General features: G+C 46.7%; 1 protein-coding gene across 2 annotated transcripts; it reads left to right on the top strand.

Annotated features, from left to right (window-relative positions):
* The first annotated feature begins 36,741 nt into the window (after positions 1–36,741).
* On the top strand, positions 36,742–61,561 carry LOC148515345 (phospholipase A and acyltransferase 2-like). Of its 2 annotated transcripts, none has more exons than XM_088480037.1 (5): positions 36,742–36,863; positions 46,154–46,302; positions 48,759–48,858; positions 50,307–50,566; positions 58,912–61,561. In XM_088480037.1, the coding sequence occupies exons 2-5, from the start codon at positions 46,288–46,290 to the stop codon at positions 59,011–59,013; spliced, it is 477 nt and encodes a 158-aa protein (XP_088336163.1). In that variant the 5' UTR covers positions 36,742–36,863; positions 46,154–46,287; the 3' UTR covers positions 59,014–61,561. The 2 variants fall into 2 exon arrangements, with proteins under 2 accessions (XP_088336163.1, XP_088336164.1); XM_088480038.1 differs by lacking the exon at positions 36,742–36,863 and adding an exon at positions 45,859–45,914.
* The last annotated feature ends 10,528 nt before the right edge of the window (positions 61,562–72,089 follow it).

The raw sequence follows: 72,089 nt of genomic DNA, 5'->3' as shown, positions 1-72,089 counted from the left end.
GGAGAAAGGTTCAGTGTGGGAGGGAAGGGTCGGTATTATTATTATTAATAGTTAATTATACAGAGCAAACATATACTGCAGCACTTTCACATCAGTCTCTGTCCCAGTGTAGCTTACACTTTATATTCCCTACCATATGCACATAAATAGTGGGAGTGCCCAAAGGAAACCCACGCACACACAGGGAGAATATACAAACTCCACACAGTTAGGGCCATGGCAGGAATTGAACCCTTTACCTCAGTAATGTGAGGCAGTAATGCCTAAACATTAGATGAACTGTAATGCCCAGTTTGAGTAGCTTCTCATTTGTCAGGGTATGTGGGGGGATTGGATTTCACTTTCAGTCCAGAGTGCAGCTGTGGACCCCTCACCTCTCTCTTCCGCATCAACCCTAGAAGGCCTTGCCCCGCAGAGCATCAGAGGAGTCCTGGCAGAGAAACATGACTGGCACACAATGGTGAAGCTAACTAGTTATCTTCAATCTCTTCAGCTCAGGGGTATGCAGGGAGGGACACAACCAATTTGGATAATACAGAGCAGCAATGGATTTAGAACTTATGAGGCCCTAAACAATTGCACTCCCTCAACTGCATAAAATTTTACACATACACACTGCCCCATAGCCACATACACACACTGCCCCATAGCCACACACACACACTGCCCCATAGCCTCACATACACATACTGCCCCATAGCCACACACACACACTGCCCCATAGCCACACACACACTGCCCCATAGATGCACACAGACATGGTCCCCATAGCAACACACACACACACACACTGCCCCATAGCCACACACACTGCCCCATAACTGTACACACACACACTGCCCCAAAGATGCGCACACACACTGCCCCTTAGCCACACACACACACTGCCCCATAGATGCACACAGACATGGCCCCCATAGCAACACACACACACACTGCCCCATAGATGCACACAGACATGGCCCCCATAGCAACACACACACACACACTGCCCCATAGATGCACACAGACATGGCCCCCATAGCAACACACACACACACACTCTGCCCCATAGATGCACACAGACATGGCCCCCATAGCAACACACACACACACACACACTGCCCCATAGATGCACACAGACATGGCCCCCATAGCAACACACACACCCCATAGGTACACACACTGCCCCAAAGCCTTCAAATGCTTACAGCAATACAACCAACAAGGCACAGTGACAGGACAGTTACAAAGATCTAATTTTACCCTTCCCCTGAAGCTCTGCTATTAGCCACACACTGAGCTGTATACAGCACTGCTCAGTGAGTTCCATGCTCCAGCCCTGGCAGTGCCGGCCCCAGGGATGTTATCACCCTGTGCAGGTCCGGTCTGTAGGAGGACGCCAGTGCGCTGCGCCCTGTGCAGCACTGCTGCCCCATTCCTTCCCTCCCCCTCCAGCTTAAATCTTTACTACCAGTGGCTGGGTGGAGGACTGGGATCTCCTCCTAAGCCCTGGTAACACTGACTGCAGCCGGTTCCCTGAACTCCTTATCTCTGCACACTACTGTAGTTGCAGTTGAAGCCTCTTTCATCCGTGCAGCCCGCGCTGTCCTCATCCAGGTGTCCCGGCCGGCATGACTCTCTCTCTCTCTCTCCCTATACTAGAGTCTGTGCTCCAGCTGCGGCGCTGCCGTATTAAGCACCCGCCCCTAAACTGACAGGAGAATGAATTTCTGCGCATGCGCAGAAGCTCCCTGAGCAGAGCTGAGCTCCGTTCACAGCAGCTATAATATTAAATGGCCCGGCCCTGTGTAAACTACTGAGAAGTGGCGGCCCAGCGGGAACGGTCCCGGTTTCCCGGCAGCCCAATCCGCCCCTGATACAATGTAAGCTTATTGATTCTATTTGATAAAATTTTTTTTAATATAATATGTTCTAAATAAGAAGCTGGAAAATGAATAAGAAGCTGGAGATCGAATAAGAAGTGAATAAAAAGCTAACTTTAGCCTCGTAACTTCTAAACACAAATATCATGTACATACATTAATGACTACATTTTATATTTTTTCCTGCATGCACAAATAAAATTCTTTCCTGATGCACAGATGCACTAACACAATGGGATTTGAGTTATGTCACACACTTGTACTTACAAGTTGATGTGGTTGTGCAGAGGCTGTGTCCATGGTGCTGCTAGGTTTCCTTCTGCAACCTGCAACCAATCACAGGCCAAGATGAGGGAAGCCAGCCACAGGGAAAGCTGGGACTTGCAGTTCTGGGAGATGTCAGCTAGAAGCAGCACTGAAGGAAAGGACTACATATCCCAGAATGCACTGCAAGAGACAGGTTGAGACAGGTTTCGGTGGCTGACTGGGTCGGGGATGGGTTGAAGAGTATTAAGGTGCGTACACACGGACAGATATATCTTTATGATATGAACGATAATGATATCATTTAATGATATATCGTTCATTTTTATTCAGTGAACGACCAACGATGCGCGTTCCCGCATGAACAATAACGATATCTATGATCGTCCGTACATGCAGGCCAATCTGGACGATATCGTCAACTTTGCATGTCCAGAGATGTGGCAGGATGACTCACTGATAGATATCTTTCATGTCGTTGGTGGTACAGTGTTGACAGGAAAAATATTTATCTCCTACAACTACCAACAGCCCAGCTCATTCATCCCGAGTCCTGGCCGCCTGAAGTATTGTTTTTTCACTTTCACTCTCCCTAGCCGAACACGGACAGCTGAAGCCGCGCCGACCACGGGGTCGTTTGAAGCCCCACCCCTCTCATCTGAAGCCCTGCCCACATACTGTCCGAAGCTCAGTCTCTGGTCATGTTAAGCTCCGCCCCCTGGATCACCCACAGCTGTCCCTGTGTTCCCTGGTAATCCAAAGCTCCGCCTCCTGGGTTATCCTCTGCCCCGACCTGGCCAACGCACATTCACCAATTAACAGGTAGGTGTCATGTCTGGTCCCTGTGTATATACATATTTACATATATATGTATATAGTGCGCGTGCGTGTATGTATACATGTATATATATATATATATATATATATGTGTGTGTGTGTATATTATATACCGCTGGTTATTTGCTACCTATATTCACCACTTATACAGGAGGCACCCGAGTACTTTTATCCTGTCACAGTTGAGTGCCGGACTGATATCTGCAATTATATATATGTATATATATATATATATATGTATATATACATATATATGTTGTGTGAGAATGGAAGGCACTCACTATCAGACTCCATAGGTGTAGCACGACAACAAAGACCCACCATATCAGGCACAGATTCCATCACTATATCCCCGGGCTCCATATATATGCCTATGAAGAAGTAGTCAAAAATATTTTTAAAAAAGTATTAAAAAATATAGTGCCAAAGTGTGTTCCAGCATAGATTGCATAGCAGAAGTAAGGTTTTATTCCTCCGTTTTATTAGTATAAAGTCTGTAAATAGTCTATCAAACATAGCAGCATGTTAACATGTCAAAGTCATACATGCCTACCCACCTGGTCTTCACGGGAGGCTCCCAATTTTTCGGGTAACCCCCCGCACCCCTGGTAGGGTAGGCATTTCTCCCACATTCTGCCCACTTCCTAGTGAATTGGGCAGAATGAGGAGAATTTCTGCGGCGTTCGCAGGTCTCCGTGCAGGGGGCGGGGCTTAATGATGCAATTCTACAACATTTTACGGTGAGGGGTGGGGCTTAATGACACAAATCATTAGGCCTCGCCCTCGTTGCCACCCTCCTGCTTCTCTTACCCGGGCTTCTCCCGGGAAGAGAAATTAAAAGGTAGGCATGTATGGTCAAAGTACTGTATGCCTAATACCATTAGTTACTAAAGGTCACTGTAGATAAAACAACAAGCCACAATAGACAAAACGTACACAAATGGCTGCACCTGCACAGGCCCTTGTAACGCAAGGCTTGCTTACTCCAACTACGTGCACTAGACAAAACTCAATTCAAGATGGGTACCTCGCATACATCCGTCATCTGCATCCTACAGTGATATGCAGATCGGTCATGCGCACACCTTTAGTATCTAGTAATGGTGTTATGTATGCAATCATATGTTAACACACTGCCATATCTGATAGCTTATAAGTCACCAATAGTTTTATTATTTTAAACACCACTCTTAAGCTTAACGTAACTAATAAATAAGACACAGACAACTGTATAGAATTGGAAAAAGAGGTTGCAACCAATTTATTTATGAATTAGAATTGAATTAGTCCTGGTGGCGAAAAAGCAGTGCTGCCTCGGTCTACAGCACGTAATTAATTATTCGTTTTACCAAAATGGGGTGGAGTTGTCCACCCCGTGCGCTAGCGATCTTGGGTAGTACCACCCCCCCTTAACTAGCACAGTGCTGGTCCTTCCCTAGGATGAAGACCTGGTTCTCCCCTAAGGTAGAAACCGACTCGACTCTCTCAAAGGGGGAATGCTAGCCAAGTTCTGCTGCGCTAAATTGAGCCGCCGAGGAGCACTGCTTTCCGCCAACAATGTGGTCAAGCAATTGGCCACGTAACGCCACCAAAGAAAAAACCTAGCCCTTCTGCATTATTGTAACGAGGCCATGATATCCAATACAAAAAACTCTAACCCTTCTTCTGTGAGGTGCACTCCATCAGGTCTATATAAGTGTGCCTCCTCATAACGGAGACGGGGATGTCTGATAACACACCCATCCAAACCAACCACAAACTTAGACACCGCCTCGTTCAGCTTCCTTCTAACCCTGTCTAGGGCCGCCCCACCTTGGGTACCACGCCAGAATCTCCTTGGAATTACCTCGGACCAACAAATCTTAACCTGTGGCCACCGCTCTGCTATTAACTTCAAATCCCTCTTAATGGCGATTATTAGTTCAACTCCTGTACACGTGCCCAGGTCATTACCACCTAAGTGCACGACTAGACCATCAGGGATCCCCCATTTGCTTTCAGACCGCCAAAGAAGTTCCAAAAGGCCACTCCACCTAAAACATCTTAGCCAAATCCATAGGACCTTAACAGGGGTTAAGCCGGTACAGTTATGCCTGCTAGCCCAGTATACAAAAGAGTGGCCAACAATCCACACCCGGCAATCTTTCTTCAAAAATCCTGCGATGGAAAAAAACGTATAATATAGCATTAATAAAATCTACTAAAATTATTACACAACTCATAACCTGGAACGAAAACGGAGGGGGGGGGGTCAGGGAAACTAGGTTGTTTAGGTGAACAACACCAGACCTCTATGTTTGAGGGCAAAGGTGAAAAGAACTCCAATCCCCCCTAGTGGCGGGTAGCATAAGGCACTGGGTTTCCTATAAAACAGATACTCGGATCCGGATGAGAGGGGACAGAGGGCCTGATTCAGAGCTGAACGCTCTGACCAGAGCGCTCACTCTGAATCAGGGCCCTCCTCCCTGAAAATGGAGCGACCTCCTGGCCGCTCGCATAGCTGTGGGTGACCATGATGATATTTGCGATGGTCTTGACCATCGCGACCATCGGGCTTGCGACGGAGACCCTGCGGTAGGGTCTCGCTGCTGCAAGCCCTGGAGTGATTTTGGCTCTATCAGAGCCAAAATCACTCCCACTGACATCAGTGGGGCCGGCTTCAGACGGTAGGCGTTCCCATGGGAACGCCTCCGTCTGGCAGGCACGCCCACCAAAGGGGGCGTGCTGTCAATCAACATCGACAGCACGCCCCCTTTGGTGCGAGACCCGGAGCGATGGAGAGCCCGTCGCTCGCCGGGTCTCGAGCATGCGCACGACGGAGCTCCCTCCATCGTGCGCATGCGTAGTGGGGGAACATCGACACGCTTGCGAGCATCCTGCCGCTCACGAGCGGGTCTGAATGACCCCTAGAGATCCAACGCCCCCTCCCCAACTGATCCATTTTTGATTTGTGGATTTTTAACAACCCTGAGTTGTCTAATTTTTTACTCGCCGCTACTAACTCCCCAACCCGCAAAGCGCCGAAAAATGCTAGCGCAAAGGACAAGCTAAACAAGGACGCTTCGAAATTATTCTTAGCTATGCCTGATACTGCTAGAACTAAGGGCCTGATTCAGAGCTGAACGCTCTGACCAGAGCGCTCGCTCTGAATCAGGGCCCTCCTCCATGAAAATGGAGCGTCCTCCTGGACGCTCGCATAGCTGTGGGTGACCACCCACAGCATATGCGAGCGTCCATGATGATGGTCGCGATGGTCTTGACCATCGCGACCATCGGGCTTGCGATGGAGACCCTGCGGTAGGGTCTCGCTGCCGCAAGCCCTGGAGTGATTTTGGCTCTATCAGAGCCAAAATCACTCCCACTGGGGCCGGCTTGAGATGGTAGGCATTCCCATGGGAACGCCTCCGTCTGGCAGGCACGCCCCCGGCACGCCCACCAAAGGGGGCGTGCTGTCAATCAACATCGACAGCACGCCCCCTTTGGTGCGAGACCCGGAGCGATGGAGAGCCCGTCGCTCGCCGGGTCTCGCGCATGCGCATGACGGAGCTCCCTCCATCATGCGCATGCGCAGTGGGGGAACATCAACCCGCTTGCGAGCGTCCTGACGCTCACGAGCGGGTCTGAATGACCCCCTAAATCCTTTAACATACCCACATCTGTTGGCGTACGCGAATCACCTAAAGTCGGCTGCTCCCTCGCTCAGCCTCTAAGGGCTTTAGTAATAACAAATGACTTTGTAGGATCAGTCAAACCATTCAGCCGTGAGAAATAGGAGATGCCAGCCAAAGTGCAAGACATCGAAGCCTGTGAATGCCCACTTTCATGCCATATAAACTCAGACATACTGACATGCAGCTCCTTACCCGCCTCTGATCTTGCCAGAAAAACCTGCCATTCATTCCACGCTGCAGTATAGGACCTCAATGTCGCTGGTGCCAGGGCTCTCAAAGCGAGTCCCTCAATGCTGGATGTATGATCTGCCAGACAAAATCAGGACAAGACAATCCATAAGTTCTGGCTGCCGGAGCCAAGGACCTAAACTTATCCCCCTGGAAACGAGACAAGGCATCAGCAATCCCATTCTCCACTCCCGGAACGTGCCTGGCCATAAAAACAAAATTTCTCAGCAGGCAGACGTAAACTAAATGCCTAAGGAGCCTCAACACAAGAGGGCAGACCGACCTCTGATTGTTAATAGCCTGAACCACCCCCAAGTTGTCGCACCAAAATACAATTTTCCTATTGCGGAAACTCGACGCCCAGAGCTCAGCTGCCACCACAATAGGAAATAGCTCCAAAAGGAGTAAATTACGAGACAAACCCTCCGAGTGCCATGAATCGGGCCAAGCCTCTGGACACCATTCGCCGTCAAAAAATGCTCCAAAGCCCCTGAAGCGTCTGTGAACAACTGAAGTTCGCGATTAGCTACAGATGAAGCTAGCCAAATGTGAACTCCATTAAATTCCTGTAGGAATCTTAACCAGACCTTAAAATCCTGCTTCATGTCCGCTGAAAGGCAAATCATAAAGTGAGCTTTCTTGACGCCTGCGGAGGCTCTCTCCAGCCTGCGACAAAAAACTTTACCCATGGGTATGACGCGACTAGCGAAATTGAGCAATCCTAGCAGTGATTGCAGCTGCTTCAAGGATATCTTCTTAACTGACACAAACTCCAATAACAACTCACTAATCTTCCGCACTTTCTCACAGGGGAGCCTACACAAACCCAAATCAGTGTCAATTTCAATACCTAAATAAGACAACCTAGTAACAGGACCTTCCGTCTTTTTGTGTGCAATGGGAACCCCCATTGAACCAAACAACGCCTGAACCGAAAAAAGCAGCTCGCTACATACTGCGCTATCGGCCGGACCTACCAAAAGGAAATCGTCGAGGTAATGAGCGACACCTGACTGGCCAGTACCTGCTTAAAGACACCACTGTAAAAAAGAGCTAAAGCACTCAAAGAAGGAACAAGAAATAGAACAACCCATAGGTAGACACTTATCCACGTAATTTGAACTGCCTACCCGAAAACCCATGAATCTGAATGACTCGGGATATAAAGGGAGCAACCTGAAAGCCGATTCAATGTCAATCTTTGCCAACAGAGCTCCTCTACCAAAATCCTGCACGATACCAAGTGCTTCCTCAAACGACTGGTATGTGACACTACAATCGGCTGGATCTAAAGCGTCATTTACTGACCCTCCCTCCGGGTAAGATAGGTGTTGATTTAACCTGAACTTTACTTGTTCCTTCTTTGGTACCACGCCCAACGGGGAAATGCAAAGATTCTCCACTGGAGGGGAGGTAAAAGGGCCGGACATACGCCCTAAAGCCAGCTCTACTTCTATTTTCTGTAGTACAACTTCAGAGAAATCCCTAGCTGACTTCAAATTTTGTTTTGCTATAACTAAAACTGGATGAACTAATGGTAACCGAAAACCCTCTTTAAAGCCCTGTAGTAGGAAGGCTGCTTCCTCCCTAAGAGGATACCGCCTCAACCACGCTCCAAAGCTCTGCATCTGGAAGGGTCCCCTACACATACTCCTTGACTTAATTCAATACATCAACAACAATGACTGGAACCTCAAATTCACGACCAATTACAGCCAATCCTCCGTCAACTTCTTAGACCTAGAAATATACATTGATAATCACCAGATACAGACCAAGACTTTTCAAAAACCCGTAGACGTCAACAGTTACATCCTCTCCAGTAGTGGTCATCACCCCTCCTGGCTCAGCAATATCCCCACAGGACAGTTCAAGCGGATCAGACGCAACTGCACAAAACTCACGGACTATCACGAACAAGCCACAACACTTAAACAACAATTCACGGACAAAGCATACAAACCGGACACATTAGAAGCCACACTCACCCGAATAGGACTAGAAGATAGGAAACCACTTCTGGAATACAAACAACAACCACAAAACACAGACAACCACGTTCCCTTCATCACTCAATTCAACACCCAGGCGACACAAATAAAAAGAATCATCAACAAACACTGGCACTTACTTAAGGAAGATGCACAACTGACAAGTATCCTACCCAACAGACCCAAAGTCATCTACCGCAAGGCCCCCAACATCCATAACAAACTCGTATCCAACCACATTCCTCCACCCATCCGAACACAAAGCACTCTAGATAACTCCAAACTCACAGGGGGTTTCTTCCACTGCGGCTCATGTACCAACTGCGTCACACTAAAATATAGAAGCACCACACCCACTACAACATTCTCATCCACACAGACAAACACCACGTATAAAATTAAAGAACACATTTCATGCAACACTAACAACGTAATCTACCTCATACAATGCCCATGCAATCAACAATACATAGGCAGGACCACCAGACCACTAAAAACCAGAATTGCCGAACATCTGAGAAACATCACCAAACAGAGAACCATAACATACCCGTACACTACAAAGAATACCACCATAGCAGCACACAAGGCACCACTTTCATAGGAATCAAACACATGCAAAAAAACTGGAGAGGCGGAGACCATAACAAAATCCTCAACAAGGAGGAATTTAGATGGATATTCACGCTGAAAACATTAACCCCCAAGGGACTCAACATTGACAACGAAGTCAAATCCGTTATAACGAAGTAATCTCCAACCAGCCCACCCACGCTCTCCTCCAGCACCAACCCCTATCACCTCACCTTTTATCACTCCTGTTAGTCCCTGCGCACACCTGCACTGCATCACCATTCAGCAATTCTTTGCACACACCTACACCGCATTACCTTTCAAACACACCATTGGCCCAATATGATTACACGTATCACTCCAGCTAGTCCCTGCACACAACTGAACCGCATCACCATTCAGCAAGTCCCTGCACACACCTGCATCGCATTACCTTTAAAAAAAAAAACACCATTGGCCTAACCTGATTACACTTATCACTCCAGCTACTTCCTGCACACACCTGCACCGCATCACCATTCAGCAAGTCCCTGCACACACCTGCACCGCATTTCCTTTAAAAAAAAAAAAAACACCATTGATTACACTTATCACTCCAGCTACTTCCTGCACCGCATCATCAATCAGCAAGTCCCTGCACACACCTGCACCGCATTACCTCTCAAACACACCAGTGGCCTAACCTGATTACACTTATCACTCCAGCTACTTCCTGCACACACCTGCACCGCATCATCATTCAGCAAGTCCCTGCACACACTTGCACCACATTACCTTTCAAACACACCATTGGCCCCATGAGTCACCTGATCACACCCCACCCCCGGAAGTGCCCTACATAAGAACCTCAGAAGCATTGATCCTCTCACACCTCCTTGAAGAAGGCACCTGTGCCGAAACGCGTTGGAGACCCTCACATCAAACTCGACACCGATCCAGGCTGGCCTCCACTAAAGATCCCCATCCCCACCAGGGACCACCAGTGCAGAAAGCTCTCAGCCCACCCGCCTGCTGGTCCGCACCGCTCACACCTCCAGTGACTGGCTCCACCCTGGACCAGCCCATCTCCCCCCTCCCTGCTCCCAGGCATGCTCAGCAACTCACTCCTGGCCAGGGGTGTCTCCACCATCGATCCCCATTTCCACGAGGGACCGTCAGTGATAAGAGCATCCCGCACATCCGGCCGCAAGTCCGCCCAGCCAACATCGCCAGTGACCAGCTCCATCCCGGTCACACTTTCCACATCCCCCCCACCTCCCTGGCTTTTTTGGAATCAGTATCCCGGGCAGACCACCCCCCAGGGGTGGTCCAAGCACACACGCTGCAACCCAGTCTCCCAGCAGCTCACCCATCCACACCTCTGGCTCCGCACCACCAGCGGCACGACCAAGAGCCAATTTCAGCTGCATACTCCGGTCGCTGACCTCCGCAGACCAATCAGAACAGCCGTGTAATTGCAGCACACCAGCAACACGCTGATCCAGCTCACCAACAAACCTGCAGCTTCCAACCTATCTGCAACGGCCGCAACGTCGACCTACATCACCATAACAAAAAATCTACTGGTAAGTAAGTACTGCCAAGACTCACACCAACACGCGAGACGCTGCACAGGTGTTCCAACCCACTCTGCATATCCCCCCACCCCCCGAGACTTCCTAGACTGTCGACCATAGGTCCAGCAGGGGTGACGTGCAAGGTCACTGAACCGCACGGGAAGGAGCCCCCTAAAAGGGTCCACCTACCTCCCCAGTCTCATCACCACTCATCACTGAACCCCACCCACCTGCCCGGGATCTTAACAGAGCAGCATTGTGACTACTCAATAAAAGATTTTGCCCAAAATTACTGTGTCTCGCTGGCCTCATTTTGATCCTATTCCATTCCCCTTTTCACATTACTCCAAACTACACTCCATACCCAATCACACCCTCCTCACTCCCAAAACATCACCACCACCAGAAGAAACATTCTAATTAATACCACTCACAAACACACACAAGTCATCACCATCACCATTACTAGCAGGAAGAGCGCACCTTACCCCCCCTACCCCCATACGTTTTCAGTGCGGGAAAGGTACTCCCACACAAAGGTGCAGCACCCCAAAACCACAACACACCACCCCCTGGTCAACGAGAGCGCAGTTCTACCGCCCATCTTCAATGCTCCAAAACCTCTACCTTAATTGGCGACAATGCTTTACTTAGTGCCCGCTTGCTGCTCACCTTTTCCTGATGCTGAACCTCCGGGACGACTGCAGTCCTTTGCTGGGTGACTTCCCCCGCAAAGCGTGCATACGTGCCAGTAGCGGCAACTGGCCCCTCTGCTACACTGGGCGTTATTAAACGCGTAACACTCTGGTGTTAAAACCTGGGCGGGCCAGAAAGGGATGTTTACGTCCCACAGTAGGCTCAACAACTGCTCGTGTCTGCTGTGTAATCTCCAGCCACACCTCTACATCTTTATAACCAAAACTGAAAATTTTTTGGCCATCCTGCTTTTTCCTAAAAAGCTCATCACTCATCATACTGCCTCCACACATTGTGCCTAGACGACACCTGCATGCCCTGCACTAAATGTAAGTATTTCAGCACATTCATGCATTCAGCTGGGCGTGTCTCAATGTAACAGGCAGCAAACACATACATATACCAGTAAGCCAATTTTGATAGCTCTTCCTGGCCTCCTCCGCTGCTACTCCCCCTATTTCGCTGCGTCTAATGCTTTCTTAGCGTTGTGCGTGATAGCGAACATGTTGACATAGTGACCTGTTCGTATCCGCTACCTGATCTTGGACCTGGCGCCCCTCAGTATTGCCGTGTTGGAGCAATGCACCACATCCCCAGAAGCATCTGGAACCGAGCTGGCCTCTACACTACCTGTTCTTTTAGGACTTTTCCCCTTACCCTTCAACTGCTGCACAAAATATTTCATGAGCTTGCGCAGCCTCTCTCCTGAACTAGAGGAGTCTGAAGAGTCATCAGAATGTGATAACTGAGAAATGGAAGGAACTGCACTGCTCATCTCACCTGCTCCAGACGCCGACGGGACCGCAAGATCGTCCTTGGATGTGGAGGCATGTTCTTCGTTGTGTGGTGCGCCCACCACGCTTTGACACGACGAAAGGCGATCCACTGCTACGACATCCTTTGAATTCGATGCGGATACCAATGGCTTAGCTGAGGAAACCTGCGGGCTTGAGACAAGTTCATTAGCTACAGGAGCAGAGGGTGCACATATGGCGACGGGCGCGGGGGTGGGGCACTTTGTGGCGGGGGAGTTAATGGGGGCTGCGTGGAGGGAGGGAGCGTTGGGGTCGGTGACTGGGGTGGAACTCGTGTAGGGGGTGCCTGCAACACTTCTGGGGTGGGTGGTAGAGGCAGGGCCGGGGCTTGTGGAAGGGGGGGTTGAAAAACTGGCTGTTGACGCGTGTGCTGACCAGAGAAAAACTGAACCTGTTGGGGCATGGGGTCGAAATTGCCCGGTGTGGTCGTGAACTGCTGGTGGAAAAGCCCAGGGAAAAAGCCTAGGGACTTCAAATGTGGTGCTTTGGTGCATACTATATGGCCTGCCCACTTGCCTCTTAGGGGAGGCCTGTACACTAGATACTGGGTTAATTCCCTGGCCTCCTGTTCCTAAAACAAAGAGGGGGATTCTGAGGAGGTTAAAACCTCCTCAGGGGCTAAAATGGCCGCCAGAGAAAAAGGGGCATGGCTAGCGGCCGGGGAAACCCGGCGCGCGGCCCCATCATAGCTAAAATAGTGGGGGGTGCCTAGCGCACTCGCGGCACCCCTCGCAGGCCAATCCTGCACGCCTGACTCTGCAGAGGGCAGCGGGGTGAGTGGCAGCATCCCGCCCGCCGCTGCCGTCGTGGCGATGGGCGGTAGACGGAGGGACTCCCTGTTTAAAATGGCCACCGAGGAAGGGAGGGCGTGGCTAACAGAAAGGGAGTCTGGCGTGCAGCTCCGCCGGCACCCGGGGATCTGGACAAGCGGGGGGGTGCCGGGCACACTTGCTGCACCCCTCGCCAACCATGCCCGCAGGCTGGATGGAGAAGCGGCCGGCGGGGTGGATGCGGATGGCCCGCGCGCACCCCGGGTAGCAGGAGAGGCAGCGGCGACCACTAAAGGTCTGGCTCCATCAACAAGGCGGCGGGGTGGGGGGCATTGTGGCATGGGCGGGGCATATTTAAAGAATGGGTATAGGATATGGGGGTATATGATTAGGTAAGGAAATTGAAGTAGAGAGAGACAGGGAGAGGGTGAAAAGAATAGAGAGACAGAAAGGAACTGAGAAAATGCAGTGAATAAATAATGAAACTAAAGTTTATGTGGTGTGAAGCAAAAACCACAGCAATGGGGATACTGAGTACTGAGCAGTCCTGGATCACTGGATCACAAACTGGAAAGAGGCAGTTGACTCCTCCTCCAGTCTTAATATACCAGTGCTAAACCCCGCCTCAACGGGGCGGCTAATAGGCTAACAGAATATAACTCACAACTGACCTCTATCACTTGTAAACTAACAACAAAAAACCAGCTTAAAATAATACTGTACCAAATAAAAAACAGGGTGCTTATATCTTCTCAAGCTTAATTTAAGCATTCGCATATTTTTTGCAGACTTGGTATGACTAAAACAGAGCTTGTGATGTCACTTCTGGCATGTGTTTCACGGTGGAACGCAATTTGTTTGGCTCTATTTTTGACTACATCTTCATGGATATAAATATGGGACACGGGGAGATAGTGATATAGGCCCTCATTCATAGGCGGTCGCAAAAAGCGATCGCTCTCTCTGAATGAGGGCGGCCGCTTCATTTTTGAAGTGCAGCCTCCTGGTCGTTAGTTAAGCTGTGGGTTACCACCCACAGCTTAAAAACCGACCAGGTTGATGGTCGCAATGGTGATCACCATCGCGACCATCTGGGCTTACGACGAGACCCTAAGGTTGGGTCTCGGCACTCGTAAGCCCCAGGGAGCTTTCTGTTCTCATGGAGCAGGAAGCTCCCCACTGACATCATTGATGATGTCAGTGCGGCCACCCACAAAACGGTAGGCGTTCATTAAGGAACGCCTCCGTTTTGGTTTGGAAACCACCCCCCTGGCACGCCTACCAAACGGGGCGAGCTGTCGACCAACATCGACAGCCGCCCCTTTGGTAACGTGCTCCGGAGCGAGACAGTTTCTCTGTTGCTCCGGGGCTTGCACACGCGCAGTGTGGCTGCTGCGCGTGCCCAGGACTAACCATCGAGTCGGTTACGAGCGCATCGGCGCTTGCGACCGACTCTGAATGAGGTCCACAATCTCTGCCTGATATGCTGTGTATTTGTTGTCATACTGCACCTATAGAGATGGTATGGATTGGTCCTAATAAATGCTGACGTACTGATTTATTTCAGGTCTGGTGACGGCTTTCCATCCTCATTTTGGAACTATTAGTATATGAATGGGTTATCTTTGGAGGTCCACCCAGCATTTGTCCCTGAACTGAGATGGCAGTGCAGAACTTTTGGAAAGATAAATAGATAGGATGAACAATATATAAATAGATAATACATAGACTAGGCTGCACATCATGAGTGGTGTGGTCACTCGAAACGGGGCTGTGTCGACTCTGGGGGCATGTCCAACACTCCGGCAGCTGGAGGCTGCTCCTTGTCACTGATTGCCTGGGGTCCGCCGCACTCTGTGGTGAGGTGACGAGAAAAAGGGGCATATTGAGCCTCCAGCTGCCGGAGTGTTGGACATGCCCCCAGAGTGCTTTGACTCACCCAGCAGCACAGCAAATGGTGCCGGCCAGGGACGTAAACAGGGCACCACAGGACAGGGGGCGCTGTTTGGGCCTGTCAATTTTCCTGTTTATTATCATTCTCACTTGTAGCTTCCTCTTCTCTCATCCCCAGCATCTCCTGTCCTCCCCTATCTCTTCCCTGGCCCTTCCCCATGAGGCCATAGCCCTTTTTCAGATGCACAATTTTATGTCCCTATTTAAAAGTCTAATTGCAGCTCTGGTGCCGGCAGTAAGGTTGTAGGGGGTATCACGTATTGGCTGCTTATTTCTTAATGGTACACCATACCACTTTATTTGCACCACTAGATGCTGTGACAAATGTTAGAATTGCACATAGTACATGTGTTGGAGTTTTGGCTGTGCAGAATGGATGCGGGAACTTATAAGCAAGAGCCATTTTTCTTGTGTATGGGATTGCAGGTGCAGGATGTGATACGCCCCTAAAATGGTTGCGGCACTCCTGTGTTATTTGCCCCCACTGCCTATTACCTCCCCCAAACAGTCCCCAACTGTTAATCGCAATGCGAGTAAAAAGTACTGTGATGAGACTTAGGGCCGTATTCAATTAGCCACGATAAGCCGTTTTTGTTGAAAAGTTTCCGCCAATGACGTCATTTTGCCAGGCGAAAACTTATCCCTGTATTCAATTCCAAAGACTTTTCGTCGGTGTGAAAAGTCTGCGCCTTGTAACCAGCGGAAAAGATTCGCCTCTGAATGCAAGTGAAAAAAAAAGTGCAGAATTGGGGGTTTGGGGTGCAAAGTTGCGGGAATACCCCTGCAGCCTTGGGACAGCCCCCCAAAAGGTAAACTGTGTCCAAAAAAGTTTAAAAAATACTTTAGATCACCCCAAAAAAGTACTATCGTTTTGGGAGCGAAAAAAAAAAATAAAGTTGGGGAACAAACTTAAAAACTAGCAAAATAGACTCCAGGGGGTCCCCCAAGTATGTCCCAGGTGTTTCTTGGTTTGCAGGTGTTTGCTGAAGGTGCATTTTTTTAATTTTTTAAAACCTAACTTTAGCGATTTTTAACCATGCTTGCACCCATTTACATGTACCTCAAATTTGCTGGGACTACTTGTTTTTGCAAAAAAAAATCTGCCAAATGCTATTCTTCACCACTTGTGCAAAGATGCTAAATACCAGCAATTGAGAGCATTTAAGCACCTCAAATGCCTTCAGCAGGGCTATTTGGGGGTATCCATAGTGATCCCCCATGTCAGTGCATCTTTTTGGGGGTGTCAGGCTGATTTCCCAGAATCTAACAGCATTTTCCGCATGTTTGAGTTTCGCGGAACGCGTTTTCGCGTCCTTTGGTATTGATAAGGGCGAAAAGCAGCCGCGCACACGGAAAGTGTTTTCTCCTAAAACGTGATGTAGGCGGAAAGTCCAGCAGGCGAAAAGGACTGGACTTTTCGCGGCTAATTGAATATGCCCCTTAGATGCATACACAGTTTATTGACAATCACTCAAATGCAAAATATTGGCATTGCTTTTAACTCTGAATCAGACCTATAGCTCCACTATAAAGGGGTTGAAGATAGATGCTAGCTATGCCCTCCATGGAAATAGCCATGTCTGTGGCACAGGGTACACCCCTATGTAAACCACACCCACACCATACTTGTGGACATTAATCTGGTACTGGGTGCAGATAGATAGAGCCTGCCACCCATTGCCTACTGCATGATGCATGCAGCCTCTGCCGAGTCAGACAAGCCCGGCAAGCAGCTGCTGCACTGAAATTAGCCACAGGCAACCTGCGCTAGGCCACGCCTTCCCACGATAGAGGGTGTGGTTATGAACCAGTGGGACCCATTTCCCTGAATCCCCGGTGGCACAGTTCGAGCCTGCCCACACTGGTGGTGGGAAAGACATCATGACGTCTCTCCCACAGTGCCGAATGAGGAACCTTTGGTGGCCGGGTGCAGCATGACAGCAGGCAGTTTTAAGTTCATACAGTCAGGCCAAGTAGCGCAGACAGACAGTGTTAGTGTGACAGTGAGTAAGAGTGAGCTCACATATTGGCGGCCGGGTGAGTGCTGTGAGTGTGACTCAACCTATGGAAGCTATATCATATTTATATGTCTGTGTTTTATGTGTTTTTCATATAGTCAAGATATTTTATGATGTCTCATCCTATATGTGCACTAGTAAGGAACCAATGAGACATCTTAAAATGTCTTGATTAAATGAAAAACACATGAGACACCTTTTTTGGATAAAAGTTACATCTTTTCCTGCAATGTGATCAGCAGCAGCTTATTCCAGGCACTGCAGATTTGCTAAATTATGTGAACTGCATCTAATACATTTTCCTCATCAGTAATCAGGGTTGGACTGGCCCACAGGGGTACAGGGGAAACACCCGGTGAGCCCCACTGCCTGAGGACCTGCTCCCTCCTCTAGAGATCACGTTCCAGACTGTCCACTTGAATTATACTGCACAGGACTAAGGTGTATTTTCTGCAATGCATTGCTGTTATTAGTCTAGGAAATTATATCATGCATTCACTAACAGTATTTACTATATATATATATATATATATATATATATATATATATTTAAAGGGGCCCAGACCCCCTCTGGAGTCTGGCCACACCCCTAAAATGGGCTCCTATCACTGCATTCCCCCGGTCGGCCCTTCATGCTCCAGTCAGTAATCCTAACATGTACTGCTTATAAACCACCAAAAACCATGTCATCCTTCTTCAGGACATATTACCCAAGAATGTGCTGTAAGTCACATAATTCAAAATACAGATTAGATCACAGATCAGTGTATAAAAGAGAGGACTACTGAGTCGGGCAGAACTATGGGAGGCAATGAAGGCACCTGCCACCAGGCTCCAGCACTGAAGGGGCACCTCATGTATTGCACACAATATATTCATTCCACTTAGGGCTGTAACTATTTACCCGAAGAGTACCGTCACAGATGCCTAATACATGGCACACCTTCCCGTTCTGACGGGAAGGTGTGCCATGTATATAATACATGGCACACCTTCCTGAGAAGCACACCTACATGGCACACCTTCCTGAATAGCACACCTTATAATACATGGCACACCTTCCTGAGTAGCACACCTTATAATACATGGCACACCTTCCTGAGTAGCACACCTATTAATACATGGCACACCTTCCTGAGTAGCACACCATATAATACATGGCACACCTTCCTGAGTAGCCACCGTACACTAGTGGAGAGCTCCGTATCAGACCATCAGCTGCCGTCTCCATCTATCTATAGCCTGTCCCTACCCATTGGTGTCACTGCTCCTCAGCAGCTCCTTATGTCAGTGTGACACGTCCGGCACCCCACTCACCCACAACTCTCCATCTCACTACTCCATGGCATGCCTATAGTCTGTGTGCAACTGCAGGTGTATCTGCTTGCGAAATGCTACATTACAGTGTCATCGGCTGTGGCGGGGGAGACACCAAATTATAACTTGCCCCCGGGCGTTTGGGATGAATTTACGCCACTGTACTGAGTCACAGAACAAATTATGACAAGCATAGGCAAAGGGAATCTAGGGCTCAAATGCTTGTGCAAACACCTCAGAAAAGGGCCTATTTATCATATTTGTGGAATATTCCCCTAAAACACCTGTTTTTGGGGAATACCCACAATTATTAAGTATCCCCCAGATGTACTATGAAGGAACTACGGCAGATATCTGCTGCTGTCCCTCCATTTCTGACAGCAGTCGTGACCCCCATATGTTTCTATGAGGTTGCGAAGCTGTCACACTTACCAAGCTCCGGGATGCGTAGCTGTCTGTAGGTTGGCCCCTGCAGCTAATGCCATCTGAAGATGGCATTAGCCGCAGTAGTCTATAGGCTACACTTCACAGAATTTACTGGGAGAGGGATCCTCCGGGACCATCCTCAAGAATGGCCATCACACATGTGTAGTCAGTAGACTGTGCAGTAGTCCCAATAGAGGAGTGAAGAGACCGCTGATATGGTCACTTCACTCCGAGCACATCACAGGGATGAGCTATTTTCGGAGCCCGTCCTTGCTAATGCATTTGGGAAGTATTATCACATACTGCAATGGGATTTTGTGCCCTAATATCGCACTTATATCACATTGAATATGTGATTATTGACAAAAGGGCCCATTAAATGTACATTTCAGTAATGGACATTGGCCCTCATTCAGAGCCGCACGTTAACAACAGTACGCTCGTTGCGTTCCGATGTTGACTAACCGCGCATGCGTCGGTGTTACACCGCGCATGCGCGTACGGCAGATTGCGAGCTTTTTTTCTCTCGTTCCTAAAATAGCGTACAGGAAGTGACATGTCAAATGTGATTGACAGAACAGGGCGTTTTTGGGTGTTGACGGGGGTGGAGATGACAAAACGCAGGCGTGGCGAAGCGTTTTTGGGGCGTACATACATTAGCAGATGCGAACGTCAAATGTGTTCGGACCGTCTCATACGTCACTGAAACATCCGCTTTCCCTTCAAAATGCTCGCACAGCTTAGGGTCAGGATTACTCGACCACATTGGCGATGGCCTTCTCCTCCGTCCCGGGACTCCACGATGGTGCTGCGATTAATCGTGGCTGGTCAGTAAAGTAATTAGTGTTGGATTGAAATCCGGCTTGGTATGTGTTTGGAAAGCAGTTTATTGGGATAGCACAAAAGCGTACGCAGGTGGAAATCAGAGCTGCTAATGTCATGATTACATAATCAATTAGCGTACATTTTTGGGCTTTTATTTTGGCCACAATTTGGTGGTTATGGCCTATTGTAAAAATAATGTCATCATCTTTTAATTAGCTCCCCTTTTTTTTGGTTTACTGTGGAATTTGCATCGCTATGTGTTTTTTTAAACGTTCCTTAAAGAGGCCTTTTTTTTAACAAAAGAGGGTCAGTTTTTGCGTTTAAGGCCAGGATTAAATGTAACCCATTTGTACAATAATGTCACAATACAATGTCTGTTTTTTTTGTAAAATTTATTGTTTACACACAAACAAATTGGCATAATATTGTATTGCCTTTTTTTGTGGCCAAGATATTTGATCTAAAAAAAAAAAAAACATAACTACTAACATAATCGTAAATACAAAATTTAAAAACATTTCACAAGAAAGGAGAGGGAAGTTTTGACCAGAAAGGAATATGAGCCAAGCACAGAAGGAAAGTGGGAAAAGTCGCCATTGCTGTCACCGTTTTCTCGGCCGTTTGGATGGGTGAGGGTGGGCGCCAGACCGGGTCCGGGATGCCATCGGGCTGGCCTGTCCAGAGGCAGATGTTGTGGCCTCTGGACTAGGCACAGGGCTAGGCACATTTGGAGGATTGCCTGATGTTGTGCCAGAGGTGGAGGATCTGGATGTTCCGGCAGGAAGGGAGGTCGGCTCCACCATGTGCTGGCGAACGAGCTGCTCCAGGGCATCGGCGATGCGGATGTTGGCCCTGGTATTTTCCGCCAGGGCCTGAGCAATGGTCACGTTGGCCGCAGCATTTTGCTCCAGGGCCTCAGCCACCCGTATCAGACTGGCGTCCATCCTCTGCAGAATCTCCGTATGGCAATCCGATTTAAAATTGAGTTCTGTGAGGAGGCCCACTGCCTGCGAGGGGGCACGCCCTGGACTGGCTTCTGCAGGGTCCTCAGCCGGATGTACTGGTTCCTCCCCTGCAGAGTCAGCAGAAATTCTGCGGCCAAGGCTCCCCTCTGGAGCAGACTCATCCGCCTCTGTCTCTGTTAGGAAATTGGAGAAAAGACTCACATTAGAATCTACATATTGGCACAATAGCATTTCTGAGATGGTGACATCACAAGACTTACCTTGGCCAACATGAGGAGCCGCAAAGTCTGGCATGTCCGTATCCATGTTGGACACGCCAAACACCTCCACAGCCTGCACACACCCCTGTGCCATCTCTTCTAAGTCTGTCAACTCCAATGACACAGGGGTGGGACCCCCACCTGTCCCCCTTGCATGCCTAGCCCTGTCGGCAAGTTTTTGCTTTAGACGATATTTGAAGTCTGCCCATCTGTGGAATGAATTTGGAACCATTATCCTTTTTTTAACAATGGGGTTTGTTTATAGGATGGGAAAGTGTTTACTTACCGCCGTTTGACATCCCGGGCTAGACGGACATAATCACCCACCCTATTGACAGCAACGGCGACCTCCTCCCACATTCTCCACTTCTGGCTTTGGCTCATATTCCTGGCTGCCTGGGGCAGGATGTCAACGCACTTCTGGATCAAAACCTCCATCTCCTTGCTTGTGAAATGTGGCTGCCTTTTTTTTTTTGCAGCTTTGGCGGGTTGACTGGGGCCAGCAGTCTCTTCCATGTCATCCTCCTCACCTATTTGGGTAAATATGCAGATTTAGCCACTTCACAACTTGCACAATATTATGTTTTAAAATACTCATTGACACAAAATGCATGAAGGCCTTACCGCCGCAATTTTGACCATTGTTTCCCTGGTTTGAAGCCATGTCTCTGCTTCCAGCATGAAATCATCCAGAAATTCTATGTGATTTCGTGACGTATTTATACATGCGTCGTTAGTTTGCGGCCGCATCATTGATTGTGCGTCCCTATGATTCATCCTTAATTTGTGCGGGAAAATAAACACTATTTATGGCTTGGTGTGTGTGGATTCGAGGTGGGGTTGTTGGAGTGTTGTCGGTGAAGTGGTTTGGATTTGGTTGGTTGGTTGCGTTTGGAGGATTTTGGAGAGTTGTTTTTTTGTTTGTTTTTGCTACATTTCTTTGGTTTTTCCGTTCGCATTTTTTTCATTTTTTCAACATCCTTTCCTGATTTGGTAAGTTTTGTGCATTCAAATTTGTGGCCAATTGTTGTATTCTTCTGTTTTGTGGTTAGTTAATTTGTTTAACACTCATTTCATATTTTTTAGTTTTTTTTTGTTTTCGGACCCAAAGAAGTTTTTTGAGGACATCTTATATATTCGAGTTGGGTAAGTCCATTTTTTGTCTTGCATTTGCGAATGAATTACCGCATTTTTGACTGTTGGTGTAGTGACTTGCATTTGCGAATAATTTACCGCATTTTGGACTGTTGGTGTAGTGACTTGCATTTGCGAATAATTTACCGCATTTTTGACTGTTGGTGTAGTGACTTGCATTTACGAATAATTTACCGCATTTTGGACGGCTTATTCATCATATAATCCAGTTTTGCTTTTCCCTTTTCCATTTTTTGGGTCCATTTGAACCCTATTTGACGTACGGTGTGCAATGTAGTTTTCATCGATGGCCAAATGTGTTTTTCCGTTATTTTCTGTGTTGGCTTGCAACAATTTTTTACCTAAAAAAAAACCCTTTAAATTTTTGACGTCTCATTGTTGCCTTTTTTACAGTTTATACATATCATGACAATACCCCGGCATGTAAGCAGCTATGGATGGTATCAGAAAGCTAAGTTGTTTTTTCTTACTTTTGGGGTGGGTCAAAAGCCTTACATTGTAAACTTTGAATTTCAGATAGATCTGGGGCGAATTGTTCTGGCCCTGCTCCCGGAAGACGACCAACCTCAAACTCGTCCCAGGCGTAGGCATCGTAGGCATGCAAGGCCCCAGATATTTCGAACACGTGTCACCCTTTTTGGAATGCCCGATGATGAGGTTTTAAGACGCTACCGTCTACCTCCCAAAATCATCATAGACACTCTCTCATTAATAGAAAGTGATCTTGAGCGGCAAATTGACAGTCCAACAGCAATACCACCACTGACGCAATTTATGGCGGTGTTACATTTCTGTGCCTCAGGATCGTTTCAAACAACGGTCGGAATAGTGGCGGGCATCTCCCAATCCTCCTTTTCCCGGATCCTGAGGGCAGTGATGGAGGCACTTTTCAAGCACCTCCATCATTTTATTCAAATGCCTTTGGATATGGGTGCCCTTAGTGTGGCCAAGGCCAATTTTTACCAAATAGCTGGCTTCCCACACATCATAGGGGTTGTGGATGGTACTCACATACCACTTCAGCCTCCAGCACGGCTGGAGGCCATATTTAGAAACAGGAAACACTATCACTCCCTGAATGTAATGGTGGTATGTGATGCCTCCCTCCAGATCCTGTCCCTGAATGCTAAATTACCCGGAAGTGCTCATGACTCCTTCGTCATCCGGCAATCAGGGATATGGCAGAAATTAACCAACCTACAAGCTGGTGATGCGTGGCTTCTGGGTAAGTGGAGACCTTTAGTACATAACAATGTTAAGCTTGATACACAGTGTTCCTGATGTGGTCTATTTTTGTTCACAGGAGACAGTGGATACCCTTGCATGTCCTGGCTGCTCACTCCTTATTTGGCTCCCACACCAGGGCCACAAAGTGCGTATAATTCCGCACTTACAGCCACCAGGCAAGTGGTGGAGCGCTGTATCGGCCTTTTAAAAGGCCGATTCAGATGCCTCCACCGCTCTGGTGGCGAGCTCATGTATGTGCCGGATATGGTGTCTAAAATTGTGGTCCTGTGTGGGATATTTCACAACATTGCCATAAGGAGTGGTGTCCTAATGCAGCCAGAGGATGCCTTACCTGAGGATGGCCCCCCCGAGGTTGGTCGAAGGTCAGTATGTGGGGGGGCCATACGCAATGATGTGGTGGCCAGATTTTTTAGGTAAGTTTGTTCAAAACTCCAGTGTTTATACCTAATGTGTTTTTTTTTTTTGGCAAACATCTAATTTATTTTTATTTTTCTCACCATCTTCTGTTTGTTCACATAATCTTTGGCACTCCAACGCTCACTACTTCCTGCTACCCTTACCAAACCTGGATCTGGTCCTTTTGGGCATATATTCTGGAACCCATATCGCAACGCCATGTTTGTGGAATCATGTTGGCATGGTCCTTCGTCAACCAGTTCTTGATTTTGTGTTTTTATTTATTTTTTTCTTGGTATGTGTTGTATTTGAATTTATCACTGTGTATTTTTTTTGGGAGTGACCACTTTGTTTTCTCTGTTATGTGGTGAATAAATGTTTGAAGAGTGAAATGGTCTTCCTTTTTTGGGACGCTAACAGCAAGTGTAACCAGGTTAACACAAGTTACATTTGACTAAGGGGTAAACCAGTACTGACGCCAGATGAGCAAAACTGAAATATGTTTTCAGCTTTCCAATCCACACCAAAAGGAAGCCTGGCCCAACCTTGGGATTTGTAAGATTGGCCTAAGCAGCTTGCGCACCAAGTAGGAACCTGGAAAATGTAGAAATCTGAAATTGACACTACACCCAAAAAGGGAAATTACATTGTTACTGTTATGTGTTTCTGGTGTCTGTTTGACATACAAAGACAAAACACAATCTAACTTTTACAAAAGGGAAATCCTTGCAGGAACTTATGTCAGGCTAAACTATCTTGGTTTTGGTTTTTAAAAATGAGCCACAACGTATATTTGTCTTTAAAATTTTATTGGGAAAATACAACAAAAAAAAAAAAACTAATGCCGAAGGAGGCCAGACAGCCGGTCGAGGGCCACCAGAAGGCCGATTACATGGTGGCGCATCTGCCCCACAACATCCGCCACCTCTTGCCGACGCCTCTGTTCCTCTGTGGGTGAGAAAAGTGTGTGGGTTAATACAACAATAGGGACTCCACAGAAAAACATTAATTAAAAAACAAATCACTCCTAAACCCAAAAACATAAATAAAAAGTGTGGGCTGGCAAAAATACAAGGCCTAGGTACAAATTCCCACAGGTATGATATGTGTATGCTTAAATCACCAGGAAGAGGTAAAGGCAAACCTTCACAATCAACAAAAGTCAAGCCACAAAAACACGAAGAAAGGCACGACACATGATTACATACAAACAGTTTGTGCTTTAAAAAAAAATAATACAAAACATACCGGGAAAAAAATCGGGAGCTCCGGCAAAACCTCCATGATCCTCCTCGGAGGATCCGTCATTCCCCAAAGAATGGGGCGGAGTTATGCTGGACTCCGGGGAGGGGGTAATTGGAAGAGGGGTGGGTGGAGGAGAGGGGGAAGTGGGACGGAGGGGAAGGAGTCCCGACATTTCCGGGAGAGGGTCTGGGAAGGATGGGGAGGAGTGGGGAATAGGGGAAAGATTTGGGGTGGAGTGTTGGCTGGGGGTTGGGGAGAGTGGGCGGGAACGCCGACGTTGACGGCGGAGTCTTGGCTGTCCCCCTAAAATATGTCAAATAAATTGCGTTTAGTTTATGGACAAATCCGGCCAAACAAACAAAAAAAAAAAAAACAAACAAAAAAAAATAGCAGTAGAATTAAAAATTCATAAAAAGAGGGAAAACATGCAGACGCAGATATGAGTACAAATAATAAATAGAACAGACAGGAAAACATGCAGACGCAGATATGAGTACAAATAATAAATAGAACAGACAGGAAAACATGCAGACGCAGATATGAGTACAAATAATAAATAGAACAGACAGGAAAACATGCACACGCAGATATGAGTACAAATAATAAATAGAACAGACAGGAAAACATGCAGACGCAGATATGAGTACAAATAATAAATAGAACAGACAGGAAAACATGCACACGCAGATATGAGTACAAATAATAAATAGAACAAACATGAAAACATGCACACGCAGTTTGCCCCACAAACACAAACATTAAAACCACAATACATAACACTTACTTGCCAGGATCTGCATGCGAAAGCATGCCAGCAAGCGGGGCGTTCGCCGTTGCAGGTCGGACCACCTGCGCTCCAGCTGCCCGATGTTGCGGCGTGATCCAAAGGACCGCAGGCGGGACCGTACCTCCGCATACGCGGAGCGCTTCTGCCGGTTGGTCATGGGTTCTGGCTGGCTGGTGATCCGGCGATCCATTACCTCCGTAAGCACCAGCAGCTCACGTCTGGTGAATGCGGAGGCTCTCATGATGGCAATGGTGTTTTTCTTAAAAATCATTTTTGATAAAGTGTGTAAAAATTTTCTGATTGGCTAATGTATTTTGGAAATTAACAGGAGCAATTTTATTGGTTAGTGTATGAGTCATGTGTTCGACAGGGCCAGAAATCTCTGGAGAGTTAGGATAGGCTTGATGCAGTGACATGCGTAAGCAAATTTAAATAAAGAAATGAACCCAGGGAAATATGCGGGGATACACAGCAATAGTACAATTGTTTAATTGTGGTTCACATGTTTTTTAAACAATACAAGCGAATGTTTCATCCGTACGTATTCTGCGGGTAAACACAAACACAGACAAGAGTAAAGTTTCTTGCATTGTGTTGAAAAAAAACAAACAATTAAGCTAATTGATACATTGATTGGCATGATACGATTGATGGAGGTAGGCAGAATAAAGGAGCAGGTAATCGACATCTGACAAGGCCACTTCCTGTTTATACTTGTGCGTGCGTTCCTTTCAAGCCATTTCGGGGATGTACGCTCGCTATTTCGTACGCTCGTTAGTTAGAGGAGGGGTCGTCAGAGTTTAGGGAGGAATTTTAGATGCGAACGAAAATACGAGCGAGCCATTGAATTTAAATATTTTTGTACGTACGCCTAACGTACGTGCGCCCGCTTGCGTGCGGCTCTGAATGAGGGCCATTGGCTCCATCATGTAGGGTTTGTTTATTTAATAGAGGGCTACAGAGACTTTGGGGAGGGGAGGAGACACCAATGCTCTCCCTCGCACCGGGCACCAAAATGTCTAGTTACAGCTCCGATTGTATATATATCGAGTAGAGGTAGGGAGGGTGGTGAAGTAAGATCCAAAATTTAGGAAAATAATATTGAACTAAATTAAGGTTAATGAGTAAAAAAAAAAACATGTATTGACTCTAGATATAGTGATGTTATGCTACATATACTACATTAGTTATTATTTATTAATTTTTGTCGCCTATTAGTAGTTTTAGTTTTGAAGAAATATTCCAAAGTTGATATGTTCATCCAGGCCTCCCATAGATAAGGGCCCTAATCTGAAAGTCCAGGCACTCTCACACAGGGGTTAAAGTGAGCAGGAACGGGGTGGAACTGGGTTCCATCACCTCTAATAGTAGGCAGAACTAGTACCACCTCCACCACATCCCTGCACAGAAGTCCCACGGACAAAGAGCCACTCTGTCTGGCTGCGGCAGCCTCCCCCTCCTCAGGTTTCTGACTCCATGCTCCTCTTCCACCCATGGCCCGCCCCTCCTGTCACTCACTTTGTGGCTCCTTTTGCAGAATGATGTATGTGACGTCATGCCGTTACCGCCACTGCACAGTGCATTGAGAAACCACAAAGAGGAGCAGGGGCCAGGGCAGGCACAAAGGAGAGCTGCGGCTAGGGGGACATGGGAGGGGGGATAAGCTTCTGGTGGGAGAGGAGTCACGGGCATGGAGCTGCTGCTAGAGGGACACGGGGGTAAGCTGCTGGTGTGAGAGGAGACACAATGACGGAGCTGCTGCTAAAGGGACATGGAGGGGTAAGCTGCTGGTGGGAAAGGAGACAGGGGCAGGGAGCTGCTGCTAGAGGGACCTGGGTAGGGGGGTATAAGCTGCTGGCGGGAGAAAAGGCACAGGGGCAGGGAGCTGATGGTGAAAGATGCAGGAACAGGGAGCTGCTGGAAGGACACAAGGGGATAAGTTGAAGAGACACAGGGGAATGGTGTTGGAGTGAATATATGAGAATGGCACTGGTGAGATGCGGGGGGGCTGATGCTTGTGAAACACAGGAAGATGGTGGGGGGTGGTATTGGAGAGATGCAGAGGGGATGAAGCTGGTTAGACACAAGGTGGATGAAGCTGGTGAGATGCAGGGGCATGGTACTGATGATTAACAAGGGGGCTGGTATGGTGGAGCATACTTGCCTACCCTCCCGATTCGACCGGAAGCCTCCCAAAAATCGGGTGCAGCTCCCATCCCCCCGGAAAGGCAGACAAGCCTCTCAGGCCCCAGCGACCAGGATGTTTGTTCAGGGAAGTTCACATTTTGCCTTGACCGACAATGTACATTACTACAGTATGTATTATCTTGTATGAAAATTAAATATTCCTTCACAAACCGGTGGGTGTTATATGTATACTGAATACTGGGTGAAGACAATGTCTGCCAAGGGAGGCTCAATTTCTCAGCAGGCTCATTGCAGAGATAGCAAAGACGATATATAATGGTTGCAAACAAACCAAGTGACATAGTAACAGTTTTCTCAGTTGTTCCGGACTATCAGAATAGCTCTGCCTAACAGGGGGAGGGGGGGGGAGTAGGCGGCAGGGGTAATGAGTTCCACCACCTCTCCAGGACCATTTTAAGCAATTCTCTCACATCTTAAGAGGTCTGTGGTGATGTTGCCACCTCTTATCCCTAGATGTACTGTTTCAAAGCCAAAAAACACTAGTTTGCAGGAATCTATGTTGTGCAAACTGGATTTGTTCTAGGGAACAGGATTGCCACCTAGCAACAGCAGGTGGGTTAGGCAGCAAGCCTCTTGGAAATGCTGAGGCAGAGGAAAGTGAAAGAATTTTCACTTCCTCTGCCTGTATATGATGCGGCATGCGCGCGCACACCCTCGGGTCATGTGCACACTGGTGTCACGTGCATGCCCGCGGTCACGTGGACGCGCGCCTTAGCCGCGAATTAGATTTTCTCGGAAGCTCACTGGTGGAAATCCAGTCCCCAGAGTGTAATGGTGTGAGAGAAGGTAAATCTGTATACCTGATAAGCCTTACGCCTTTGTTTGAAAGGGCAAAAACGATTAAGCCGTAAATGCTTCACAACAAGAACAATTTTATTGACCTGTAATTGATAATTTTCTGGAAGGAAAAACGGTTTGAACAGTGAAATCTGAACTGGACAGGGAACAGCTGTTCGAAACTTAGGCAAGAAATATGGTCCGGAGTATCGGGTTACTTCTGTTCTTTATTGGTGGCTGCTTGAGGCTTCTATGGGTCCCTTGCTGCGCCTTAAGGATGAGAAAGGTAAGGTTAATAGCCATCAAGTGAGAGTCTCCAGAGGAAACAACAGACCTAGCGAAGGAGAGTAAGAAAAGGGAGGGTAGGATGGGAGCTGTTACTAGGTGGCAATCCTGTTCCCTAGAACAAATCCGGTTTGCAGGTCTTACTGTAGATTCATAGAAGGTAGTGTTTTGTTCTAGCAACAGCAGGTGGGTAGACTACCACATACCTGGTGGTTGCTCCGAGAAACTCGATCTTTGGTAGATCAGATGGTCTCCAATAGTGCTTTGCAAAGGTCCGGGCCAAGGCCCACCTTGCTGCTAGCATGATCAAGTGTAGGGGTATGCCTTTAGCTGCTGCTCTTGTCGCAGCTGCTCCCCTTAATGAATGGCTTTTGAAGTGGTCAGTGTCTGTCCCAACTTCTCTCATGGATGTCACAATCCATCCACTAATAGTAGAGGATCTTGCTGGGCGAAATGGTTTCCTGCAAGTGATGAATAGCTGTGTGTTACTGTCTCTTATTGGTGCTGCGTACCTGGCTCTAGTTTGGGGTCTTAAGGACACAATGATTAGGGCTTTTGTAAGGGATGCTAGAGCTGGATCAGTTAGCAGCAACCTAGTAATATTGCCATCCACATGCACTGGGGAAGTGGTTTCAGAATGTCTGGAGTTCCTTGGAAACAGTCCTTGGATAACCCCAGGGGAATCTTGGGTCCTATGCGTAATTGGCTGATCAGGGGAAACCATACCCTGGATGGCCAAACCAGAGATACAAACACAATACTGGGTACTCGTTCCTCCCTGATTTTCTGTAGGACTTTCAAGAGGGCAGGGGGTGGGAAGGTGTAAGGGCGAGACACGTCTATCCAAGGGAATGACTTTGCATCCATTCTCCATACCCATTTTGTCCATATTCTGGACACGAAACGTGGAACTTGGGCGTTCGTGGGGCTGGCGAAGAGGTCTATCTCTAGGTTCCCAAATGTTTGGAGTATTTTTAGGAAGACCTGGTTTGTCAATGCTGCGGATCCTAGGGAGATTCTTTCTCGGGATAGTGAGTCTGCGAGTTCGTTGAGTACTCCAGGAATGTAGGTTGCCAGTAAAATGATGTCCCTTTGGACTGCCCAATCCCAGATCTCTAATGCTTCTTTGCATAGGGATAGTGACTTGGTGCCCACCATTCTGTTTATGTATGACACCGTGATGGTATTGTCCAAGCATAGCTGGATACAGACCCTTCTCGTGTGTTTGGGAACTAGGGATATTAGAGCCAATTTTGCTGCGCGTAATTCTAGTACATTTATGAAGAGACTGGATTCTTTGGGTGACCAGGTGCCCCTGACTGTTTTCTCTTGAGAGAAGCCTCCCCAACCTTTTAGTGATGTGTCTGTAGTAATTGTCATATGGGGTGTTGGGTCTAGGAGTGGGTGAGGAGGAGGTACAGGGAGACTGTTCCACTTGGACAGTTCTGTTTTTACTCTTCTGGAGAGGAAAATGGTGTCTGTCCAGGAATAGTGGGCATGAAGCAGAGATCTTAGGAGCGTTTGTAGCTCTCTGCATAACAGAGGCACATGTCTGAAACCAGGGGATATAGCAATCATTTTCCCGATAATCCTTGCTAAGGAATGGAGGGATAATCTGCGCTCCTGGGAAGTTCTTTGAATGTATTCTTTCATATCTAGCCATTTTTCTAGAGGGACTGCCAGGGAGAAAGAATGGGTATCTAGATTGAAACCAAGAAATGTTATGTTGTGGGTCGGGGCTAACACTGACTTGTGAGTGTGTATTATGAATCCCAGGTCTGTTAGTAGGGAAAGGGTCAAGTCTTTTTGTCTCAGTAGAGTGTACCAGTAGTATGTTGTCTAGGTAAATTATACATTGAATACTTTGCTGACGCAAGTGGGACACTACAGCTTTCATGACCCATGTAGGGAGCGGAAGAGAGGCCAAACAACATAACTGTGATTTGGAATAAGGTGTCTCTCCAAAAAAATCTGAGGTGACCCGCGGGCATGCGCGCACGTGCCGCGTCATATACAGGCAGAGGAAGTGAAAATTTTTTCACTTTCCTCTGCCTCAGCGTTTTCCGGGAGGCTTGCTGCCTAATCCACCTGCTGTTGCTAGGTGGCAAGCTTCCCGAAAAACAAATATTTATGTCCTTGTATTATTATTATTATCCTTTATTTATATGGCGTCACAAGTGTTCCGCAGCGCCTTACATAGTACATAGAACTAATAGGTGAACAAGAAACAAGTAACTTACAGTACATTACAGTGCAGGACAAGGCCACGATTTATATACATTGCTGCAATAGCGATTGAAGCACTCACAATAAGCAGCCGGGAGTTGGCAGTCACGTGTTAGGTGCCCTAATGGGGAGTAAAGAGTCGAAGAAAATGTAAAGAGAAGCTCGTGAGAGCTTACATTCTAAAGGGGATTACGTATGTATTACGATGAATGAAAGTGCCTTGCCACTGTAGTTTACTGTTATTTAAATATGTCTGCTTATGCGTTCCTAATGGAAACGATGGGCCAAATGTAATAGGGTGAGAGTTTAGAAAATGTGAGAGAAAACTGTCTCATTTTTAAACTCAGCCAATGTAATAAAGTCACAGAACATGGAAACTTGCATGTTTTTCAGACTCAAAAAACTCTCAAGATTTAAACTCTCATCCAGGTGTTTTCTGTATTGAAAATACAACTTGATCAATGTAATGCTGCATACACACGGAACAACTTGAACAACCATAGATATCGTTGATAGATTTCCCTCCAACTTTCTGTAGTGCAGTGCAAACGATTTTGGTTGTACACAGTGATAGATATCTATGATACAGTGGAGCTATCTTTTAACAGGCAAATCATTACAAAATCATCCAAGTTGGCCTGCATGCATGAAAGCAGGGACGTAGCTAGGGTAATGCGGCCGGTGCCATCGCACAGGTCACCACAGGTCAGAGGGCACTGTTTGGGCCTGTCAAATTTCTGTTTATTATCATTCTCACTTGTAACTTCCTCTTATTTCATCCCCAGCATCTCCTGGCCTCCCTATCTCTTCCTTGGCCCTTCTCCTTGAGGCCATTCCCCTTTTTTGGGTGTATTATGTTCTTTTGAAAAATGAGGGGGGCGCCAATGCTGTTTCTGGCACAGGACACCAAAAAGTCTAGTTACGGCTCTGCATGAAAGACCATAGATATTGTTATCGTTCATGCGGGAAAGTGCATAGTTGATAGTTGTCAGGTTGGGGACTACAAAAAAGTGAACGAGAACGATATGAACGATATCGTTCAAATCGCTCATAAAAGTCGTACCGAGTGTATGCACCATTATAGTGTGAGAGTTTTACTGCTAAACTCTCACATTTTCTAAACTCTCACCCTATTACATTTGGCCCGATTTGTTCCAATGCTCTTTGCATTAGCATTCTTGCCGTCATTCCCACATACATACATACAACATTCTGCAAGGTAATTCAGTAAATCAAGTTCCTGGCATGGCAGTTAATTAATTCCTTAATTTGGATGTCTTTGTCATATTTGTCAGACACTGAATCTTTTTCAGTGTCATAAATCTTTGGACTGTGCTTCAACATTGATGTTATTATCTTTACTTTTATTTATCTCTAAGTAGTCAAACATTTTGTTTGCTATTTATGTGGTATCTCTGGCTGCAGTTCTCCAAAGGACCTGAGAGGATAGGACATTTAGGGGTCTATTTGCTAAGCCTTGGACGGAGATTAAAGTACCAGCCAACCAGCTCCCAAATGTCATTTTTCAAACAGCGTGTGACATGGCAGTTGGGAGCTGGTTGGGTAGTACGTTATCTCCGTCCACTTTATCTTCATCCAAGGCTTAGTGAATAGACCCCTGTGTTTGAAAAATAATGAGTTAGGAGCTGATTGGTTGGTACTTTTCTCTCTCCTCTTTATCTCTCTCCAAGGGGTATATTTACTAAAGTGCAGGTTTTTAGAAGTAGAGAATTTGCCCATAGCAACCATTTACATTCTACTTAACATTTATCTAGCACCTTCTAGGTGCTAATAGCTAGAATCTGATGGGTTGATATGGGCAACATCTTTACTTCTAAAAATCCACATTTTTGTAAATATACCCCCATGACTTAGTACATCTACCCCTTATAGACAATTATATTAAGAGGCATATTTATTAACATTATTTTTACTAAAATAATGTGAAAATGGGCATTTTCATACCCTGCTCACATTATTTTAGTGTCACATAAATTTATTAAAGGGCAATTAGAATAGTTTTGGTGAAAAACGACCCCAATTCCTTCAATTCACATATTTTTAGTAAACAGATCGCATTTCCCATACTTGTACGGCGGCGGTGCATGTGCGCAGACACACACACTGTATTGTTTGCCAAAAATACAGTGAATAGTATGTGAAGTAGATTCGCAGGGACAGAGCTGTATCGCAAGCTCGGTCCCTGCATGAGATTTTTGATACATCCACGTGATGCATTCAAATATTTCATTGCGATATTGGATGAACTTATCACAGCCAATCTGCACCTGAGATGTGGATTGTGATAAATATGCCTCTAAGTCACTCCTGTGTTCTTTATTTTAGGCCATGGATATTGTGACTATTGTGATTCAAGCTCTTCTACCCATATATTTGTTTAATGGGATAAGAGATTAATGCCCATTTTACACCTGAGCTAAAACCTGGGTTATTGCATGGTTAACCCGGGCAGCTCCTTGGTGTAAAAGGGGAGAGGGTTGGATTCCTGGGTCGAGTGAGCCGGCAATCCAACCCAGGTAACTCGCAGGGTTTAACATGGGAATGACCCATGAAACCCTGCAGTGTAAACGGCGCCATTCGGGTCACGATGACCTGGAACGCACCGCATGCCATCATCTCCAAGCGTCCACTGCCATGCCGGAAGAGCCAGGTCACTGCAGACTCGGCTCCGGTGCGAACGGCGCCAACTCGGGAATTTCCTGGTTTGGCGTCGGCTAAATTCTGTGTCTGATCCTGTTTGGAACACTGGGCCTGATTCAGACTCGCGAGCGAGCGCATAGCACTCACAAGCGGGTCGATGGTGGGGTACTGCGACGGATGAGACCCTACCACAAGGGTTTCGTCACAAGCCCCGATGGTCGCGACCATCGCGACCATCACCTGGCTGCTCGCAAAAGCTTAGCAAGCGGCCAGGAGGCCGCAACAACAAAGAAAAAAAAAACGCCCTGATTCAGAGCGAGCGCTCTTAAAAAGAGTCCGGTTCTGAATCAGGCCCCCTGTTCCAAACTCCGGGTCAGATCCGGAATTTAGGTATAAAAGCAGTATCATTTATATTTTCACCTTAGCAAAATATTTACATAGGATTGCTAAATTGCTAAGTATATTCAGTTAGTGACAATTATTATTAAATCACTCCTGAGTTCTATATTTTAGGCTGTTGATATTTAGTTTATTGTGATTTAAGCTCCTCAACTCATATATTTGTTTAAGAGCTACAAATGTAAATTGATTTGTGGGTCTTTTTTGTTCAACAGATATTATTTTAATTAAGCAATTACAAGTTATATTTAAATACCATTATTTACTACAGTTAGAGTGCCCCCACAAAGGATTTTACTTTCCGTTCCTCTTGTCTCTTGTGCAAAGGAATAATTTCCAGTATAATTTTGTGCCCTACCAAAATTATTTTTAGTGCTTTCTTGGATACTGTTGCCACCTAGTGGCAAAATATATTTCTTTGTGCTGTTCTTGCCTACAGTATACCTTTGTCTCTTCCCTCCAGTTTGTCAAAGATCATAATTTCTGCTACTAATTTTTCTGACTGCACTGTACTGTCTATCCTCATTTGTGGCCCAGTGTAGCCACTTAGGGAAAACATTTCTTATATGTAACATAATATTAATTAATTTCCCTAATAATGTTGATGAACAGCGCTGCGGATATCAAACCAATAAATAGATGCAATTGTCCCAATATAATAACAAAATAAATAATTATTTATTCTAAACATATATATAAAATAAAAATAAAACTGCATAACAAATCTAGTAAAAAATGCATGAAACAATCTATTGTATATATTGTATCACATACATATACTAGAAAAAAAGTATCAATAGATATGCATAGCAATGCCTTTCAAATTTTATTCTGTTTTCCCAACTACAGCCAAATCAAGATATAGGCAATTTAATGAATAACCATACAGCCACTTACGGCTGTAGGCATAAAGTCATTTTTGGAAAATCAAAACAAACGTCCCATAAACTCACTGATCATTTATAGTGAGAGATGATCCATGTGACAATCAGCTCCTATGCCGTTCAATGTATATAGTGAAAACAAGCAGGTCGTACAGACTTCCACCACCGTTGTATTGATGAATAATGCCCCTTTTACACCAGAGCTAAAACCTGAGTTATTGTAGGGTTAACCCGGGTAGCTCCTTGGTGTAAAAGGGAATAGGGTTGGATTCCCGGGTCAAGTGACCCGGCAATCCAACCCAGGTAACTTGCAGGGTTTAACACGGAAATAACCCGTGAAACCCTGCAGTGTAATTGGCGCGATCCCGATCACAATGACCTGGAGCGTGCCGCATCCTGGCTTAAGTGGGGCTTGGAGATGACGTCATCTCCAAGCGTCTACTTCCACGCTGGAAGAGCCGGGTCACTGCAGACCCGGCTCCGGTGTGAACGGCGCTGACTCAGGAATTTCCAGGATCGGTGCTGGCTAAATTCCGTGTCTGATCCGGTTTGGAACCCTGTTCCAACCTCTGGGTAAGACTCAAAATTTAGGTATAAAAGCAGTATAAGTTACTCCTGCCCGCTGCTTGAATGTAACTTGCATTGTCTTCTATACCAGTGGTTCTCAAACTCAGTCCTCAGGACCCCACACAGTTCACATTTTGCAGGTCACCCAGCAGGTGCACAGGTGTAGTCCTTACTCACTGACACATTTTAAAAGATCCACAGATTGAGCTACTTATTTCACCTGTGATTCTGTGAGGAGACCTGGAAAACATGCACTGTTTGGGGTCCTGAGGACCGAGTTTGAGAACCTGTATTCTATACCGTATGTGGAGGCTGGAATTACACTGAGTTCCGATGCTAAACGCCTCCACCTTGCCCGCTATTATTATAAGGTGGAGGCGTTTATCATCGGAACTCACTGCACTCTAGAGCAAAGGTTCCCAAACTCCGCCATTATACTGTAGTCCAAGATTTAAGGATATCCATGCTTGAGCACAGGTCACTTAATTAGTACCTCAGTCAATTTGATTTAACCATCTGGACTCAAGCATGGATATACTTAAAACATGGACTGTAATGGCTGAGTTTTGGAATCTATGCTCTAGAGCATATGTTCTCAAACATGGTCCTCAGGACCCAAAACTGTGCATGTTTTCCAGGTATCCTCACTGAATCACAAGGGAAATAATTAGCTCCACCGCTGGATCTTGTAAAATGTGTCAGTGAGTAATGAATGCAACTGTGCACCTGTTGGGTGACCTGGAATATGTGAACTGTTTGGCTCCTGAGGACCAAGTTTAAGAACCACTGGTCAAGAGCATGGTTCTCAACTCCAGTCCTCAGGTCATGTTTTCTAGATTGATGAGTTAATCTATTTTGCTGGGTCAGTAATTATTCCACCTGCTTCCAAAGACAGACATCCTCTAAACATGACCTGTTGATGGGCCTCCCCTCCTTTTCCCCTATGTGAGCTAGCTTCATACTTCAAAACATATGGTGCCAGGACAGAGGGAGAGGTATGTGTAGGAGGACCATCCCAATCTCTAATACATGTCAAATGTACATTATGCAGCATTTTAGGTAATTGTAATCCACCACCGAGTGTGGCACAAGCACCTGGTCACATTTGTGTGACTGGCATTACTCATAGGGAAATTTATCATAGAACACAGCTTTTTTAGTAAATGAGTGTGAAACAATTTATAAAACTCTATTCATAGCTTTGTGTCTGTACATGAATACAAATTGCATGTAATTGCCATTTAAAATAATGGCACAGGAAGCAACACTGTGACTTTACCCTCAATGGGGCCAAACAAATTAAAAATTGAGATTTGTTTGCAGGTAGATGAAATAGACTAAAATGCAAATTCTCAACTGCACTTCAGTGATATTCCAGTTAAATATGATTCCAATGCATGTAGTGTTTCATTTCTTCTTCTCTTGTTTTTGTTTTTTTTTCTTCCTGCTATGACAACTTTGCACATGAAAAAGGCCTGCCCGAGCAGGACTGTGGAGCTCATGAGCTGGAGCCTTAGGGGTCTATTTACTAAGCAGTGTTAGGAGACAGAGTGAAAAGTGATAAGGTGCCAGCCAATCAGCTCCCAACTGTTCTTTTTCAAACAGCCTGTGAGATGACAGTTGGGAGCTGATTGGCTGGCACCTTATCACTTTTCACTCTGTCGCCTAACACTACTTAGTAAATAGACCCCTTAAGCTCATAACTGACATTCTGGCAGCCCCCCCAGGCAGGGGCTGCCAGGTCAGTGCAGAAGCATGTGTGGGGCAGCTGAAGTGGGCGGTGTGGGGGTGTGCTGGTGCGAATGTGGCCTGCCCCCCCTGCTTTTTAATGTTGATATTACCGACATTATAAAGCAGGAGGCGGAGCTATGATGTGATGCAGCGCAAATGTAATGTAATCACACCCCCGGACTGCCCACTTGAGCTGGCGGCACGGGGGGCTGGTGGCCATTCTGGGGTCTTGCCTACTCTTGCGGGGAGCTGGGAGCAGCACCCGATTTTTGGGATGCTCACGGCTTAAGCTGGGTACACACTTTAACAATTGTTCAATCAGCAAAACGATCCTCTGCCAGAGCTTGATTTGTATGGGCTGACCACATAACTGGACAGGGCTTTAAATTTGCCAGCCCAGTTGAGATGTCATTGTTGGCTGTCCCTGCAGCAAGTCGTGAGGGCAGGTTGCTCGTACGCACATGCAGGTGCACCGATAAGTCTTTCAGATATATAGGCATCATATGTGCTGCAGAGCCGACCTGATCTGTCTGTGAAAAACATCATTCACAGATATATTGGGTGTACACACCCGCCGATGCACTCATGCTATATCATTTGTCGATCGAACGATATATAGACAAGTGTATACCCAGCATTACAGGCATTAGACATTCTCCCAACAGGGGCAAATGAAGGAAGATCAAATGTTTGTTTCTCACACTATAAAATAATATTTTGTCCAGGGTGAAGCTGGCTTCATCCACCACACAGTGTATGTTTCAAGACTGCAGCAGTAAGTAAGCAGCAAGATATGTACATTTACTGTAGAGCCAGGAGTTCTTGCTGCATCCACTATGTAGTTTAGATCAGAGCCGTAACTAGACTTTTTGGTGCCCTGTGCCAAAGAGCGCATTGGTGCACCCCCCCCCCCCTGTTTTTTAAATTGGGACATAAGATAGTGCACCTGAAAAAAGGCCACAGCCTCATGGGGAAGGGCCAGGGAAGAGATAGGGGAGGCCAGGAGATGCTGGGGGTAAAAGAAGAGGAAGCTACAAGTGAGAATGATAATAAACAGGAAAACTGACAGCCCAAACAGCGCCCCCTGCCGTGCGGTGCCCTGTGCCATGGCACAGGTCGCACTACCCTAGTTACAGCCCTAGTTTAGATTGCCACAATATCTACAAATGGCTGTCTCATGCTGGCCCACTTTCCTGGCAAAATCCTTCCACAAATAAAATGTGGGTGGCGAAATTTTTTTAAAATCACTGTGACACCATATAAATTATGTGTATTTTGATGGCACTTGTAGTACTTCAGTAGAATGGGTAAAGAAGTATAAAAGGCAAGAAGAGACTCCTCTCCCCTGGCTGTGCTGCTATTGTTTATAATGCTGGGCTGGCTGTTGTTGCTGCTTTGCTTGCAATGCTCTCTGCCTGGAACTGCTCAGACAGTCCCTGGCTCACTGATTGAAATTATAATGCTGGGCATACACTATACAATTATCGGAGCGATCTGACAGATATCAGCGGATCGACCCGATAATTGTACTGTGTGCTCGGGCCATAGAGGATAAAATATCTATCGGTCGGGCATGCGGATCATCCAGCATGCCAGTCTGATGCGATATTCTGTAAGTTAAATGTTGGGCGCATCAGGCAGTATATGCCCAGCCGCGGCCGACATACAGACATTTCCCGTTTCTTCACAGGGAAGGAACGGAGAACTGTCTCCTCCCCGGGGGCTGAGCGCAGATATCGGGGCCAATACATTACCCTGTGCACTTCCTTGTACTCTGTGGGCTGACCACATGCCTCTAGCGGGACACAATTTAATTGTTCCTCTACCTTTGCATTCTCCCCCTGGTTTCCACATATCTGGTGGGTGTCAGGCTGCCAGATATGTCTGTCGGCCTAACAGGTATTTTATCTGACAGTGTATGCCCAGCATAACTAATATGTTTCACTTATAGTCAAGGCTGGATTACGGATTGTAGGGGCCCCTACCAATATAGTTGTCAATAGGATATGCTACAGTAGCGATGTTATTAATACGTATAATTTGTAATTACTCTCAACACCACAAATCTGTTAAATACACGGTATTGGCCCCAGTTTACATTATACCGCACAGAAACCCCAGTTTAGATTACGCCACAGTGCCCCCCAATGCTGGTGATGTAACTATTTGGGGGCTCCTCTATGTGTGAGAGCCCTTGATAGACAGTCCTGGCCACTCTGTTCTTAATCCAGCATTGCTTATAATCTCAAATTAATTTTCAACAAACATTAATGACAACGAGTCCGGCAGTTTAGGGGAAATACTAGACGATATCACTCATGGAGCATGTTGCCTAGTGTGTACGCGGCTATAGACCCTTATTAGGCCTCTCTGATTGCATTTCCATGTTGGGTCCTTCATGCACTAGTCCGCCACTGTTTATATGTATAGGTGGGGGTGTGGTAGGTTCAGAGATAGCTAATATGAACTTTAGCTGTAATAGCATAATGATGCCAAGTTTCGGGCAGATGCAGAGCTTTTTTACCTCAACAGCATTTAACAGTATTCTAAGCAGTATTTTTTCATACCTCCCAGCTGCCCTGCTTTGGGTGGGACCGTCCTGCCTTTCCACCCGTGGGACGCAGTATCCCATGGGGGATTGTGGGGAGTACTTTCTGATGCTCTAATGCCATGAGTAAATGCCAGAGTGATGAAAACGGGGGCATGTTACAAAGCCATGCCCCTTCGCCATGAGGCTACGCCCCTTTTTTTGGGTGCTCGCAAGAAGTCCCTCCCTACTTGAAACGCACAGATTTTGGAGTTTAACTGTTTTTAAACTCCCAACATCTGAGATTTAACTCGGACTTATCAACCTAGCCCAGAGAGGAAATGCAGATGGGCGGTGATGGGGGCGGGGCCAAACTATTTGTGACATTAGACGATTTACGTGATTATCATGGAATTGTGTCACTAGGCCCTGTCCCCTCCTTTCCGACAGCAAATTCCCATTCGCTGCCGGCCCCGGACAGAGAGGTGGGGACCCATGATGGAGACTGCACACGGGCCCCCTCCTCTAGGACACTATGGGCAAGATACAGCAAGGTGAAAAATGGTGAAACCCTGAAAATGTGGGTTTGACCACATTTTTCATATGTACCAAGCCCTGGAATGCTATGTACTCTGGGATTGGTTGCAGTGGGTAACGCATCTTCCTGATGGCGTTACACATAGAAGCCTATGGACTTCTCTCCGCCAAGTGCTGATAGAGGGATCCAATCGCATCCATCCCAGTACCCCCGGAGGGGCTTCTGGGTTATAGACCTGGACGTCTTTCCACCGCAAAGGGCCGCTCCTACAGACAAAGCGGTCCTTTGCAGGGGTCATCGTGCATGTTGGCGTTACCAATGCCGGCATGCATGCGATGACTCGGGGAATGCATCGCATCTTGACTGCAATGTGTCATGCCTCCCGTCCTATAACATTGCAGCACCAAAGTATTTACCCTTTTATCGAGCAGTGTACTCCATGCTAACTTGTTTCCATCAATTAAAATAAGACCTCCATTGGCTTATAGCTAATCAAATATCTCAACAACCTTACTTAACTTAGCACTTAACTTATCTAATAAATAAAGAGACGGACACCATAGCTTGGATAAAAGGTCACAGCTTTTATTTCCGAATTAATTAATTAATGAATTCACCTAACCATGGTGGCTAGGAGACGCTGCATACTCAGTTCTAGCTTTCAAACTGACACAGACGGGGAATGACTAAAACGTTCCCCCTAAAGACGCACTTACGCTGTGAAGATCTCGCCTCCCTCCTGGGCCAGCCTACTCCGAGCGCTTCTGTACAAAAGCGCTCGGGTCCCCTCGTACGAGAAGGACATACTCGTCATGTTACATCGAGGTCCAGCGCCCCCACAATGCTCTTTTGAACCACAATAAAGCCACTGAGATGCAGCGTTCTCCGGCCAAAGCCAGCCTCAAATTGAGACTGGCCCGCCACCAAGAGAAAAAACTACTAATCCAAAAAGGCAAGCAACTCCTTCAAAAACAAACCTAAACCCAAATTATTAAAATGAACCCCGTCTGGATGAAAAAATCTAGCTAAATCTGAAACCCAAAAGCTATGCCTGACTACCAAGCCACCAAAAGACAAGACATGTTTATTCAAAGCTCTGTTCACCTTACATCTAGCCCTATCCAAAGCCTTGTGGTCCCGCTCACCACCCCATACCAGCCGCGGCACTATCTCAGACCATACAATGCGCACCTTTGGCCACATCAAACGAACCGCATCCACCAACTCTCTCAGCTGAAAAGACAACTCCAAACCTTTCAATTTACACATATCATTCCCACCAACATGCAGGAACAACCACTCAGGTACTCCCCATCTCGCTGAAGACTCGAACAATCTCGCACAGATGCACGAAGCAGGCCACGCACACCTATCCAGCGAACTTGCCTACCACCTAACAATTCACTTGCCCGCCTAGCCAAACCATGCCGCTCAGCCCAAAATATATAAGGATGGCCGACCAGCCAAACCTGTTCTTCTCCAAAGTCTTCCCCTGTAAGGAAAGAACACCCTGACCGTGAGCCACTAGCAGGGATGCAAATGGGGAAATAGGTAACCTGAGTGAAGGAGAAAAACTAAAAAACCTTCCCCGTGAACCAAGTTGGGCCAGATGATGGTCCCCGGGAGGAAAAACTAAAAAATTCCTTCACACCCCCACTTATCGAACGCTAACCATTCGTTAACTGGGCGGTAAACTACGTTTTCGGGTTGGCGCAGGAGCACACCTACAGCTTATCGCAGCGAACATACGTCTTATATGCAGAGGACTTCCACCTCCCAATCTTTTGAATATCACTGCTGAATGCTCCTGCTATTGCTGCACTAGTGGCAGCACCTATCCTGAAGGAATGAGTCCCGTAACTGGAGCCATCTAAGCCTAATGCCACTAAACTACGCCGAAGAACAGCAGCAAATTGAAATTTGGAAAGAGGGGACAAATTTGAGTGCACCAACCATTGGGCACCACCTGCCGGACGATTAGCCATCTACAATGCAGCGAGTCGCACCGGGCAAACAGAGGCGTCATCCTGTTTGTGCAAAGTAACCCACCTGCCCCGGCCTATCTGATCCGTCTTGGAAAAACGTAGTCTGCACAAAACGGATGACTCCTGGAACACGATGTCTCCCATTATGAACCCTGAGGACACCGAGGACTTGCTGGAAGCTACAACCTCACTGACCCTAAAAGCCCCGAAGAACGCGACTGCAAAAGCCAAGCGGAACAGTGAGGTCTCAAAAGAATCTGAAGCCACACTGTCCATAACACCCAGCAAGCGAACAAGGAGATGGAGATCGATAGGCCTGTGGGAGTCAGCCCTGGTGGGAAACTCCTTGGCCCAACCTTTAAGGGCCTTAGAAAGGAGGAATGATTTGGTGGGGTCTGGTAAATCCTTTAATTTACTGAAAAAGGAAATATCCGCCAGGGCCGAGGCCATGGAAGCCTTGGAGCAACCACGCTGGTAATGCCCCCAAACGAACCTGGACATCAATTCTGAGGATGACTTACCTAGCTGGTGGCTTTGTGAACAAAAAGTCTGCCAGTCCTGCCACGATGCAGAATAAGCCCTCCGAGTTGCTGGAGCCAGCGACCCCCTGCGCCAGGGCCTCTATACCGGCCTGATAATCTGCCATACAAAAGGAGGGCAAGGTGACCCAGCCGCAGCAGCCGCCGGCTCCAACAAACGGATACGGGAAACTTGAAACCAGGACAATGCATCAGCAATCTCATTCTGCACCCGAGGGACGTGCAGCACGCGAAACTGAATGTTGGCCTCTAAGCAGCGCAACACCAAATGCCTAAGGAGGCGCAAAGCTGGGGGGAGAAAGAAAGCTGATTGTTAATGGCCTGAACTACCCCTAGATTGTCGCACCAGAAAACTACGTGCTGACTAGCCAAACACTCCCTCCATAGCTTGACTGCTACTACAATAGGGAAAAGTTCCAACAACAGCAAATTACCAGGAAGACCTTCTAAATGCCATTCAGGCGGCCAGGACGCTGCGCACCACTCTCCATTAAAAAAGGCCCCAAAACCCGAGGAGCCAGCCGCATCAGTGAAAAGCTGCAAAGTGGCATTCACCACAGGAGCAGAAGGCCAAATGTGTTCACCATTGAAATGAACCAGAAAACTGGACCAAGTCCGAAGATCCTCCTTAATCTCAGAAGACAAACGAACATAGTGATGCGGTTGGCTCACCCCGGACGTGCCAACTTTCTGCAAAAAAACCCGTCCCATGGGAATAATGCGACAAGCAAAATTAAATGACCCCAGTAAAGACTGAACCACGCGCAATTTAACGCTATACGCTCCTAAACAAATCGCAATCTGATCGAGCAACTTAATGACCTTATCACGCGGCAAGCGACAACAACCCACCACCGTGTCTATCTCTATGCCCAAATAAGAAAGACAGGATGAGGGGCCCTCAGTTTTGTCATGCGCAACAGGAACTCCTAAGACCATAAACAAAGCCGTGGCGGAAAAAAGGAGATCCGTACAAATCTCACTCCCTCCAGTACCTATAAAGAGAAAGTCGTCAAGGTAATGGACAACACTGTGATGTCCAGTGCCCGCTACTATGCACCAATGTAAAAACGAACTAAACTTCTCAAAATAGGCACAGGAGACCGCACAACCCATGGGCAGACATTTATCAACAAAGAAATCCCCTCCGAGTCTAAAACCCATATATTGCATTGCTTCAGGGTGTAAAGGTAACAAGCGAAATACGGACTCAACATCCAATTTTGCCAGCATAGCGCCTGGAGCAAAGCTACGAACCAGGCCTAAAACATCATCAAAGGACTGCAAGCCGAATCGGGTATAGCATCGTTGACCGAATTACCATGGGGGTAGGATAAATGCTGAATCAAACAAAACTTCCCAGGTGCCTTCTTAGGAACTACACCCAACAGCGAGATGCAAAGATTCGGCAGAGGAGGACAAGGGAAAGGGCCCTCCATCCTGCCCAGCGAAACCTCCGCGTCCACCTTAGCTCGCAAAACTTGAGGAAAATCCCGTGCAGAGCGCAAATTCCGGGGGGCATTAACTTGGAGCGGGCCAGAGATAATGCTGATAAAGTTTTAGTATGTATTGAGAAATATCTCCAGGGTTAAATTACAAGAAAAATAGGTAAATAAACAAGACATATATATAGTAATAATAATAAATGCACAGATTGATTACAGATAAGTAAATGTTAGAAAGTCAGAATCCTAAGGTATCTTACGCTGAAGTCTTAGAGAATCTGTGTGGAGGGAGACCACCAAAGACCGACATGGGGAGCACTTCTTCGCTCTCAGCTATCCCTAGAAGTGAACACGTAGCAGTCTGTACTGCTGAGCATTATAGTTCCACAGGCCCCCCTCTCCCTCAGCAGCCCCCAGGCTCAAAAGTACAGTCCTTTGTTCTCCCAGGTTCTTGTGTAAATGCAAATTAGCACAACTACAAGACCTGACACTAATATACTTCATTGGAGACTTTAGGGTTTTTTATGATAGAAATATTACTAGCATGCGGTGTTACAAATGACCCTTCTCGCCAGCGTGACTGCTCTGTTCCTTGAGCAGGGCCACCTAGTGTGTGAGCAGACGTTACGTCCCTGAAGCTTTTCTTCAAAGGCTAGGTGTCACGTGGCCATTTGCTCTGTTTAGCTAAGGCAATCCAATTTTGACATACGATATCCATTCATGGCAAGCAGCCATTCCTGAAATATACTTTAGGAAATTATGATAATACACACACTTTATACAGAGCACACAAAATACGTACAGTCATGACATGGGTTTTTGATGAATCGCCGTAACCCATGGTGATGGTCACACAGCGTATGAGCAGAATGGATTATAGCTGCGGTAAGGTATGTGCAGGTAGGGAAAATGATCTATTTTCCGTAAAGCTGTCATCGCAAAAATGACAGCTTTTCGGAATAGATAGTTTCCTCCGGTAATTAGGTAGAACTCCATGCGAGTTCTAAACCTAATAACTTCCAGAGAATTTTAAGTAATGATGAATAGGCCCCCTGGACTTTGCAGTTTTATAATCTATATATTTACACCACTGCGTAATATGCATGCACTATATAAGATTCGCTTTTTAAGCTAAATATGCAGAGATAGTGTGTGCTGTGCATTGTGGGTACACAAAGCAGTGTCATGTGCCTTGTACCAGGCCCTGTCTGTTTACCCTACTACTCTCTGTGATGCAGAGCAGACACACAGGGCACCGCCCTCACTCTGGCACTGAGGAAGGTATTTATGTACTGCTCTAGGAATGCCTCTTACTTTCGCCTCATAAATTCTTCAGGACTCTTAATAGACACACACTAATCCTCTGTGTACTGCAATACACTTGTTATAGGCTGGTGGAATGTTAGAAATGTTGAACACACTCATGTTCTCCTCCCTCACTGTCTGTATCTGCCAGCTTTTCCTCTCTGCTGTTTTAGTCCTGTCCAGTGCTCTCATTTTAATCTATTTTCTCCTTGTAGGCGTCTGCATATGTGATCCGTGACACATCACTTTTGTGACATCATCTTTATTTATAAACACATCCAGCTGGTTAGACGGAGTCATAAAATTAAAACTACAAACGTCATATTAAGAGGCCAGAGACACACGGAACATGCCCTTGGTGTCGGTGAGTTATACGAAACTGTAGCTATGGTGACAAATTCATAGATGCTGAATACATTAACAGACATTGAACAAAAGCAGTGTTATATGTTAGAGAGCAGGGAAGGAAGAACTGTACTGTTATGTATTTACATTATTTATTGTAGTGCATTAAATAAGTTCCAGGCACGTTCTGTGGATTCCCCAGCTACTACTGACAACTGAAACCAGTGGTGTAAGATGCTAGCACTGTCTGGTAAGCAATGTCATCATTACCAACATGCAACATATATTATACAGCAGCACATATTCCTCAGACCTCAGCTGCACAGCTTCCATCTAATTAAACCAATTATCTCTGCAGTCTGACCCATTGACATGATGACGGGAACCCAACTGTGAGGGTCTACTACCTGCTCTTATTACAAATATTTTTTAGTTTATTTGATTGTATGTATGAAATTAAATTTATTTAACAAATACAATCAACTAATGTGGGGTGCACACTTTGGCGACACGCCAAGCAACAGATTTTGGTAAGCATACACACTTACCAGTAATGGGCCTGCACGATATGTCAGGCCAAAAGAACCAATTGTGATGTTATTTTCATTGGTTCCTGTGGCTAGCATATAGGTCGGTTGTTAGGACATGTGTTCAGTACACACAAGCAAATGTGAATAACATATTTCAGATATAATACATCTGTTGTGCCGCACGGCCAATGCGTAATATCTGTGGAAGACGTCATTCACAGATATATCATGTGTCCACACGAGCAGATGCACTAAACGATATTGGTATATCATTCATTGGCTGTATGCACAATATATTGCCTAGTGTGTAATATCCAGCATAACTATTGCCTGACCTTCGTATGAAATGAAGGTAAACCATGTTGTTTTTGTTAAGCACAAGTGATCCATACTCCTGTGTGTCTTTTTTTTATTGGATTTACTTATACTTACCTCCCAATTGTCCCAAAATTAGCGGGACAGTCTCACTTTAAACTTTACAGGCATCTGTGGGTTTCAGTATCCTGCGGGGGGGAGGGATTCGGTGGTTTCTCACCTAAGAGCAGCGGTTAATGGATGTCGCATACATGGGCCGATAAACATAAATTGGGGATGACTCGCCACAAGGTCACACACCATGTCACAATGCCATGCCCTTTTTCTGTGGGGGTAGCAGGTTGAATCATGTAATCGATGTCCGTCCGTCTTCGCACTGCTGAATGCAATTCACCATATATTGTGTCATCAAGCCCCCGGAAGGGTCACTTCATTAGGGATATGGAATATCTATTCTCTCGGGGGTCCTGGAAAGCTCCTCTATATTTGGAAGTCTCCCAAATAATCTGGGAGACTAGGCAACAATGGCTTTATGTATATTTCTACAGTGAAAACTGCAATAATGTGTCTTTTGCAGAAAGAACAAGATATATTATCCAAAAACTGAATATATTAATATTAGCCATGCTTTATTATAAAACACTTGCTTGGCTTTACTTCAGGTCGGAGTAGTCACAATAATGCATGGGAGGACTCCAGCTCAGAGACCCATACACAGGCTGGAATATGAGACCCCCACGGTCTGTCTCTTCTATAAAAAAAAAATTCCTAAAGACATGGGATGAGTACGGGATGCCAGGGCTCAGGATCCCGGTGGTCAGAATGCCTTCGCCAGCATCCCAATAGGGAATAGGGTTAGGATACCGACACTTGTCAGTAGGTATCCTAACCCTAACCCACCCTCCCCGCTGCCTAAACCTAACCCTTTCCCCCTAGTGCCTAAACCTAACGTCCCGGAGCCTAAACCTAACCCTCACCCCCCACCCCTACTAGTGCCTAACCCTAACCCCACTACTTACCTTCTGGATGCCGGCACCAGCATTCTGATCCTGACAGCTGGGATAGTAGCTACATTCCCTGTCAGATAGTTCATAATATCTTCCTAGGTTGAAAAACAATATAAGGCTGTCGGTGATGGGGGGTAGGAGTTAAATTATAGAAGTTGAAGTTGCATGGAGCATAGGGGGCAGCAGGGTCCTATCGCAGGCATAATATTCATGGCTGGGGTACAGATGTGCCCACATACATCTATCCTCCAGGCGCTACAAGTCGTGTCGCACATAATGCGGGAGCTCAGTGTGACTCGGTAGTGCTGAGCGTCTTTTCGTGCGTCTTTTTACTTTCAAATGTGACCTTTTCGCACAACGATGTGACTAGATATCATTTTAATCAGCAGAAGCTGCTAGTGCTATCTAATCGCATCATTGTGCGAAAAAGTTGCATTTGAAGGTAAAAAGACGCACGAAACGACGCTCGGCGCTACCGAGTCACACCACGGCATGGCGCGACTAGAAGGGCTGTTTAACACGCTAGATGTATGTGGACCCATCTGTAGTTTCACCACTACTCAATTTCTGCTCATCAACCCAAGCTTAACAGAATGTCTTATTAATGCATTAATCTTTTCCAGGGCCCACCTCCTCAACCTGGAGACCTGATTGAATTCATCCGCCCGATTTATCAGCACTGGGGCATATATGTGGGGGATGGCTATGTTGTACATCTCACAGGTAGGGTATCTGATGCTGATGTACCAGGGAACAATATCATTTTATTACAATATTCAGACTTCGAGGCTTGTGTAGCTGACATTATTAAGGAAGAAAACTTTACAGGGTTGATACTTAGTACATATGGAGAGGCTCACAGTTAGATGAATGTCTGTTTTTTTGCATAAAATATGCATTTCCATTCTGTGCATGCACACCAGCATTGCGTACTCATGTCTGTATGTATGTAGACTTTTACAAATCTCTTTATGCCTGTAGAATTTGAAGAGAGGCAAGCAGGGATAGGCAAGCATAGGCTGAGCACAGGAAGTTCTTGTGTATGTAATTCCAACACAATTAGACATGGACACACCCACGTCACTAATTTCCTTTCCCAAAATGATATCTCACTTATGTACTGCTCTGCAAAAGTGTACACACTGGTGAGTATACTTTGCTCTTAGCCAGGGATGCCTGTAATCCACACACATTGGGGTCTATTTACTATGCTGTGTTGGCGAGATAAAGTGAACAGTGATAAGGTACCAGCAAATCAGCTCCTAACTGCCATGTCATAGGCTGTGTTAGAAAAATAGCAGTTAGGAGCTGATTGGTTGGTACCTAATTACTGTTCACTTTATCTCCTAACAGCTTAGGAAATAGACCCAATTGTCTGCAGATGCTACTGTACCATCCTGGTCTGCAATTGCATGTGCTTGGCGGAAATGTAGGCATTCCACAGAAAAGCATTGTGCAGAGCACCCCCAAATAGAATTCTGCACTGCAACATTTTTGCTTTTTATATATTGTGGCCATTCTGTGTTTCTGGAGTATCACTATTTACCATTATATGGTGATACGGCTGGTCCAGTTTCAGTTGGATGATTGCATCTGGCCACCTGCTATCCAACCTGAGTTCCGCACTGCTGGATTCTACAGTTGTGGACAAATTTGACTGAGATTTTGATTCCTTCAGAAAGTATACGGACACCTTTATCTGTAGTTATATTGAACAAAACCAATATTTCTGGACTCCTAGTAAACCAAGGCACAATACCACAGGATAGTATACTATACTGTTATTTTATTTTCAGTACTAGCCCATTAAATAAACCTTTTCTTACGTATATATATATATCCACACAGAAAGCAGCACTTTTTACTGTCAACACACCTGTGTCCTGATGATGGGGAATTGACCCCGAAACGTTGACAGTAAAAATCTCCAGTGTTTTGTTTGTATCGCAAGTCTGGAAGTGCTGCTTTCTTTGTGGTTTATGTTGAGGGGGATAAGGTCCCCAGGGTAAGCACCATGGCAGGTATTATTGCTCCTCACCATTCTGAGTGCCGGTTTTGGCTATATCGATCTATCTATCTAATATATGTATATCTCATATTTCCCATATTAATATAGCAATTTGGTAAACTGTGCTATAGATGTGTGGAGTTAACAATCTCTCCATCCTCAGATCAGGAAGGCTGGTCTAGCTTATCGTCAGCTTTTGGAGGCTCTGCGGTAGTCAGGAAAGATCGTATAGAGCAAGCTGCACATGGATGCAATTACAGAGTCAATAATAAATATGATCTGAAGAACAGTCCATACCCACCAGAAAAGGTGGTGAAGGCGGCACTGGAGAAAGTGGGTCAAATAATGCCTTATAGTGTCACCTCTGCCAACTGTGAGCACTTTGTGACAGACATCCGATATGGAAACTGCTGCTCTGATCAGGTATAGTGTAATATGGAAGATACAAAGGAATACACATATCTGCACACATTACATGGTATTTACTTTAGTAACCCCATATTTCTTGTCATAAAATCTATTATGTTCAAAATTAGGGGTGCTGCCAATTGACAAGAAGTATTATAATAATCACATGAGGGGAGAAAGAAAATGTTTGTCTTCTGTATGGCGCACAAATAAAGGTTATTATTTCCTAAAAATAAAAGATATTGATCTTTATTAGGTATACATTAAAATGTTCCAACTGGAACGGGGTTCAGCGAAGTTAAGGTTGAAAATAAGATCAGGAATTTGTAATAGAAAAGTGAAATAAAATCAAAGTGAATCCCTCCGTGTGACTTTATTTTTTATTTCTGATATTAAAGATATCCATGTACTGTACTATTATGGCAAGTTTTATTCTTGCAGAGCTCTGCGTTTAATAGGAGAGGAGGTAATCGGGATATCTTTAATATCAGAAATAAGAAATAAAGTCACACGGCAGGGATTCACTTTGTTTTTATTTCACTTTTCTATTATAAATAGTCACATAACTATTCCTTATCTTTTTTAACCTTTTATTTCTCTGAACCCTGGGCCTGATTCAGAGCCGGATGCTATTTGCGCTCGCTCGTTCAGAAAAAGGGGCCGGCCATTTAAATTGAGCGCTCGCTCTTTGCGGTCTGTTGACGCCTCTATGTCTGAGCGAGCGAACGAAACATGCGCTCGCTATTTTGTAAAGACGCCCCCTGGCCGCTCGCATCATACGTCATCTCCACTATTTATTAGATTAATCGAGTACATCGAAAGGCGTATGAACTGCTTGCAGTGCTTGTGGTTGGATCTTCCTACCGCAATCATGCGAACAGTTCAGGCTAAGAAACAACCAATTGACGTGGTCGATGACGCTGCTTTGTTAATTATGCACACCCTTAAAATGCCCGTTTTGACCGTTTGGCACACCTGCGTTCGGATCACCACTCCCCGTTTTTAAGCACCTTCCCCTGTTACCACCCACAAACGCCTCATCCTGTCACTCAAATTAGCAGGCACTCGCTATTTTGCGAGCGCTCGATTTCCGTCTGCAATGACTGGTTTGCGCATGCGCATTACGACCTATACGCATGCGCAGTTGTGCAAACATCGCTCGAAGCGAACGAGTGGCTCTGAATCAGGCCCCCTGTTCCTATTGGAACCTTTTAATGTATACCTAATAAAGAACAAAATCTTTTAAAATCTTTTATTTTTATATATATATATGAAATAACAACCTTTGTTTGTGCGCCATACAGAAAACAAACCTTTTATTTCTCTCCTCATAGTATAATATGAATGAGTAGGTGGAGAAGTTGGATGGTGTAGGGACACTGGGCATGATTCAGAACTGCTCGCAAACGGGTCAATGTTTGGCCACTGCGCATGCGCACGCCGGAGCCGGCTCCGACGTGTGCATGCGCGAGACCCGGCTAGCGACGGTCGCTCTGGGTCTCTCACCAAAAGGGGGGCGGCTGTCGATGTTGATCGACAGTTCGTCCCGTTTTGGGGGTGGGCAGCGGGGGTGGCTGGCCAAACGGAGGCGTTCCCGACAGAACGCCTGCCGTTTGAGGGTGGCCCCACTGACATCACGAGTGATGTCAGTGGTGAGCTTCCGGCTCTTTTAAGAGCTGGAAGCTCCCCGGGGCTTGCGGGAACGAGACCCTACCGAAAGGGTCTCGGCGCAAGCCCCGATGGTCGAGACCATCGCGACCATCACCTGGCCGCTCACAATAGCTGTGGGTGGTCACCCACAGCTATGCGAGCGCTCTTTCAGAGCGTCTGGCTCTGAATCAGGCCCATAGTGTAGAGCAGTGTTAGTGTGATGTCATGATGCTACAAAAACGTTCAGTACAACAGTGATGAGATGGGCATTGGATGGTGTGAGGACAATATACAGCAATGTTATACAGGTATAAGTCGACATTAAAAAAATAAATAAATAAAGAGATCAGGATGTATACAGTCAGCCCATCTCCGTGAAGCATAGCAAATGGAATCTCTTACACAGGATCTCCTAGTCACTCAAGGGTAACAAATGTCACAGATTAGCAGTTAAAACAAAATAGACCAAGTAATTGTAATATAACCTAAAAAGGGAATGTAGTTTGGAAGCCGACGGTCTAAATCCCGACCGCCGGCTTCTAGACGTTCTAATCCCTGCGTTGTACTAATGACAGGCATCTAAATCTAGACGCCTGTCATTAACCAGACGCCGGAAGACCGACACCCGGCATCCGGATTGAAGTGATGCCGGGCATGGACAGCCATGGGGGGCTGCGGGTTAGGTTTAGGGCTCCCAGGGGGACTTAGGGTTAAGCACCCTCCCAGGAGGTTAGTGTTAGGCTAGGGGAAGGGGGGGTTAGGCACCCCCGGGGGGAGGTTAGGGTTAGGGACTTAGGTTTAGGCGGCAGGGAAGGGGGGGTTGATTTAGGCACTTAGGGGTGCCTAATCCTAATGCCTAATCCCGATCGCCCCTTACCTTAGGGACGATCGGGATTTTCACCCTTGCCGGGCTACCGTTGTTGGGATTTGAACCGCCAGACGTGTCCGGCGGTAATACCTACTACACCCCCTAAAAAGAGATTGCACACACTCAGTAGAGCTCACTATTGTGCTGTCTAAGATGGCACTCACCAAGTGCCACTTCACTTGTCAAATTACCAACAATCTATTACATAATGCTGTTATAAGTCTAGCAGCTGTGCATTAAAGATGAGGGGAGGCCCAGAGCCCTTAGTGGGTGCTGCTAAATTGACATTGATATTGGATTCGCTAACAGTGTATGCAATGACAGCGTGCCTGCCCCTCCCCTCCCTCTGCCCATCTCTGTGGGCAGGAAGTGTATGTAATGAGCTTGCCCACCCCTCATCCTACCTCTGTGGGCAGGCCTTGTATGTAATGATAGTGTTCCCATCCCACCTCCCTCCATCCCACATTTGTGGGCAGGCAATGCATGTAATGAGTGGGCACGCCCCACAACCCTCTGTCCCAACTCTGTGGGCAGGCAGTGCATGTAATGACAGCGTGCCCACCGCACCACCCTCCATCCCAACTCTGTGGACAGGTAGTGTATGTAATGGAAGGAGCCCATCTCACCTCCCCCAGCAGACACTGAATTTGAATAGAGCAGCAGATTCAATATGAATGACGGAGAGAGCAGTAGCAGTCAAACCCCAATCACACACCCACCTACCCAATAATGAAGGGAGCAGTGACCGCCCAATTGACACACGCGGATGCTAGCCACACACGCTCCCACACTGTAGCTCTCACTGCCATAGCCGCCATTCACTGCACACAGTCTGGCCAATTAGCGCTTGCCTGTCAGGGTGGAAACGAGGGGGACAGGTGGAGGGGTTCGAGAGGATGAGTCCTGGACAGCAGGGGAGATCCATGGCCAGAATCATTAATTGACTTTACACTAGGCACTGTCACCCCTCACCCTGGGCAGTACCAAGCATCATACCTGGAGACAGTAGCAAAGTATTCACTGCACATCTCTCCCCCCTATTAGCCAGGGCAGGGGATAAGAAGATCACTTGTACAGTAATGGGTGATATGATATAGCACAAAATTAAGTTACCTAAATGAGAGAGGTTATGGATTACAGAAACACTATACAGTGGCAGCCAGTCCTCCAGCACCACACTAATATGGAAGGAGGATAGAAAGAGGCTGAAGAGCGAGGTGGGAGGAAGAGTGAGACAGCGAGGTGGGAGAAAGAGATCACTAAGCTACTGACTGACGTGCGAGTGGCCATTGCTGGGAAGGGATTGTGGCCATGTATTCCGGAGTGTAGTACAATCTGTATTTTAGCGGCCATCATAAAAACCTATAGGGGCTGCTTTTGTAGTAAATAACGGGGGGCCACAACAGCTATCTTTGACATATACAGCAGTCCTCCACACATACATCGTGGTGATACTTAACGAGCTGGGATACCCAGCGTTGCCCGGGTTAAAGACTGAAGGCGTATTCTCATACCATTTGGAATGGGGTACAACAGGAGCAGACTGACTTACAGAATGGGATATATACTGTAGCTTCCAAATCACTTGCATATCAGAAATCACTGCAGAACAGAGGGGGGGATTCAGCTGCGGACGGATATGCTATCGCAGCTGCTAACATGTTTGCAGCTGCTATAGCTGTAAAATGGTAATGCAGCAGGAGGCATCACTCTTCCTGCATGTATTACTGATCCGAGCTGCATCCAAGGACACAGCATTGGATCATGTGCGATCCCTACGGTTGGCTGAGTTACCATGGGGTCACGCAAGCTGGCCTCTGCAGATGAATAAAAGAGGTCAGGAAATCTCCGCCGGCCAATGGAGATCAACTCCCCTCCCAACCAGCGGCGACACGGAAAAAGGAGACCCGTACTGCACATACAAAGTACAAGTCAGGCGCATGTGCAGATTCTCCCTAATTTATATAGATATTTGTGGGCACCCCCAAAAAACTTTTTTTTTCTGGGGGATATGGTGCAAATATTTTTTTTTTTTTTTAAATATGCCCCCCCAAGTATGGTTCACTATATTACACAACAATGTCTATGGGGAAGCTGTATCATGTCTTGGGGCTCTATTTATTAACATTATTTTTACTAAAATAAAGTGAAAAAGGGTGGGGCTTAGCGTCGGTGGGGGTAGTAGCGGTGGTCGGTCGGCGCATGCGCGGGCTCTTAGTCACGGTATTTTTTCTGAAAATACTGCGACTAGAGTGCGGATGGGATCCGCAGGGACAGAGCTTTATCGCAAGCTCTGTCCCTGCAAGGGATTTATAGTAAATCCCTGTGATATTGCCTGAATTCGCAATGCGAATTCACTCGGTAATATCACACTACAATCCGCATTCAATATGCGGATTGTAGTAAATAGAGCCCTTGGAGAGAGATAAAGTGGAGAAGTTGACAAAACAAACCAATCAGCTAATGTGTCTCTGGTCACATTATTGCCGGGCTCTGACTCCCTATCAGTTAATGTGTGCTGCAATTGGGATGTAGTCAGGATACCAATGGTCGCTATCCTGGACGCCGAAATCCAGACACTAAAATCCTAACATGGGACTAAAGATAGGTGTCAAAATCCCGACGTCTATCATTAGCCCCACGCCGAAATCCCAACACCCGGCATACCGAACGAAGGTAAGCTGGGTGTCTTAGGTTCTAGCTGGGGGGGGGGGTTAGCTTTAGGAACCCCTGGGGGGAATTAGGGTTAGGTACCCCCCTGGAAGGTTAGGGGTAGGCTAGGGAAAGGGTAGTTAGGGTTAGACACCCCCTGGGAGGGTTAGGTTTAGGGTGCGGGAAGTGGTGGTTAGGTTTAGGCACCAACGGGGGGAGGTTAGGGCTAGGCATTAGGGGAGGGGAGGTTAGGGTTAGGCACCACTAAGAGAGGGTTAGGGTACTTACCAGCCCCATTCGGGATTTGGATCCGTCGGTCTTTTGCTGTCGGTATTTGATCCGGTGGCTATTCTACGCTGGCATTACATACTGATCCCCTGAAAACTTGTGGTCTATTTAGACACATAAGGCTGATCACAGGTGACTACTCCTGGCTCTGCTCTGCCTGTCAGAGCAGAGCAGGAGTTGAGGAAATGTGGGGAAAGCCAGGACCGGTGCAAAGTTTCTCTGCGCCCTAGGAAAAACGTCGGCCTACTGCAACAACACACACGCCAATACCCACTTTCTAGCCCCCCAGGTGAAAGTATGAAGAAGTTCCACAGCCACAGTCTGTATTAAGTACAACAAGGATGTCTCTCTGAGACATCCTTAATTTTGTGAAAGGCAGACTCAGGGGCGCCCCGCAGATCCTGGCACCCTGGGCAGCTGCCTAATGATAGAGCCGGCCCTGGGGAAAGCCCTAATAACGACCAGGGCCGTATCTAGGGGTGTGCGGCCGCACAGAGAGCAGGGCTCTGTGGGCAGCACCGTCGCCACTCCACGGCCCCTGCTTCCAACTGCAGGGTGCATGTAACGGCGCCCTGCAGGCAGCATCACTACAGCAGTGCTGCCTGTAGAATCCCGTGGGCGCTACAGACACCCTGCCATAAATACAGGTGCCTGTAGCGTCTTGAAGATGCTGTGGCCACTGCTGCAGCTTCAGATGCCGGCAGTCCCGTCCCCTTTTGCGGGACGTCATGATGTCACAGGTGCAGGGCCGACGCAGGGCGCTCAGAGCCTTAGTTACGACTTTGTTAATTACATCTCTAGGTGGCGTTATTATCGCAGGGTTCCCTCCTGTTGTTGTTCTACAATTTGATTTTAGCAGATCACATTTCCCATTACAAGTACAAAATACATTTAAGTGCCTGTAAATTCAATGGTCAATAAAAACATTAAAGTTAAATTTATTTTACATACAGTACTGTATGAGCTTCAGTAACTATGCACATACAGAATTCATAATACTTTTCAGATCTCACTTAAAAAGCCTGCAAGAACAACTCGTCCTTCTCCTCCATCTTCGCTCAACCCCAATTCTGGTGGGTGGTCATTCCAAGCAAACAATTTTAAATTCTAAAAAGATAATAATCTACAGAACTATTGAAGAGGATATGGTCATGAGGGTAGATAGTGGATGTTTAAAGGCAAAGACATCCACTACCTCAGTGGTTCTCAAACTTGCTCCTCAGCACCCCACATAGGTCGTGTTCCAGGTCACCCAGCAGGGGCACAGGTATATGCATTACTCACTGACACATTTTAAAACATCCACAGGTTGAGCTAATTATCTCACTTGTGATTTTGTTAAGAGACCTGGAAAGCATGCACTGTTTGGGGCCCTGAGGACCGAGTCTGAGAACCTGTGCATTACCTTGTGCATAGTGGAAAGCCTCTGTATCTATTACTACAGACAATGTTGCTTTTTGCACACAGGAGGCGCCTGCACATTATTATTATTTTTTTCTGCAAGCTTCACTCCCCTGGGAAAACCAGCCCTGGTGCAAGTAACCTAGGGCTGGGGGGTTCATGGTGTGATAACTCCACAATGTGAGTATCTCCTCTATGGTTCCACGAGCCCTACCCATACTACCCTACCCATACTTGCCTACTTTTGAAAAAGCATTTTAAGGAGATTGTAAAAGCAAAACCTATGAGCGCGGCGGTAAAGTGGGCATGTACTACTACATCTGAGAGGCGTGCCATAAAATTGATCTGCATCCAAATGTAAAGGAGCCCGAGAACAGTTAGTAAGATCTACTTGTTCATGAAAACAGTGATACTTTTCAGACAATGCATGTAGCGATAGGGACCATTGTGCCTTGTAACCAATGCAGGGAAATGATACTGATGATCCCATTTGAATGTATATATCAGCTTTATAATGGGGGTAAGGCATACTTTATCCTCCCCGGGAGAAGCCCAGGAAAGAGAAGCAGGTAGGAGTGTTGGGGGTGGGGCCGGACAGGTTGCATCATTAAGCCCCGCCCCTTGCCACAAACGGCACATATTTAAATAGTGGGACGGAGCCAAATGACGCGATTGTAACAGAATCGCGTCATTAGGCCTCGCCCCCTACTTATGGACCGTCCGCAAGAAAATTCTCCTTATTCTGCCCACTTCACTAGGAAGTGGGCAGAAAGCTGGAGTAGAGCCTACCCTTCCTGGGGTGCGGGGGGTTACCTGAAAAATCTGGAGCCTCCCGCAACTTCTGGGAGGGTAGGCATGTATGGGGTAAGGTGCAATCCGGGAGATTGCTAGACACTTCAAGGAGTCAGGGGGGATTGCTACTATTTCAGGGAGTCTCCCTGACATTGAGAGAGAGTTCGCAAGTGTGGTTCTACCTTGTCAAGCTGGTTAGTGAAAAATCTTTTTTTTGTTTTTTTTACATATAGGGGTTCCTAAAAATCTGTGCAGTGTTTGCAAACCGCAGAGGATTTATAGATTTTTCAACGGGTTAGCAGTGGGATAGCGGCCCAGAAATTATGGGCATCAACTTCAGCTTTTAAATAACAGTAAAATACGATGCTTAGTAAATACTAAATTTGAAGTATGAAGCCACGGGCGATGCCACTTTTTTAATTGACGGCTAACTGTTAAACATTTTTCAAACAGATGACAGTTGAGAGCTGATTGGCTGGAGCACCATTATCATATGCAGCGAGTTTTATCACTTGTTGTGAGTGATAAAACTTGTTGATAAATGAGGCCATGTGAATGTTATTATCAGGGTACTGTATCTAGTGGGGATATTCAATACAAGAGCATTATTATCAAGGTAAAAAAATATAGAATTGTGAAGTTTGAGGTTTTGCTGAGTAGAAAATAATGTGATGTGAGAGAATAATATAATATATATGTTCCTTTGCAGGCTGAAAATGTTACAATGTATGCAGCTGTTGGAGGAGGAATTGTAGCTGCAGCATTGGCCACCATTGCCGTTGTTGTGAGGAGCAAACGGCAGAACCAATGACCATATGATACTGCATCCGTATAATGGTAGGAAGAGACATGGACCACAAGTACACCAAGAAGTGCTCCTGGAGCAGTACATTGTGTTACAATACTCAGCTGGCTCTGTTAAATTTAAAAAAAAAAAAAAGAGAAAAGAAAAAAACAGAAAAGCTTACGAGAACTAATAAAGCAATGTTTCTTTATAGGCATAATAAGTGACATGGCTGCACAGTGATTCTGTTTTGCAGCTGTGGGTGTTTTTAGTTTGTACCTTGCCCTTGTATACACATGGGTTTTCTTGAAGTGCTCTGGGTCTGTCACTTTACTGAGACAGGAACTCTTGCGGTTACACACTAGACAATATGTCATCCGATCCGGCTGGATCGGATGACATATCGGACACATCGTCTAGTGTGTACTCTCAATGTCACCGACGATGCGTGCTACCGCGCATCATCAGCAACATCGACCTTCGGACCTACTTGCAGATCCGATGGGTGACATCGTTAGCAAGGGCGATGCTGCCGAATGCAGCATGACTGTCGCGCTGTCACTGCTTGCATCGGCAAGTGTGTACCGGTCTGAATTTAATGATCTGATTGTACAGAACTGCAAATTATAGAGTGTCTGTGTGTGTGTTTGACAGGACTCCTCCTAAAGCCAGGCCTTTCTTAATCATACTTTTGTGTGCTTATGCGATCACTGATCCCTATGCTTGCATTAGTCTGCTGTTATCAAAGGTGGAAGTATAAGATGTGTGACCTCCTTCTGTTTTGGTCTGACTCCTTGTGTGAGCAACAGACCTACAGTATGATAGTACTGGGGACTATGAACACAGTCTGCAGTATTTTTCTAAACTCTTTTCTTGTGTATCCATTCATTATGTAATCTGACGTGAGAGAATCTAAAAGCAGGCATAACCCAGATGAGCAAATTGGCATTGTGATTTATTACAGTAAGAAAAGAGAAGGCCTATTTACCTTTTAGAAGTGAAATAACATGCTACTCATTATTACATTGAAATGTGCTGGCACACTGCAAGTTATATAATTACAAATGACCAAACTACAGTAGGTTGCCAACCTTCTCACCAAAGGCGATCTAAGAATAGTAAGAAAGAAGCGTGCCCGTGTGCGTCCCCTCTCACCTGAGATACAGCGTTGGTGCAGGCGCAGAGGATAGCAGGGACTGTGGCACATTGTCAGAGTCTTTACTATTTTCTGCGCCTGCTCTATATTTCCAGTGATTTATTCAGATATCGGCACCAGCCCCATATTGCCGTATAAATCAGCAAAACAATGGTGACGGTGGCTAAAGGGTAACTAATTGTAGTCCGTACAGGGAGAGCGATTATAGGTGTGCTAATGTATGGTTGTAAGCACCCCAAATTCCAAGCGGCAGCTCTCACAGTGGGTACTGCTCCCCTCCAAATTTATAAAACAGAAGAAAAACAGAGTGTAGCGCCATATAGAGTTTAGTAATTTATTTTACCAATAATCAGTTAAGTGTTCTTTAAAAGGCCGAAATAGCCACAATTAGAATTTATAGACACAATTTATGTAATAGCATATTAAACAGCTCATCACTGATGAAGTGAATGGCAAAGTGTGAAAGACCTATCATGTCCTGATATACATGCAGACTCCATTGTCTGTCTCAGGCTACATAGGTATGCAAAGGTGATTCTAAGACTACTTGTCTTTTACTTGCAGTGTTTACTTTATGTCATATAAATGTCCATCTCTCACTTACATTGTGACAGTCTGCTATATGGGAATGCTGTATGATGGAAGCAATCTGCCCTATTCTACAGAACCCATCCAGTCTCCTGGAGATCATAGGTTACAGGAAGGTAGAGAAAAATGTCATTCATAATTTCCCTTCGATGTTGGACGGACCATATACTCTACAATGGACATGATTGCTCTGTAAAGACAGCAGCTCTATATAAAGAGAGACTGATGTGAATGGCCAAATATACTCTGTAAAGCGCTGTGGAATATGTGTGTGCTATGTAAATAACTGGTAATAATAATAAATAATAATAAAGAGGGCATTGGTATAGACTAGTGGTTCTCAAACTCAGTCCTCAGGACCTCACACAGGTCACGTTTTCCAGGTCCCCCAGCAGGTGCACAGGTGTATTCATTACTCACTGACACATTTTATAAATCCACAGGTGAGGCTAATTATTTCACTTGTGATTCTGTGAGGCGATCTGGAAAACATGCACTGTTTGGGGTCCTGAGGACCGAGTTTGAGAAGCTGTGGTATAGATCACTTCAAATGAGTGTTTTTTCGAGGAAAAGTTATGAATTGCCTAATTTACTTGTCTGAATAGGCCAATAAAATTAATGTTAACTTTATGATTCGTTAATATGTACAGTTGCATAAAAAGTCAGCGATACACTCTGGATAAATTAACCAACTGCCCACTTTCACGTGCCAATTACAGTAATGTGTATGCCATGTAATCTCCTAAACCATCATTTAACCTTTTGTTTTTGCCTAACTTTGCATAGTCTTCGGTAATCTTTATCTGCTGAAAATTATATTCATTAGACATATTCTAATTGTTGTTTTTTTATTTCTTTATTGGATTTTCATATTAAGAGAAAGTAATCATGAAAACCGCAGTCCAAGCCAGTACATATTGACATTCAAGAAATTGCATTTCTTACAAAGGAACAATCCAAAGAACTGTAAGGAATCATTGATAATAACCAGAATGTGTTTACAGAAGCATCCTATTATCAGTAAAGCTTCTCATATATATGTATTGTATTATATAAAATATTATTATTACAATAACATAAGAGAGAAAAAAAAACATGTAGTAGGTGACAATAATAAGTACATGGGGAAACAAAAGGAAAATACAAGAGGGAGAGGAAGGGGATGGAGGTAAGATCATAAAGTCAAAATCATCTTCTGGCTTCTTTTAGACAATAGCACATCATTCTATTAAAGAAAGACAGAGAGCATGTGGGTAGAATATTAATAAAATGAAGAATTGTTCAGGTGAATACCATAGCTATACTGTATATTAGAATGTGAAGGTATACAATGAAAGGTGTTATCCAGGCGCCCAGCACCTTGTTTGCTGCAGATAACTAGTCGTGACTAGTACCACCGTTCAGTACCAAAGTAAATGCGTATAATGGGATTACGTCTAGTTAAGTGCGCACAGTGCTCCCAAACCACAATATGAATAAATGAATATAACAATACTTCCCCACAACTCCAATCGGGATTCAGTATATAGTTGTCAGACTGCAGTGGTGGAGATTCCATACACATGAAAATTATAAAATCGGCCAGACATAGTGTAATACAATTAAAAACTGCAATTTATTACACTCAATGAGAAATAAACATAAAAATAAACATAAATATAAAATCAGGGCATATAAGCGCCAATGCCACCAACAGTAATGCCACAAAATACTATGTGCTGTATAGTTTCTTTCTACATGAGGATTGATCCTCCTCCTTATATTAAAATTGGAGAATTACCAGAAGTCCCCCTCACAAGGGCCCGTAGTTTTTAAAGATGGAGGCTTCCGGATAACCTCTGTCTCAGAGTCCTTATTCAAGGGATAATCTTGTGTAGTTCCTCCCTTCTGGATGATCCTGTCACTGTGTACCAACGCGTTTCAGGAGTCAGCTGCTCCCTTCTTCAAGGTAAAGTGACATGTGCAGAAATTATCATTTTTGAAATACTCTTTTCTTAATTCACTTCCGAGTCAAAGGTCAGGGGATATAATATCACTTAAGTTTCCCTTATGACTTAAGTTAGATAATATATAAACATTATATATCTAAGTCGCAATGTCCTACATTCATATAACATAACTAAAACTTCTAAAAGTGTCTAATAAACTTTTAACACTGTAATCCATTTATCGCCAGACTAGGAGAACATCTCCGAAATATCAGGAACGGGTTGACGACAAACTCCCTATCAAACCATTTTAAATTAGTGCATAACTGCTCCACAAGAGAGATAATACGGTTTTTGGCTATTGAAAATTATATTATAAATTATATTTTTGTCTTAGGTTTTTGATCTAACTGTTATTTTATTACATACAAGTATTAACATTTTTTTTTGTTGAAATGAGAATACTCTTATTAATCCCTGATTTGTTTTTCTTTTACTGGCCTGTTTGCTTATAAAGATTTACTATTTTTGTCTCTGTTTTTTTTTTTTTCAATATACTATATTATCATCATGTGACATCCCCAAATGGTGGGACAGTCATATTTTATGTTGTGTGTGAAAACGATTAATTTTAAGGATTGGCCACTCATTACTAAACACAATCACATCTTTGGAATTACTGCAAGAAATCTGAAGAGTGGTTGGTGAGGGTGATGTCTCACTTGTTGTTGCCACAGCCAACCAATTGCCACACAGCTCACATGTCAACAACAACAAAAAAAAATATCTGCTGGTCTTGGATGGAGTTTTCAAATCGGGACCAACCACTGACCACAGGGAGACAGAAGCTGTTAGTGAATATAAAGATCAGACCCACTATGACAATCAGAATAGGCAAAGGTAAACCCATGGTCAGTGAATCAGAAAAGCAGAGAATGGTTAGGGAGAATATAAAGCCAGTATCTGAAGAAGGAAATCAAACCTAGGAATAGATATCAGATATGAAATTGGTTTTGTCTCCATCCGTTGTTCTGCCCTCTGTGGTGGTCTATCTCTCTGTTCCTTTCTCCATCAACTTCCTGCAGCTCATCATCTTACTGTGACTCCATGCTGGTGGCTACTCGTACATAGTATGCTGTTTGCAGGGTGATCAAGCATATATGAAATGACCTCCATTATCACTGGTGGAAAGTGAAGGAGTCGCTGGAGACTTGATCCCGTCTCGTGATTGGAGTCTCAGAGCAGCCTTGACAGGAATTCAGGCATAGCAGGTCATGATACTTCCATGATCCAAGCACACAAGTACTATGGATATGTGCATATATGTTCCATTTAAAGGGTTTAAGACCAGGGGGTAAATTTACTAAAGTGAGAGTTTTTAGAAGTGAGAGTTTTAGAAGAGATGTTGCCCATAGCAACCAATCAATATTCTACTTAACATTTAACTAGCACCTTCTAGAAGATAATAGCTATAATCTGATTGGTCGCTATGGGCAACATCTCTTCTAAAACTCACTTTAGTAAATTTACCCCCAGGTATAGTATGTTGGGCTATTTGATGATTTAATCAATGGGAATCTGAAAAACAGAGCTATGACTGACATTGGTAATCACTGTGCACTGTCAGAACCTCTGTGTCTGTCCTAAATGCTTTTAAATTCTATTTATGTGGCAAATACAAAACTACAGAAGGCACTTGGCAGCCATATTGGAACAACAGACCATATTAAAATGTAGGCAATGCAGAATAAAAAAAATAGGTAATAATTTGTCATTGACATCTCTCATCTTTTTCAAATCCCTGTCATGAACAATAACATGCACAACTATATATGCATATATTCCCATTACTTGACAGTATGCATAAACAGGTTACTTTCTACTTCAGGGTCCATAGGGTATCCACAGGATACCTTGGGGTATAGGTGTGACGTCAGTCGCAGGGCACCAAAGAGTTAAGCTTTCAGCCTCCCAGGATGCACTAGGTCCCCCTCCTATACCCCGCCCCCAGGCCAAGGCACCTCAGTTTAGTTTGGTGCCCGGCCGGAGTCGGGTGCACCTGTTGGAGTGGGGGCTAGAAGAGCCCCTGAAGCTTATTCTTCATGCAGCTGTGGCTGCACAACTGGATGAACAGCATGGACAGTCAGTCCTGACGTCCATGCTGTCTTCCCTACACCCCGCCGGTACCAGAACGCCGGTACTGATCCGGGGATGCTGGTGGGCGTCTGGGGTCACAGCTAGCGGTGACCCCAGATGCTCCGGACCATGGCCGGATTCAAGGGGGACAGAGGTAAGCAGCGGGGTCCCGCGGTGGGTCCCCGCTGATCACATGGTCCTAAGTCCCCAGGCAGGGGGCTCCCTGGGGACTGGCTGCAGCGTGGAGCCAGGCGACCAACCTGCGCTTCCACTACCCCCTGGGACAGCGGACCGCAGCAGAGCGGTAGCGCTGCGGCGTCCCAGGGGTTAAATGCATGCCAGGGGAGCGCGCCTTCCCTGTCTCACAGCCGGCGCCTCCCCCGCTGCACACAGCCCTCTCTGCACTGTGCTGACTGGTCCTGTGTCAGCGCTCCTCCCCCAGGCCAGCTTCTCTCTGCTCCTCGGCGGCCATCTTCTCTGCAACGCATGGTGAACGCTGCTGGAAGTCTGGAAGGAAGCATCGTGGTCTTGGTCCCCCCGCATACCTCTCCTCCGCTGTGGCTCAGGTCTGTGTATGCAGCGCTGTGTCCTACCAGGCCCTGTGTCTGTGTAGTTGAGTGATCAGCGCTGTTAGTGCAGGAATTGTTATTTCTCTGCATTGTATGTGACTGTGCTAGCGCTGCCTGTAACTATTCTTCACTAAACTGTCAGCTTTATTACTGTCCCTGTTCTTTCTGCTAAAGCCCTTGCGGTGCGGTGCTGCAGGGTGGTCTCTCGCCTATTTAATACTTAATTGGTGAGAGAGGTCACATACGTGGTGCCATCATGTCTGAAAGTGATTTTCCCCTCCGGCTACAGTGTACCACGTGCAAAGTACCGTTAGCGGAGGGGGAGGGTAGCGCGGAGGGCCTTTGCCGGCAGTGTTGTCCATGGCGCGGCCTATTACGGTTACAGCACCGGTACAGGAGCCGCCCTGGGCTTGTTTCGCTCAGGCGTTAACAGCTTTAGTGGGCCAGTTAGCTCCGCAGCCCGCGTTTACTCCGATGGGTTTGTCCCAGCAGTCTGTGGTGTCGTCACCCATGCAGGGGTTCCCACGACAATTGGTGGTACCCCACAGTCTCCCTATTTCCCCGCTCCCGGGTTCTCAGGAGCCAGCGTGGGTTAACTCCCTGACGAGTTCTTTACAGCACTTGTCGGATGTATTGCAAGGGGAGTCTGTGATGCGGCCTCATAAAAGGCCGGTGGCGTCTCTGTCCGCTCCTTATGAGGATGACGAAGGGACGTCTGATGATGGGGAGATTCTGGATCCTTACGATCAGGAACCTTTCCATACTAAGGACGCTGATGCTAAGTCCAAAGTATATATTCCTGGACTTATTCGGGCGGTCCGCACAGCCTTGGTGATTGAGGACGAAGTTCCCCCAGCGGCTAAATCTAAGTATGCCTTTTTCAAAGATGTGAAGGGCGATGCCACAGTCTTTCCTCTTTCGGGTCAGTTGGTGGACCATTTAGAGGAGGCGTGGAAACAACCTGGCAAAAGATACCAGCCGCAGAGACGCCTGGCGGTGGCTTATCCGTTCGCGGATAATTATTTTGCTAAGTGTGAATCCCCTCCACAGGTGGATTCTCACGTGACCCGTCTTGTCCGTAGTGCCACATTGCCGATGCCATCCATGTCCTCCCTTAAGGATGCTACGGACCGCAAGGTAGAAATCTGCCTGAAGTCCGCTTATTCCCTTGCAGGGGGGGCAGCACGGCCGGCTATGGCCATTTGCTGGGTTGCCAGAGCGATGGAGCGCTGGGCGGATTCATTAGAGGCTTCTTTTGAATCCGACTGTCCGGCCGAACAAGCGGAGTTGATTGGCAATCTCCGTGATTCGGCCACCTACATCAACGAGGCGGCTCTAGACATTAGTACTCTGGTGTCTAGAATTTCTTCAGCAGCGGTAGCTGCTCGTCGCACCTTGTGGCTGCGATCCTGGAAGGCGGACGCAGATCCAAGAAAGGTCTGGAAGCGTTGCCGTTTACCGGAGAAGTTCTCTTCGGTCCGGATCTGGATAAGATTGTGGCCACGCTGGCGGCAGCCAAATCTGCTTGTCTCCCGTCGGCCGCTGCTCCTTCTGGTTCTGGACCATCGTCCTTTCGGTCATCTAGGGCCCAGGGCAGGCCCAAACCACAGTCGTTTCCTCGACAGGCTGGCCCTAAGAAATCGGGCAAGCCCCGGAAACAGGCATGGAGTACCAGACGTCCGGCCCCCAAGCCAGATGACAAGCCTGCGGCCTGACGGTCCGGGTCTCCCCTTGGGGGATCCCAGGGTGGGAGGCCGCCTGCTGCAGTTCTCCCGGTGTTGGTCGTTCACTACGACAGACACTTGGGTTCTGGAGGTGGTCTCTCACGGGTACGCCCTCTCCTTCCGGCACAGACCCCCGGCTCGATTCTTCACCACGGGTCTACCATCAGACCGGAACAAGGCTACGGAGCTGCGGAAGGTATTGCACACTATGCTCCAGGCTGGAGTTATAGTGCCTGTTCCATTCTCCCAGAGGGGCCAGGGTTTCTATTCAAATCTATTTTTGGTACAGAAACCCAATGGGTCATATCGTCCGATTCTCAACCTCAAAGCACTCAACAAGTCTTTGCGGGTCCCGAAGTTTCGGATGGAGACCCTACGGTCCATCATTCTGGCGCTGGAACCTGGGGACTACATGGTGTCATTGGACATACAGGACGCTATGGCGGTCATGGCGGCTTCTCTGCGGCTGCAAGGAGTCCGCATGTTGCCGTACTTGGACGACCTGTTATTGGTGGCAGGATCTCCAGAGCTCCTGTTACACCACTTGGACCTGACCATTGCACTGCTGCAACGGCACGGCTGGCTAATTAACTGGCAGAAGTCCACTCTAATCCCGTCTCGGAGGATTCTGCATCTTGGAGCCTTATTGGACTCGGGACAGCAAAGGATCTTCGTGACGGAGGACAAGATCTCTGCTTTACAGTCAAGGGTGCGCAGTTGTCTGCACAGCCGCCGGGTGTCCTTACACTCGGCGATGAGGTTACTGGGCTCCATGGTGTCGGTGTTCGACATGGTGGAATACGCCCAGTTTCACTCTAGACCTCTGCAGCACCTGATCCTGTCCAAGTGGAACGGGCTGCCTCAGTCTCTGAAGTTCCAGACGATTGTGCTCACCCCGGAGGTTCGCCTGTCCCTTGCGTGGTGGTTAAAGATGACCCACCTCAACAAGGGACGTCCGTTCTGGGTTCCAAATTGGGTCCTGTTGACAACGGACGCCAGTCTTCGGGGCTGGGGAGCAGTTTCGGGTCCACACTTGTTCCAGGGCAGGTGGACACCGACAGAAGCGGAGCTTCCAATAAATATCTTGGAACTCCGTGCGGTCTTCAATGCTCTCCTGCAGGCACAGCGGTTTCTCCAGGGTCACCCGGTGCAGGTCCAGTCGGACAATGCTACCACCGTGGCCTACATAAACAGGCAAGGAGGAACTCGCAGTCGGGCGGCTCTCGTAGAGGTCTCTCGGATCCTGGTTTGGGCGGAGCGCAATCTTCCGGCCATATCAGCGGTCTTCATCCCGGGAGTGCTAAATTGGGAGGCGGACTTTCTAAGTCGCCAGGACGTTCATCCAGGGGAATGGTCCCTGCACCCGGACGTTTTTCAACTACTGGTGGACAGGTGGGGTCTTCCAGAAATCGACCTCATGGCGTCCCGGCACAACAACAAGTTGCCGGTGTACGGGTCTCGCACAAGAGACGAAGGGGCGTCTCTGGTGGATGCTCTGTCCGTCCGGTGGACGTTCAGGTTCGCATACCTGTTCCCTCCGGTCTCCCTTCTTCCACGGGTAATCCGGAGATTCAAACAGGAAGGAGGGACGCTCCTGTTGATAGCTCCCGCGTGGCCCAGACGGCACTGGTTCTCAGACCTTCAGGGTCTGTCCGTGGACAGTCCTCTGCGGTTGCCGCTACGACCGGACCTTCTGTCTCAGGGTCCTTGTCTTCACCCGGACCTGACTCGGCTGTCTTTGGCGGCGTGGCTGTTGAGACGGCCATGCTGAGGTCCTGGGGGTTTGCCAGCTCTATGCTGTGTACCATGTTACGAGCTCGGAAACCGTCTTCCGCGAGGATATACCATCGCGTGTGGCATACGTTCTTCCAGTGGTGTCGACCGAGAGGTTATGCACCGCGGGAGTTTCGTCTGTCTCGGATTCTCGCCTTCCTGCAAGCGGGACTAGATCATGGGCTTCGCCTTGCTTCTTTGAAGGTACAGGTTTCGGCCCTATCTGTCTGGTTTCACCGTAGGATTGCTACAATCCCGGATGTGCGCACCTTTATGCAAGGTGTTCTCCGTATTCAGCCGCCCTTTGTTCCACCTGTGGCGCCTTGGGATTTGGCTGTGGTCCTGAGGACTCTCCAAGGACCGCCGTTTGAACCACTGGGCTCAGTGGATATTAAATGGCTAACAGCTAAGACTGTTTTCCTTCTGGCCGTTGCTTCAGCCAGACGTGTTTCTGAGTTAGGGGCTCTTTCTTGTAGACCCCCTTTCTTGGTTTTTTTCATGGGAACAGGGCAGTGCTCCGCACTCGGCCCGAGTTTCTCCCCAAAGTTGTTTCCCAGTTTCAGGTTAACGAGGAAATAGTTGTTCCGGCCTTTAACTCACCGGGTCTTTCCGTGGGTGAGGCCTCTTTGGATGTTGTGCGGGCCTTAAGGACTTATGTGGACCGCACTTCTTTGTTTAGGAAGTCGGACGCTTTGTTGTCCTCTATGGCTTCTGTAAAAAGGGTTGGCCTGCTTCAAAGCAAACTTTGGCAGCCTGGATCCGTATGGCTATTTCTGAAGCTTATCTTCATGAAGGCCTACCGGTCCCTCCTTCTCTGAAGGCTCATTCCACTAGGTCTGTGGGTCCTTCGTGGGCAGCTTGACGTGGTGCCTCGGCAGTTCAGATCTGCAAGGCTGCTACGTGGTCTTCTGTCCATACCTTCGTGAGGTATTACAGGTTTGACACCTTCGCCTCTCAGGATGCTTCCTTCGGGCGGCGGATTCTCCTTTCTGCACAGGAGCGTCCCCACCCTTAAAGGATACTGCTTTGGGACATCCCCAAGGTATCCTGTGGATACCCTATGGACCCTGAAGTAGAAAATATGAGATATGGTAAGAACTTACCCTTGTTATCTCTATTTCTACGAAGTCCATAGGGTTCCACAGGACTCCCGCCCTGTCGCACCTGTGCTGCAGATGGGCTTTGCTCTGGTCACCGGTTTTCCGTCTCCCTCTGGTGAGAATGTGATTCTTGTATGTGTCCAGATCTTTGTTCTCTCTCTTCCTTCTCCTCCTCCGGCCTATGGCTTGGTAACTAACTGAGGTGCCTTGGCCTGGGGGCGGGGTATAGGAGGGGGACCTAGTGCATCCTGGGAGGCTGAAAGCTTAACTCTTTGGTGCCCTGCGACTGACGTCACACCTATACCCCAAGGTATCCTGTGGAACCCTATGGACTTCGTAGAAATAGAGATAACAAGGGTAAGTTCTTACCATATCTCATATTTTCCCATGCCATGCAAACAACAGGAAGTGTCTGATTTAAAAAGCATCCCTACACCTATGTATACATATCTAACGGGCATAGTTTAAAATATTTCCTTAATGTCAACTGTTGGGAAAGGTGACTGGAATCTGAATGTGAAAATGCTATTTCACATGTTGTGAGGGGTCCATGCCACAGACTATAGTAACAGCAATTGTGAGGGCAAAAATACTGCAAGTAACACCATTGGTCTGTTGCTGGACATCATGGCAGCCAATAGGAGGTTGGTTTGGTTGTTGGTTCTACCAATGGAATTAGAATCTAAAAGCATAAATTTTTAAAGGGAAACAATTATTGCTCCATAGACACAAAGCTATGCTTCAATTAAGATGTTTTAGGGTTTCCCTGTTAATTATAACATTATAACTGAAAAGCTAATTTGACAAACTTCAACTTTCTACTGTATGTTTTTGGAAAACCTTTTGATTTTATGGCATCTGAAGATAGCCAAGAAAGCTGTTGAGCAAATGTTAGAAGACCCCAGCAGTAACCAAACAGTTAGAATTTATCAGCTGATAATCTGTTATGGTGGAAAACAAGAGGCTTTGATGGGGATGCAGTCAGGAAGTCGACGGTCGAAATGCCGACCGCCAGCTTCCCGACTGTCTAGTTCCGGCAGGTGTCTAATGACAGGCATCGAAATCCCGATGCCTGTCATTTTACCTATGCCAGAAGCCCGACGGCCCCGGCATAACGGTTGAAGGTAAGCCAGGCGGCGGGCGCGGACAGCCGCGGGGGGTGGAGGGTTAGGTTAGATGCTCCCAGGGGGGACTTAGTGTTAGGCACCCCCCCAGGAGGGTTAGGCTAGGGGAAGGAGGGTTAGGGTCAGGCACCCCCTGGTGGAGGTTAGGGTTAGGCACCCCCCCCCCGGAGACTTAGGTTTAGGCTGCGGGGAAGGGGGGGGGATAGGTTAAGCACTTACAGGGGGGTTAGAGTTAGGTGCTTGGGGAGGTTAGGGTTAGGCACTCCTAAGGGAGGGTTATGGGGGGGGGGTTGGTTAGTAGATATAAAAAATACTTACCTGTCAGGATCTTCACTGCCGGTCTTCCAGCATCGGGATTCGGGGTCAGTATTTCATACCGATCCCCTTTGATGTCCCCTATGCATACATGATGGTTTAACCAGTGCTGGATTTTGTGTAGGGGCTACAAGGCTGCAGTCCCCCCCAGTAAAATCCACCACCTCTGTGTAGTCAGTTCAGTCCATGACTGCAGTGGCTACACTGTGTGACTGGCAGTGGCTTTCTATTGGAAGAGCTACCTGCCAGTCACATACACCACAGCTCCTCCCCTTGGGACTGCCAGTCCGGGCTGCTATTAGCAGAGAGCGGCTTCCAGGAGGAAGCCACTACTCTGCCTTTTCTCCAGCCCTAACCTAATGATGCAGCCCTTTGGATGTCGGTGGCATGCACATGCGCGGCTCCAAGTCGCTAGTGCGCATGCGCCGGTTCCGGCGCCACACGGTCCATTGTGCAGGTGCTGGGACCCGGCCAGGAGGAGCGGCGGCGGGTGAATGATTACACCCTCTCGTTTTCAGCGGCGGAAGTCAATGATTTTATTGCAGAAGCAACATATTCATTTTATCTAGACTTACAATCAATGGGGCAGTCTGTAGCAGAGTGCAGTTACTTCTGGGTAAGGCTATATCAAGCTGATCAACGTTCAAAGCATACCTTATGTCTATTGCTATTTAATGGAGGTGGAAAAGT

Source organism: Taudactylus pleione, unplaced genomic scaffold (genome assembly GCF_031769625.1).
Source record: "Taudactylus pleione unplaced genomic scaffold, aTauple2 ptg000250l, whole genome shotgun sequence".
NCBI lineage: Eukaryota > Metazoa > Chordata > Amphibia > Anura > Myobatrachidae > Taudactylus > Taudactylus pleione.
Note: the sequence above shows the minus strand (reverse complement) of the source record. Positions and strands in the feature narration are given on the sequence as shown.

Coding starts and splice junctions, on each gene's coding strand:
- LOC148515345 (XM_088480037.1), top strand. Junction 48,859..50,306: donor CTATGTTGTACATCTCACAG/GTAGGGTATCTG, acceptor CTCCATCCTCAG/ATCAGGAAGGCTGGTCTAGC. Junction 50,567..58,911: donor GAAACTGCTGCTCTGATCAG/GTATAGTGTAAT, acceptor GTTCCTTTGCAG/GCTGAAAATGTTACAATGTA.